Source organism: Scyliorhinus canicula, chromosome 13 (assembly GCF_902713615.1).
Source record: "Scyliorhinus canicula chromosome 13, sScyCan1.1, whole genome shotgun sequence".
In the NCBI taxonomy this organism is placed as follows: domain Eukaryota; kingdom Metazoa; phylum Chordata; class Chondrichthyes; order Carcharhiniformes; family Scyliorhinidae; genus Scyliorhinus; species Scyliorhinus canicula.
The window spans coordinates 129750676-129822764 of NC_052158.1; the positions used below are offsets into that span (position 1 = coordinate 129750676).

A 72089-nucleotide genomic window follows, 5' to 3' on the forward strand; every position below is an offset into this window, starting at 1 on the left:
CAGCCAGAGGACGGACGGGACTCCCTCTCTCTGTCTCTCTCTCTGTCTGTCCCCACAATCTCCCCCTCTCTCTCTCTCTCTCAAACAAAGACAAGGCACTTGGGAGGAAGTGGAGCCTTGAGGAAGATCTGCTGATGCCCCCATCCAATGGATGCCCGGGGCCAACGCACCGTCGCCCCCCCTCTGCACGCCGCTGCCCCCTACCCTAACCCCCTACCCCTAACCCCCTACCTCTACCCCTACCCCTACCCCCCACCCCCACCCCTACCCCCACCACTAGCCCCACCCCCCCCACCCCTACCCCCCACCCCCACCCCTCTCCAACGCCGCTACCCCCCCCAACAAACGCCGGTACTCTCCTTCCCCCCCCCCCCACCCCACACAAACGCCGGTGCTCTCCTCTCCCCCCCCCACCCCACACAAACGCCGGTACTCTCCTCCCCCCCCCCCCACCCCACACAAATGCCGGTACTCTCCTCCCCCCCCCCCCACACAAATGCCGGTACTCTCCTCTCCCCCCACACAAATGCCGGTGCTCTCCTCTCCCCCCCCCACCCCACACAAACGGCGGTACTCTCCTCCCCCCCACCCCACACAAATGCCGGTACTCTCCTCCCCCCCCCCCACACAAATGCCGGTACTCTCCTCTCCCCCCACACAAACGGCGGTACTCTCCTCCCCCCCCCCCCCCCACACAAACGCCGGTACTCTCCTTCCCCCCCCCCACCCCACACAAATGCCGGTACTCTCCTCCCCCACCCCACCCCACACAAACGCCGGTACTCTCCTCCCCCCCCCACACAAACGCCGGTACTCTCCTTCCCCCCCCCCCACCCCACACAAATGCCGGTACTCTCCTCCCCCACCCCACCCCACACAAACACCGGTACTCTCCTCCCCCCCCCACACAAACGCCGGTACTCTCCTTCCCCCCCCCACCCCACACAAATGCCGGTACTCTCCTCCCCCCCCCCCACCCCACACAAACGCCGGTACTCTCCTCCCCCCCCCACACAAATGCCGGTACTCTCCTCCCCCACCCCACCCCACACAAACACCGGTACTCTCCTTCCCCCACCCCACCCCACACAAATGCCGGTACTCTCCTTCCCCCACCCCACCCCACACAAATGCCGGTACTCTCCTCCCCCCCCCCCACACAAACGCCGGTACTCTCCTTCCCCCCCCCACCCCACACAAATGCCGGTACTCTCCTCCCCCACCCCACCCCACACAAACGCCGGTACTCTCCTCCCCCCCCCCACACAAACGCCGGTACTCTCCTTCCCCCCCCCCACTCCACACAAACACCGGTACTCTCCTCCCCCCCCACCCCACACAAACACCGGTACTCTCCTTCCCCCCCCCCCACTCCACACAAACACCGGTACTCTCCTTCCCCCCCCCCCCACCCCACACAAACACCGGTACTCTCCTTCCCCCCCCCCCCACTCCACACAAACACCGGTACTCTCCTTCCCCCCCCCCACTCCACAGAAACACCGGTACTCTCCTCCTCCTCCCCCCCCACCCCACACAAACGCCGGTACCCTCCTTCCCCCCACACAAACGCCGGTACTCTCCCCCCCCCCACTCCACACAAACACCGGTACTCTCCTCCCCCCCCCCCCCCACTCCACACAAACACCGGTACTCTCCTCCCCCCCCACACAAACCCCGGTACTCTCCTTCCCCCCCCCCCACTCCACACAAACACCGGTACTCTCCTCCCCCCCCCCCACTCCACACAAACACCGGTACTCTCCTCCCCCCCCACACAAACACCGGTACTCTCCTCCCCCCCCACACAAACACCGGTACTCTCCTCCCCCCCCACACAAACGCCGGTACTCTCCTTCCCCCCCCCACTCCACACAAACACCGGTACTCTCCTCCCCCCACCCCACCCCCCCCCACCCCACCCCACACAAACGCCGGTACCCTCCCCCCCCCCCCCCCCCCCCCCCCCGCCGCACTCGATGTAGGTAACTGAACGGCGTCAACCATCATCAATGGTTGACGCCGTTATAAACCTACTGTGATTTTCACCGACGTGACCCGTGGCCACGTCTGCAGGACTTTGGCCCATCCTGTCCAGAGAATTATTCAACGTAAAAATTAAATGACATTCCGCTGGAGCCAGCTGTTTTCCGAGGCTGCCGGCGGGATTTGAACTACGCTGTTTAATGGCGGTTCGGAAAATTCAAAACATGGCGGGAGCGGGAATAACGCCGCCGCCGGCCGATTCTCCGACCCTGCGTGGGGTCGGAGAATTTCGCCCATGGTTCTGTGTTCTGATTTGTCTTGTTTTAAATTTCAGTCTTTTAACTCTGTGACTTAAGTTGCGATGTTCGGGAAGAAAAGGGTTTGGGTGTTTTATTTTTTTTTAAATGTCTTCCTCCCTTTTCTTTTCTCTCGTCTTGTGTCATTTGATTTTGATTTAGTCTCTGTAACAAATATGGTTGATTCTTGCATGCATAATTTTGATTAAGCTGCTTGGAGCTTCTTCTATTGTGTTTGATTCTCTTTGAAAGTGATGGGACTGATAAGAATTGGTCAAAGGGGAAGGGGTAGAACCTGACAATCTGGTGTAACGACTTTTAAACTCAAACTGTGGGGGTCTGAGTTTGGGGGAGGATACAGGATGGCGGGAGGTGAGAAAAATGGTTCTGTGTTTTGCTATGTCTGTTTAAAATTTCAGTCTTTTAATTCTGTGAGTTAAGTTGCGATGTTCAGGAAGGAAAGGGTTTTGGTGTTTTAATATTTTTTCTCTCTTTCCTCTCTTCTTGTGTAATCTGATTTTGATTTATTGCTTTATGTATGATATCACAGAGGGAAGAACTTTTAAGATGCGATGGGGTGTTTTAGTTTCTGCAAGAATGATGGTTGATTCTTGCATACATAATTTCACGTAAACTGCTTGAAGCTTCTTCCTTTGTGTTGGATTCTGTTTGAAGGACTGATAAGAATCGGTTAAAGGGGGAGGGATTTGCCTCTTTGCCTGCGTGTTGGGGGAGGGTATGTTTGCTTTTTGGGATTGGTGTTACTGTGTTGAATGCTTGTTTTATTGCTCGGTGTGATAGAATCTGGCAGTCAGCGGGTTTTTTGATGCCAGAGGGTGGGAGATGCTGAGCTAGCTGGATACATCGAACATAGAACATACAGTGCAGAAGGAGGTCATTCGGCCCATCGAGTCTGCACCGACCCACTTAATCCCTCACTTCCACCCTATCCCCGTAACCCAAAAACCCCTCCTAAACTTTTTGGTCACTAAGGGCAATTTAGCATGGCCAATCCACCTAACCTGCACGTCTTAGGACTGTGGGAGGAAACCGGAGCACCCGGAGGAAACCCACGCAAACACGGGGAGAACGTGCAAAACGCCGCACAGATAGTGACCCAGGGGGGAATCGAACCTGTGACCCTGGCGCTGTGAGCCACAGTGCTATCCACATGTGCTACTGTGCTGCCCTTAGCTGGTTCACGGGAGCAAGGTGGGGGGAGAGCTGAGGAAAGACAAAGTGGGGGGAGGGGGCGAGAGGGGGGTACTGCTGATAGGTAAGGGACAGTTAAGAGACTGGAGATCCCATCAGGCGGATCAAGCGAGGTGTGGAACACGGGTTAGCAGCTGGCCTAGGAAAGGTCATGGTTGACCGACAGTGGAGGGGGGGGTGGGCAAAAGTCCCCCACCGGACTGGTTACATGGAATGTTTGTGGACTGAACGGGCCGGTTAAGAGAGCTCGTGTGTTCGCACACCTGAGACAGTTAAAAGCGGACGTGGCTATGTTACAGGAGACACACTTGAAGCTGGGAGACCAAATTAGATTAAAGAAGGGATGGGTCGGACAAATGTTTCACTCAGGACTGGACTTTAAAACAAGGGGGTGGCTATCCTGATTAATAAAAGGGTGACATCCGAGGTGGGGAGGATAGAGGTAGATCCGGGAGGCAGATTTATTATGGTTAGTGGGAAGCTAGAGGGAATGGCAGTGGTGCTGGTGAATATATATGCCCCAGACTGGGATGATGTCGCGTTTATCAGGAAGGTGCTGGGGAAGATTCCAGACCTTGACTCGCACCGGCTGATCATGGGGGGTGACATTAATATGATCCTGGACCCAAGGCTGGACAGGCCGAGTGCTAGGTCAGGGAAGCTATCAGCAATGGCAAAGGAACTGCGGGGGTTCATGGAGCGCATGGGAGGGGTGGATCCGTAGAGATTTGAGAGACCAAGGAGCAGGGAATATTCATTCTACACCCATGTACATAAGGCGTACTCCAGGATAGATTTCTTCGTGATAGATAAAACACTGCTAGCAGAGGTTGAGGACACTGAGTACTCAGCAGTTGTGGTCTCAGATCATGAACCACACTGGATAGACCATGGGCAGACACGGGAATGTCCCGGCGCCCACAGTGGAGACTAGATACAGGGCTGTTAGCGGATGAGGAGATCTGTGAGCAAGTGAGAGAGGCCATTCGGGGGTACATAAAGATCAATAACACAGGAGAGACTGCAGCTGGGGTGGTCTGGGAGGCACTGAAAGCGGCCATTAGAGGGAAATGTATTTTGATTCGAGCCCACAGGGATAAAACTGAGCGGTTGGAGCTGGACAGGTTGGTAGGAGAAATCTTACAGGTGGACAGGAGATACTTGGAGTCTCCAAATGAGGAGCTCTGAAGGAGCGTCAGAGACTTCAAATGGAGTTTGGGATCCTTTCCACAGGAAAGTCGGAGGGTCAGCTGAGGAGGGTAAAAGGGGCAATGTATGAACATGAGGAGAAAGCTAGCAGGATGTTGACACATCAGCTGAGAAAACACGAGGCGGCGAGAGAAATAGGGAAAATAAAGGATTTGAGGGGGAAGACGGTGACGGACCCGGGGGCGGTGAATGAAGTGTTCCGGGAATTTTATAGCCAGCTATACGAATCAGAACCCCTGGATGGGGAGGAGGGCATGAATCAATTCCTGAGGAGGCTAGAGTTCCTGAAGGTAAATTAAATGAAATGAAAATCGCTTATTGTCACGAGTAGGCTTCAATGAAGTTACTGTGAAAAGCCCCTAGTCGCCACATTCCGGCGCCTGTCCGGGGAGGCTGGTACGGGAACTGAACCGTGCTGCTGGCCTGCTTGGTCTGCTTTAAAAGCCAGCGATTTAGGCGAGTGAGCTGAACCAGCCCCTAAGGGGCTGAAGGAGCTGGTGGAGGCCCTGGGGGGCCCGATTGGGCTTGGGGAGGTGATAGCTGGACTGGGGACGATGCAACCTGGTGTTGTAAGACTTCTTACTGTGCTCCACCAGGAAAGACTATCTCTGAATCATTTGGGTGATTTAAACCCATAATAGTAATGTCTTTTACCTGATGTGTTTCTGTTTAAAGGTGTTAAGTCTTTTGGAAGTTTGAAGGAACATTTTGAGGGATTATTTAGTGTTGTATTATTTTCGGGGTTATCTTTGAAGTAAGGAGTGTTAATGGATCCAATGTTTATTTAAAAAGGTTAAGTTAAATTCATGGAATAAACATTGTTTTGTGTTTAAAAACCCACGTGTCCATAATTGTAATACCACACCTGGAGATCAAGTTGTGTGCTTCAAAAGCAACACACAAGGGGGAGGTTGGTTGAACTCCTTGATACATTTTGGGGTTCTGAAAACGCCGCTCCCATAACACGAGCTTTATTAACTATTGCTGGGCAGCCAACATATCGATGGTCAGGAAATGGGTATTGGGGGAGGGGTCGGTCTGGAAGTGGATGGAGGCAGCATCCTGCAAAGGTACGAGTCTGGAGGCTTGATTGACGGCGTCCCTGCTGTCCTCGCCGGTTCGGTACTCCACAAGTCCTGTGGTGGTGGCAGCCCTGAGGGTGTGGGGGCAATGGAGGCAACATATGCGACTGGAGGGGGTGTCAGTGTGGTCACCGATCTGTGACAATCACCGGTTTGTACTGGGGGGGCTGGATGGGGGCTTTAAGGTATGGCGGGCAGGGATTGAGAGTTTTGGGGATCTATTCATTCAGGACGGCTTCCCGACCTTGGAGACATCAGAGGAGGAGTTTGACTTGCCAGAAGGGAACGGGTTTCGGTATCTTCAAGTGCAGGACTTTGTACGGAGACAGGTCCCAAGCTTTCCTCGCCTCCCCCTGAGGGGACTACAGGATAAAGTGCTGTCAAAAACAGGGGTTGGAGGTGGGATGGTTTTGGACATATACAGGGAATTGTTAGAGTGGGAAGGGGGCCCTATCAGAGAGGTGAAGAGGAAGTGGGAAGAGGAGTTGGGAGTGGAGCTGGAAACTGAACTGTGGGAAAAAGCCTTGAAAAGGTAAATGCATCCTCGTCCTATGCTAGACTCAGCTTGATTCAGTTCAAGGTAGTCCACAAGGCCCACATAATGGTAGCTCGGATGAGTAGGTTCTTCGAGGAGGTGGAGGACAGATGTGGATGGTGTGGGGGTAGCCCGGCCAACCATGTTCATATGTTTTGGGCATATCTGAAACTGAGGGAATACTGGCAGGGATTTGCAGATGTTATGTTGGATGTCCTGGAAGGTAGGGTAACTCCGAGTCCAGAATTAGCAATATTTGGGGTGTCGGAAGATCTGGGGGCAAAGGGGGGAGGGAGGCTGATATTCTGGCCTTCTCCTCCTTGGTGGCTGGGAGACAGATCTTGCTGAGATGGAGGGACTCGGAGCCCCCGAAATCAGGAGTGTGGGTCAGCGATTTGGTCGAGTTTCTCAGTCTGGAGAAAATCAGGTTTGCTTTAAGAGGATCAGTACAGGGATCCGCTCGGAGTTGGCAGCCGTTCATCGATTTCTTTAACAAAAACAGAACGTCAGCAGTAAGGGAAGGAAGGGAAAAAGGGCGGGGGGGGGGGGGAGGAAAATAGGAGGCATGGTAATGTTAAATAAGGACAGGGAATTTAGTATACGGGTAATTGGGGATAGGGCGGGAGAAGTGGGGTATGTGGTTTATTGTGTGTTGTTATTTAGGGGGCATTTTGTGCGTCGACCCGTGTGGTTGTTTTGGAAATGTCAATATGTTAAACTGTGAAAATAACAAATGCTTCAATAAAATATATATTTTTTAAAACGTGAAGCTTTTGACCTTTCTACTTCATTCCCATGTTCTCCACTACACATCCTGAAGTCGATGACAATCTCCTTCGTTTTGTTGACATTGAGGGTGGGATTATTGTCGTCGCACCAGTTCACCAGATTCTCTGTCTCATTCCTGCACTCTGTCTCATCATTGTTTGAGATCCGACCCACTTCGCCTAACATCACACACGAGACGACTTCAACCTGGACAGAAAACCCAGTTTTTTGTTTGCCGAACACTCATCCGTTGAACCAATGAGAGAATCTATCATCAAGTGTTCATTGTTTTATGTAAAAAATAGTTTAGCTTATTTACACATAGCAAGGTCTCACTAACAGCAATAAGATGGGCAATTAATCTATTGTTTGGTGATATTGGTTGAAAAATAAATGTTTTCCAGGACATGGTGAACTCTCCTGTTCTTTTTTAATGAGTGCCAAGAAATCCTTTATGTTCAGCTGAGTAGATAATCAAGGCCTTGCTCTGAAAGACGTGGGGCGGGATTCTCCGACCCCTCCCGCCGGGTCAGAGAAAAGCTGGGGGTCAGCGTGAATCCCGTTCCCGCCGTTCTCCAAATTCCCCCGCCCCCCCAAAAATTGCCCTGGCGTGAGTCGCGCCGCCCGCGTTGGAGAATGGCGGGGACCGGCGCAACTCAATGGATCCCGGGGCTCCACGAATTCTCAGGCCTGCGATGGGCCGAAGTCCCGCCCCTTCGTTGCCAGTCCCGTCAGCATAAATTAGAGTAGGTCCCTTACCGGCGGGACCTGGCGGCGCGGGCGGGCTCCGGGGTTCTTGGGGGGCGCGCGGGGATCTGGCCCCGGGAGGTGCACCCACGGTGGCCTGGCTCGCGATCGGGGCCTACCGATCCACGGGCGGGCCTGTGCCGTGGGGGCACTCTATCCTTCCTGTGGTCTTCCACCATTCCCGGTGCAGAAGCACACGCTGGCGCTCCTGCGCATGTGCCGACTCGCCCCGGCCGGCTGTGGCCCTTCAGCTCCGGTTGGCGTGGCGCCAAACCCCTTTCCCGCCGGCCGGCGGGACGCAAACCACTCCGGGGCGGCCTTAGGCCCTGAAGGTGTGGAGAAGTCCGCACCTTTGGGGCGGCCTGACGCCGGAATGATTCATGCCACATGCCACTCCGTCCCGCCGGGACTCCCCGCCCCGCGGGTAGGGGTGAATCCCGCCATGCTCTCCAATAGGCCAGCACTCCTGTCCTAGTGTACTGAATTCATACCCCATCCAGAATCACTGCGTCAGCAATGATCTTACAGTTATGGCAATTACTGCAAGCATAGAACATAGAACAGTACAGCACAGAACAGGCCCTTCGGCCCTCAATGTTGTGCCGAGCAATGATCACCCTACTCAAACCCACGTATCCACCCTATACCCGTAACCCAACAACCCCCCCCCCCACTAACCTTACTTTTTAGGACACTACGGGCAATTTAGCATGGCCAATCCACCTAACCCGCACATCTTTGGACTGTGGGAGGAAACCGGAGCACCCGGAGGAAACCCACGCACACACGGGGAGGACGTGCAGACTCCGCACAGACAGTGACCCAGCCGGGAATCGAACCTGGGACCCTGGAGCTGTGAAGCATTTATGCTAACCACCATGCATTTGACTAAAAAGAGGCGTTAGGCTAAGATTACTAAGTTATTAACCAGAATTCAAGCTATTAAAATCTAACTTTATTATAAGAAACTAACATCCAATTTTATAATTTACTGACACTTGGCTTTATTTGATACCTTCCTTTGTAGGCCAGTAAAGTGAGGAAATTTAGGCATAGGATAGAGTGTAGAAAGATGCCAAGGTAGAATGATGCTGGGATTTTAGATCATGCTGTGCTGCTTACTGGAGCAAAAAAGCTGAGAGCTAGAAGGCTGTTCATGAGAAACTGCTTGTGTGAGAGTGGAATGTAGATATCTCTCTCTGCGAGATAGAGGAGCATGGATTAAATAAGTGTTGAGCTACAATTGCGAATATACGATTACTTTTGTGAATATGTAAGATTTGCAACAGCCACTTAACTATTCCTGGCTGGTCAAGGAAAGTGTGCTCATATGCAGAGCTCAAATGATTGGGCAAAAGAAGAGGCTAATTAGATAAAAGCCAGGATAGGAGATGCCTGAACTTTGTGTCTGAATAATGGAGTAAAACCATTCAGAGACGGAATAAAGACAAGGTATAATTAAGAGAGAGAGGGAGAAAGGCTTGAAGACCCTGGGCGGGATTCACCCCTACCCGGCGGGCGGGGGGTCCCAGTGGGACAGAATGGCATGAACCACTCTGGCCCGCCCCGGAGTGGTTGGCGCCCCGCCGGCCAGCGGGATAGGGGCTTGGCGCCACCCAAACCGGAGCCGAAGGGCCACCTCCGGCCGGCACGAGTCGGCTCATGCGCGGGAGCACCACGTGTGCTGGCGTCATCGCTTCCGCACTGGGAATGGCGGAAGACCACAGTCTCCGGTGTGGAAGGATAGAGTTCCCCCATGGCACAGGCCCGCCCACGGATCGGTAGGTCCCGATCGCGAGTCGCCGCATGTGAGGGAGCACCAGCGCGTGCTGGCATCATCCCCGCGCATGCACGGGAGGGTTCGTCTCCACATTGGCCATCGCGGAGGACCACAGCGGCCGATGCGGAGAAATAGAGTGCCCCCACGGCACAGGCCCGCCTGCGGATTGGTGGGCCCCGACCATGGGCCAGGCCACCATGAGGGCACCTCCCGGGGCCAGATGCCTCTGCGACCCCCCAGGAACCCCGGAGCCCGCCCACGCCGCTAGGTCCTGCCGGTAAAGCACCTACTCTACTTTACACCGGCGGGACTGGCTACAGGCGGGGGTGACTTCGGCATCACGGGCCGGAGAATTCGGGTGGCCCCGGCGCCCATTGAGTAGCGCCGGAAGCCGCCATTCTCCCAGGCGGGCGGTGCGACTCACGCCAGGCTGGTTTTTGCGGGGCGGGAGAATTGGGAGGACGGAAGGGGCGGGTTTCATGCTGACTCCCGGCGATTCTCCCACCCGGTGGGGGGCCGGAGAATCCCGCCCCATAAGGCCAAAGCTGAGAGAGAAACCTTGCTCTACCTTGACATGCATAATATAATTCATGTTAAATTGTAGATCGTGCCCGGATTTATTGGCATAGTTTATCTGAGAATTTAATAAACTTGCTCTGACTTTATCTCATTGAAGTAACCTCATGACTGAACCTTTTTGCCAGTTTTTTTCCTGTAACAATTTAGAGTTTAATAACTAGTGTCACGAGTAATCTAATTGTTATGGGCCGGGATTCTCCCTTCCGGGGTCTAAGTCCCCACGCCCGTGGGAAAACCGGCGCCAACGACTCCGGCATCAACAGGCCCCCAAGGTGAGGAATTCTCACCTGTCTCAGGCTAAGTGGACGCCGGAAGGATTGGCGCCGCTCCAGCCGGCACCAAAGGGACTGCGCGTGTTCGTGCACGCGTGGAACAGCCATCGTGATCTCGCGCATGCGCGGAACCGCCGGCGTGATTCCACGCATGCGCAGACCGGCATTCATATTTTGCAACATGCGCAGGAGGTTCTCTTCTCCACGCCGGCCATAGTGGAGACCTACAGGGGCCGGTGCGGAAGGAAGAAGTGCCCCCACGGAACAGGCCCGCCTGCAGATCGGTGGGCCCCGATCGCGGATCAGGAGAATACGGCAGCCAGCATCGGGGCGGTGGGTCGGGATTCCCGCCGCCCCCCCCGGGGATTCTCCGACCCGGCGGGGGTTTGGAGAATCCTGCCGATGGTGTTTACGACAAGCTCTTTTTCACATATCATAAATAACTGAACAGTATTGATTTGTTCTCTAAAATATCAATTTGGGGGATTATCAAGGGATGTATTTGACTAAAAAGAGGTCTTTTGCATATGAAAAAAACATTTAGGGCGTGATCTACTGGCCGCATCCCACTGGAATCGGGATGGAACCCGGCCGGGAGATCCCAATAGAGGCCATCCTGGGATTCCCGATGTGTTGTTACGCCTCACGAGATCTAACTAGATCCCACGAGATGTCATGATCTGGATCCTGTCCACAAAGGGCGGAGTCCAGACTCAAGTAGTTAAGTTGGTTTAGAAATGTCTGTACCAGATTGAATGGCGACCTGGCACCTACCAGCCTTGCCGGGGAGACCCCAGCCGAGCGCTGTTCAGCACTGGTCTGCATTAACAGGGACCAGGCGCAACGGCACTTCATTTGGTGGGGTCTCCCAGGTGATCGGAGTTCCCCGGGTAGTCGGCCTCTGGGGAGGGCCCTGGCATTGCTGGTGCCCCAAGGCACTTTGACATTGCCAGCCTGGCACCCTGGTAGTGCCATCATGGCACCCTGGCAATGCCTCCTGGGTGCCAGCCTGGCACTGCTGGGGTGTCAGGTGACACTACCAGGCTGGCAGTGGGGGGGGGCCAGGTTGTCAGGCCGGCAGTGTCAAGGTGCCAGACTGGCATTTTCCCGAGAGGTGCCCTGCCCATGTGAGGTGGTGTGCGGGGGTGGGGGGGTGGGGGTGCAAGGACCACCTTATAGGTGAGTTGGGGCATTGGGCAAGGATGTCCAGGGGTCACATTGGGGGGGTCAAGAGATGGGGGCGCCATTTAAAAATTGCAGCCCGATTTGTTTCTGCAGTGAGGAGCTCCACTTATTGGGGCTCAGTGCAGAAAATGGTGCTAATTATGGCCTCGGGGGAAGGGTGTTCCCTGTCAGGGGCTGAAATAGCAACAAAGTGCCATTAGATAGCAGGGTCATTCCTGGTGCTAGAAGCACTGGAAATGCTAATCCCACCCAGAACTGACTCTGATTTTTAAAAATTAAATCATGCCCTTAATTCCACATGTACAATTTTGTTGTGCTTCACGAAGGGTTGCATATTTTTAACTAAGCGTTGAATGCACCAGCCATTTTTGTGAGCTTTACTTTAGTCACTATTTCATGTTCAAAAACCTCTGATTACCTGTTCCCTCTTGTCTTTCTGTAAAATATTTCTACATGGGGGCAACTAAGAAACAACACCACCTTTTATTGGCTATTGTCCAACACTAAAAATGGACTTCTCAGCCAATCAAATGGCAAAAGTATAAAGATCCACATGACTATGGCAACCGTGTCTGGTGACTCTATGAAACATTTTAACATAATTTAACCCGTGGAAAGGGGGAGGTCAGTAGATGCTGTGGCCTAATTTCTTCTCCACCTGACCCCTCCCCCCTCCAAGATTGACGCACAGCAGGCATCGTGCTGCCTGATCTCTTCATCGTAATTTCCCTCAATTAATTCAGCCAACTTCCATGACAGATTTGGAAAACTCAGTAAAACCTTTGAAATGCCCATTTTTCTCAAAAGAAGTAAGTCGCTTGTTTCTCAGAACTTCAACTTTGTCAAGGGTGACAATTTCCTCTCTGATTTGGTGATCAGACTGCATTTACTCGAGGAAGGGTCTGACCGACATTTCGTACTGAAATCTTCAAGACTCGAAAAGTATCAAAACAGGAAAGACTGCTGGTAGATGAGTAATCTTGTTGGCAAACTCACGGGCTCATCTTGCCTGGAAGAATTACCTTGTCTAGACCACAGCTGAGACGTGCCTCAAACAGCAAATATATTTGCTTCAAAGTGGTTTCTCATTGCAACATTAAAATTAGGAAGAATGTGTCACGTTGTATCATTTTTATTTCCATGGATAAAGTTTTGCATTATCAGTCGTCTAGGAAGGTATTTACATGAGAGTTTCCTGGGTCAGATCACTTCAAAGAAAGAAAAATTCATGGAAAAATTTGCATTGAGGTAGGGTATTGTGTAAGTCCCATCTGCTGGCATACATTGAAATTAGTGTGACACCTTGAGGCAAGCATGATACATTAGAATTGCCTGATGGAATAGCCACGCATCTGACTGTCATCTAGCTTAACTGCAAATTCTGTTAACCTTTATAGGCCACAATTCAAGAATGCTGGGACCCACTGCAAAACAAGGCAGGAGGTCATGGCTTTTAAGCAGAGATGCCACAGTTTAACCTACAGGCGCTCCTGAATAAATTGAGATCAGGAGATGCAGATTGCTGTGTATCCATTACATGAAAGTGGCCTGAAATGTCCCTCATGGCACTTGAAGGGAAGCAACATCAGCACTGAATTCCAACTTTCACACCATCCCCAGGAGTGAGGACAGGTGTTGCAAGAAAATGAATGATCTGACCGAGGTAGGTAAGGTAATCAACCAATCATGTACCTATTCATTGGGGCCCCAAGCACACATTTCCCAGCATTGATGGTTCCAGGTGAAATCCTGGACAAGAAATATTTCAGTAGTGACTGAAGTTAAAAGTTAATGGAATTGACCCTCAAAGATTCAGCATTCATCATTTCAAAACAGAGTTGTGGGATCCATGCTCTATGCTTCCATGCAACTAAGATGCATGTTTTATTCTTCCATTTAGATGAATATTATCTTAGCCTAATCAAAGCAGCCTGACAGTCTGAACAATACAAACTAGATGAAGGATAAACAGAAAATAAATCTTATAATTGAGATGCATCTAGCAAAACAGGGTCATTTGCCCCATAAGGTAATTGCTCCATTCAGGGGCTGGTTTAGCACACTCGGCTAAATCGCTGGCTTTTAAAGCAGACCACGCAGGCCAGCAGCACGGTTCGATTCCTGTACCAGCCTCCCCGGACAGGTGCCGGAATGTGGCGACTAGGGGCTTTTCACAATAACTTCATTGAAGCCTACTCGTGACCATAAGTGATTTTCATTTCATTTTATTGTCAATGTTACAAATAACTGTAAGAAGTCTTACAACACCAGGTTAAAGTGCAACAGGTTTGTTTCAAACACGAGCTTTCGGAGCGCAGCTCCTTCCTCAGGTGAATGGAGCGGAAGGAGCAGTGCTCCAAAAGCTCGTGTTTGAAACAAACCTGTTGGACTTTAACCTGGTGTTGTAAGACTTCTTACTGTGCCCACCCCAGTCCAACGCCGGCATCTCCACATCACAAATAACTGTAGAAGAGTATTAGTTCTGCTTTTCACTCACTTGTCCATCACATACATACAAGAACAGTGTTGTGATATCACTCTAGCATGCAGTAATGACAATTTTGAACATAATCAGCATAAATGTTCTCTTTATTTTAAATGTGTTAGTCTGAATATGTGGTAACACCTATCGATTGCTGAAGCGCTTTGCTAAATCAACATCACATCTGAGCTGTTTCACAGTGCTGAGGCATGTACCTGTTAGTCTTGCCAAGGCTTCTTGCTGAGTGGTTCCAGCTCAGCGGGTAGCCAGAAGAGATGTGTATTTTTGTGGGAGCTGCACAAAGTATTTGTGGCACAAAATTTTAAAATAAGAACCTGTTTTATTTTCCAATGGCAACTTTCAAATGAATGAACGAATGCTCAGTTTTACTCTTACGGTAATCGTGCCCTAACAGTCTGAGCAGGACTGAATTTCCAGATTTTTATTCGTTTATGCAGCAACATTGCAGAATAATACTGATCACACAGCAACAAATCTCACTGTTTTCAAACTGGAAATGAAGGTGCATAATGCAAGACGAGTTACATGGACTCCTTAGTATGCTGAACCTCGACCGCAGTGCAAAGGGCTGTATCAGTCCCTGGAGATGCTTATCTGAAGAAGGCACTGAATGAAATATGTAGCAAAAGCTTAAACTACTCTCAGGCGGAAAATAATAACTTAAGCTGAAAGTAGACTCTCTTGGGGTAAACTTCAACTTTGACGGGAACAGAAAATGGATAGCAGCAGATTGACAGCCCATGTTCTATCCTTCACCACATGGCTGATCTAAATTTAACCCCAACTTTACATTCCTGCCAAGTCTGACAGCACCTGTGAGGGAAAGAACAGAGCTAATGTTTTGAGTCTGCCTGACTCTTTATCAAAGCTAGAGTGACCTGGAAATAGAATGAGATGTTTCCGTTCTGGGGTTGGGTTGGGGGAGGGGAATGTGGAGCAGTGGGGCTGGATAGAGAACCAGTGACAGGTCGAGATTGACAAAGATACCATAGAATTTACAGTGCAGAAGGAGGCCATTCAGCCCATCGAATCTGCACCGGCCCTTGGAAAGAGCACCCTACTCAAGCCCCATGCCTCCACCCTGTCCCATTTATCAGGGTAACCCAGTAACCCCACCTAACCATTTTGGACACTAAGGGAAATTTAGAATGGCCAATCCACCTAACCTTCACATCATTGGACTATGGTAGGAAACCGGTGCACCCAGAGGAAGCCCACGCACACACGGGGAGAACGTGCAGACTCCACACAGACAGTGACCCAAGCCGGGAATATCGTGGACAAAAAGACAAAGGGAATGTAAATACTGGTGATCAGGGCTAAGAAGGGCCTAAAATAGAAAACACTGGACAATCTCAGCAGGTCTGACAGCATCTATGGCGAGCGAACAGAGCTAATGTTTCAAGTCCGGATGACTCTTTGTCAAAGTTACAGAGAACTGAAAATAGAACCGGGGTGGGATTCTCCGACCCCCCGCGAGGTCGGAGACTTGCCGGGGGGTAGCGTGAATCCCGCCCCGCTGCCCCGACGCCGGCTGCCGAATTCTCCAGTGCTGCGGTTTTGGCGGGGGCGGGAATCACGCCGCGCCAGTCGGCGGACAGTGGCATCGGCCCCCCGCCAGCGATTCTCCGCCTCGTGAGCGGCCGCCCGTTTTTGGCCTGTCCCGCCGGCGTAAATCAAACCAGGTCCGTAGCGGCGGGACCTGGCTTTACGGGCGGCCTGCTGAGTCCTCGGGGGGGCGCGGGGGGATCTGGCCCCGGGGGGTGCCCCCACAGTGGCCTGGCCCGCGATCGGGGCCCCCCATACTGCCGGCGGGCCTGTGCCGTGGGGGCACTCTTTCACTCCGCGCCGGCTGCTGTCAACCTCCGCCATGGCCGGCACGGAGAAGAACCCCCTGCGCATGCACTGGGATGACGCCAGCACACGCTGGTGCTCCCGCGCATGCGCCAACTCGCGCTGGTCGGCAGAGGACCTTCGGTGCCGGTTGGTGTGGTGCCAAGCCCTTTGGTGCCGACTGGCGTGGCGGCAATCCTGCCGGCCCAGCCCCTGAAGGTGCAGAGGATTCCGCACCTTCCGGGTGGCCCGATGCCGGAGTGGTTCAAAAGTTGCCTTTGGACACACTGCCATTCACACATTCTGATCTCTTAATGTACCACTATCAGCACTCTTCCCTGTCATATCACCAGCAATAAAATTCCCTTTGTTCTTTTGTCAAGAACATCTTTGTCAATCTCCACCTATCACTGGCCCTCTATCCAACCCCACTGCTCCACACTCCTCCCCCCCACCACACAACAATATAAATCTGACCATATTTCCAGCTCTCTGTAGCTTTGACAAAGATTCATCCAGAATCAAAACATTAGCTCCCTTCTCTCTCCACAGATGCTGCCAGACCTGCTGAGATTGTCCAGCATTTTCTGGGGGTTTTTTTCAGATTCCAGCATCTACAATAATTCCTTTCTATCTTTACATTGCACCCACCCCTGATGACCATTCACCCCCTTGTTTATTTAGAATCTATTTCCTTCTGCCTTAACAATATTCAAAGACTCTGCCTCAACTACCTTTTGAGGAAAGGATTTCAAAAATCTCACAAAACCCTTTGAGAGGAAAAATTCTTTACATCTCTATTTTAAAATAAATTGAGTGCCCGCTTCTTTTTTTCCAATTAAGGGCAATTTAGCGTGGCCAATTCTCCTACCCTGCACATCTTTTTGTGGGGGTAGAACCCACACAGACATGGGGAGAATGTGAAAACTCCACACGCACAGTGGCCCGGGGCTGGGATTGAATCCAGGTCCTTGGCGCCGTGAGGCAGTAGTGCTAACCTTGCACTACCGTGTTTCCCTATTCTTCCCATCTCTGTCTTAAATGAGCGACCCCCTGGGCGGAATTCTCCCCCCCCACGCCGGGTGGGAGAATCGCCGGGGCGCCGAGTGAGTCCCGCCACGCCACCCCGGCACCTGCACGTGATTCTCCCACACACCCCAAAACAGCGCGGCGTGATTCACGGCTGGCTGCTGGGAGAATCGGCGCTCGTCGTTTCTAACGGGCGAGCGTGATTCTCCGGCCCGGATGGGCCGAGCGGCCGGCCCAACACTACAGGTTCCCGCCGGCACCATCCACCCCTGGTCGCTGCCAGCGGGAACAGCGCGGGAACGCTGGGGGGGGCGCAGCCTGTGGGGGGGAGAGGGGTTCTGGCACCGGGGGGGGGCCTCAAAAGTGGTCTGGCCCGCAATCACTGCCCACCGATCGGCAGGCCGGCCTCTCTGAAGGGGGACCTCCTTTCCTCCGCCGCCCCACAAGATCCATCTGACATCTTCTTGCGGGGCGGCCGTGGGGAGGACGGCAACCGCGCATGTACGGGTGATGTCATTTACGCGGTGCCGGCTGCATCATTTACGCGGCGCCGCTTTTACGCGGCGCCGAAGCCCGGCGCGCGTAATTGACGCTGTGCCGCTCCTAGCCTCCCGGGGGTGGGAGAATAGGGGGCTGGGAGCGGCCTCTGCGCCGGAGTGAAATACTCCAGTTTTCACTCTGACGTCGGGACTTAGTCTCCCGATGGGAGAATTGCGCCCCATATTTTTAAACTGTAGCCTCTAGTTTTATGGGCCAGGGTTTAGAGAACCCGAAGGTGTATCATGGAGTTCACCTGACCCACAACTTTTAACAGATTGTGGTATGGGGAGCATACGACCCACTCTACAGGTGTGGTACAGCAGAAATGGAAATGTATTTTTCAAAGCAAAACAATGTTTATTCTATGAACTCAAGTTAACCTTTTTAAAACATACTGTTAGCAACCATTAATTCAAATACAAGCACCAAAGAATATAACACTAAGTAATCCTTAATAACTTCCCAAACAACATCCAGAAGACAAAAGAAACACCTTTTAACAGAAGCACATCAGGTTTGCATTCACTACTGAGAACACTTTTAATTCTGAATTCACCAAATGATCAAGAGATAGTCTTTTCATGGCAGAGAGAACAGCAGTGCACCTGCTTTGTCTGGCTTCAGCTCCAACACTGAAAACGAAACCAAAAATACACAGACACACCCAAGCTTTTCTCAAAGTGAAACTAAAAAGCAGAGCCAGAGCGCAGCTCCACCCACACTCTGACATCACTGCAGTAACATGAGCAGACAGACATTTCTTAAAGTGACATTCTCATGACACTAGTTCAAAATTCTCCTACAAGAGGCAACATCTTTTCCACATTAACCCTATCTAGGCCTCTCTTACATTTTACAAAAAAGTCCAATTTTTACTTTTCTAAACCCCAGGGGGTAAAAACCTAGCTAGTACAGCCTTCTCTCATAAGACAATCCACCCATTCCAGGTACTGATCCAGTAAACCTGCTCTGAACTGCTTCCATTGCATTTCCATCTTTTCTTAGAAAGGAGACCAATACTTTGCACAATACTCAAGATGTGGTCTCCCCAAGGCCCTGTATAACTGAAGCATAACCTTGCAATCAACAATAACATTCTATTATGTTTACTAATTATTTGCTGCACCTGAATACTAACCTATAGCGATTCATGCACTAGGACACCCAGATCCCCCTGTACCTCAGAGAACTGCAATCTCTCACCATTCAGATAATATACTTCTTTTTTATTCATCCTGACAAAATTAACAACCTCATATTTTCCCACATTATGTGCCATTTGCCAGAGTTTTGCCCGAACCTATCTATATCCCTTTGTGGCCTCCTGATGTCTTCTTCACAGCTTACTTTCCTACCTATCTTTTTGTCATCAGAAAATCTAGCAACCATACCTTTGGTCCTTTTATCAAAATCATTTATATGAATTGTAAAGAGTTGAGGCCCCAGCATTGATCCATGTGTACAGCACTCGTCACATCCTGCCAACCAGAAAATTAGGTGCAAGTTATTTTGTATTTGTTCGTAGAGAAGTTTGGTCAAATCCCATCTAAAGATCTGCATTCAGTTGTGGGCACTGTAACTCAGAAAGTGGATATTGACCTTGGAAGTACAGACTCATCAGACTGATACTGGAGTGAGAAGGTTACTGTAATGTTCATGTCGGATGGCGTGATTTATATTACAAGAACACTTGCAGCTAAAGCTGTAAACAATTTATTAACATTAACTGTGGGTTAAATACATGCAAAACAACAGATGAATAATAATATAATCATGCACAAGCAACCTCCCCCCCAGCTCCCTCGTCAGTCTGAGGTCACCTGACTCTAACATTCACTTATGTGAGACTCCAAGTGGTCAGTCGGTGAATTACAACACAACCATGATAACACTACAGTTATGAGGACAGGTTGCAAATTCTCGGCATGTATTCCAATGAACACAGAAGATTAATTTAAGTTTTGTAGATAATTAAAGGATTTGGTTGGAGGGATAAAGAAACTATTTACTCTGGCGGAGCAGTCTCAAACAACAAAGTTAAGAGCTAGGCTGTTCAAAGGTGAATCCAGAAAGCACACTTGTACACAAAGGGTACTGGTAATCTGCAACTCTTTGACCCCAAAACGCTACTGAGACTATGCGAAATGTCCAAACTTGAGATTACTAACGTTTCGACCGATAAGCATATTTAGGATAACAAAACCAGCGGAAATCAGGGGGAAAACGCTTCACTGGTTGGAGCCATAATATCACAAAGGGAGATGATTGTCTTGCTGGAAATCAATCACCTCAGTTCCCAGGACATCACTGCAGCAGTGCTTCAGGACAATGTTTTAGACACAAACACCTTCAGCTGCTTCCTCAATGTCCTTCCCTCCAAAATAAGGTATTAAGTAGGGGTGTTTTTTTTTACATAGAATTTACAGTGCAGAAGGAGGCCATTCGGCCCATCGAGTCTGCACCGCTCTTGGAAAGAGCATCCTACCCAAGGTCAACACCTCCACCCTATCCCCATAACCCAGTAACCCCACCCAACACTAAGGGCAATTTTGGACACTAAGGGCAATTTAGCATGGCCAATCCACCTAACCTGCACATCTTTGGACTGTGGGAGGAAACCGGAGTACCCGGAGGAAACCCACGCACACACGGGGAGGATGTGCAGACTCCGCACAGACAGTGACCCAAGCCGGGAATCGAACCCGGGACCCTGGAGCTGTGAAGCGATTGTGCTATCCACAATGCTACCGTTCATTGATGATTGCACAGTATCCAGCTCCATTTGCACCTCCTCAAACACACTGTGCCTGGACAACGTCAGGCTTGAGCTTATAAGTGACAACTAACATTTTTTTGTATTCGTTCATGGGACGCCTTTCATTTATTGGCCATTCCTAATTGCTCCTTGAGGGGACAGTTATGAGTCAACCACATTGTTGTGGGTCTGGAATCACATAGAGGCCAGATCAGGTAAGGACGGCCGATTTAATTCCCTAAAGGACATTAGTGAACCAGTTGGGGTTTTAGGACGATCGACAATGGTCATCATTGGATTTTGAATTCCAGACTTTTTATTGAATTCAAATTTCACCATCTGCAGTGGCGGGATTTGAACCTGTGTCCCAGAGCATTACTCTGGGTCTCCAGATTACTAGTCCAGTGACAATACCACTATGTCACTGCCTCCCCAGGCCACACAAATGCTAGGCAATGACCATCACCAACATGAGGGAATCTACCCATCTCCTCTTGACTTTCATTGACATTACCATCACAGAATACCTCCCATCAACATCCTGGGGTTTACCAGCCACATTAATACTGTGGTTACAACAGCATGTCAGAGGTTGGGAATTCCCACAGGGAGTAATTCACTTCTTGATTCTGCAAAAACCTGTTCACCATCTACCTGGGCCAAATCATTTGCCTGGACTAGTGCATCTCCAGCAACGCTCAAGAACCTTGACACCATCCAATTGTTCGGCACCACATTCCATCCAATCTTTTGACACCACATTCCAAACAAGTAGCCCCGACAGCAAAGAAGGACAAGGGAAATAGGCATAATGGAACGTCTGCACCTTCAAATTTCCCTCCAAGCCAAGCATCACCCTGACATGGAACTATTTCACTGTTCCTTCACTGTCACTAAATCCTGTCAAAATCCTGTGACTCCCTCCCTAACAGCATAATGGTGTACCTGCACCACAAGTACTGAAGATGTTCAGAGAAATGGCTCACAACCACCTGCACAAGGGTAATTAGGATTGGGCAATGAATGCTGACCTTGCCAGGAACTTCCACATTCCATAAATAAATTAAATAAGAGTCTCTTAAATTTCCTTTTATTTGATCTGCCCAGTGAGCCCTCACTGTCTTCATTTGTTTTTATAAATGTGAGAGCCAGTGATATTGCAGCTCCAGGTCTCCTGGCTTGTGAAGCATACTTCTGAGGGGGCAATAATCCCAGAATTCTGAGCCAGAATTGAAAAATGGCGCTCATCTGGTGCCCTCAGCAGCGCTGATTAATCACTTCGGATTAGGCACAGGCCATATGTGTCAGCTGTGGTTTAGTTGCCCACACTCTCACCACTGAGTCAGAACGTTGTGGGCTCTAACCTTTTATAAGGCCACAAATGAGTCCATACCGAGTGGTTCAAAGAAACGTAGTTTATTTACAATAACTATTATATATACATTGCATGGCATATCCCAACTGGGTCTGCCTTGCCAGTGCCTAACTGGCCGGTTTTATATATCAAACATCTATACATTGTTTAGAGGTCTCCACACCCTTAACGGGGAAGCTTTTATTCTGCAAGGTTCACGGGGGAGTTAATTGTTCCCACCACGGAAGATACTTGTGGATTATAACATCCCTCCCCCCAAAAAAGTCTGAAGAATCCTCCGACAGCTGTGAGGAAGGAAGGTGCCGGACTCTCTTTGCGCTTGGTGGGGCATTGCGCTCCCGAGGCGCAGGATCGGGTGGAGTGAATCTGAAGGCGAGCATTGCTGTCACCTTGAACGTCACGGTGGTTGCTCTGCCGGTGGCTGCTGAACTATTGACTCCCCAACCGAGATTTCTGATACTTGAATTTCCATTTCTGAATCGTGTCCATAATCTCAGCCATTTCGGCATGTTGACCTCCTTGGGGCCCCGATATGGGCTATAGAGGCGGTTGGATGAAGACATTGCGTTCACAAAGAAACTGTTGAAGAAGTGGCCGCCTGGACTGAATTTGATCAAAGTGCATGAACCGACCTTGAACTTGTGCTTGAAACTTGCCCTGTCTGTGGAGTATAGTTCAGGAGGCCCAAAGGCGCCGTCTGCAAAGTTTCAAATATATATCAAATCACTTGATACAGTGTTAAGGTGGTCGATGCCAATCGGGCAACGCCTTTGTGGCTCCAGTTTGTGACACACTTTCGTATCTATATCGGAAAAATCATACGAAGCCGGGTTTGAAACCTATACCCCATTAGTATTTCAGCCAGGGCCACCCGGGTCACGGCGTGTGGAGTGGTCCTGTGGCAAAATAAGAAACGAGCCAGGCTAGTGTCCAACAAACTTGAAGACTGCTTCATGAGGCCTCTTTTGAACATCTCTACCGCCCTTTCCGCTAAACCATTAGAAGCCGGGTGGTACAGGGCAGTACGAATGTACCGTAACCCAATTGCCTTCAAAAACTAAACCTTCCATGAACAAATCCATGCTGACTATCCTTGACTAGTCCATGATTTTCTACATGACAGTTCATCCTATCTCTCAGGATTGATTCTACTAATTTGCCTGCCACTGATGTAAGACTAATTGGCTTATAATTATTTGGCATTTCCTTCAATCCCTTTTTAAACAATGGAACCACATTTGCATTTCTTCAGTCCTCCGGTACCAACCTTGTATCTAGTGAGGATTGGAAAATCATCCCCAGAGCATCTGCTATCATCTCCCGGACCTCCTTCAGTAGCCTCGGAAACATTCCTTCTGGACCTGGCAACATATCATCTTTCAAAGATTTCCAATCCTTCGAGTACTTCCTCTCTCTTTATGATTATCCCACAAAATCTCACAGTGTTCCTCCTGGACTACTATATCTGCAACATCCATTTCCTTTGTAAACACGGAGACAAAATATTCATTTAAAACCCTTCCTACAGCTTTTGCATCCACCACAAGTTTCCTTCTTCATCTCTGAAAGGTCCCACTTTTTCCTTAACTAACCTTTTACCATTAATATATTGGTAAAATATCTTTGGATTTCTTTAACTTTTCTTGCTTATTTTGTTTTCATGCCCGCTTTGATTTCCTTATTTACTTCGTCCTTGCACTTCCTATACTCATCTGGGCTATTTACAGTGCTACGTTCTTTGTGCCTATTGTACACTTTCTTTTTCTGTTTGATCTTCCCCTGTATTCCTCTAGACAACCGGGGGAGGGGGTGCTGGGTCTAGACTTGGCAGTGCCACTCTTTTATTTTTGGAGGGAACTTTTTAGATCTCACTTTTTAGTGTTTCCCACTGGTTTTCCATTGATTTATCGTCTCGCAATGCTGGCCAGCCTACCTCGGCCAAGTCCCTTCTCATTTCTGCAAAATTTGCCTTCCCTCAGTTCAAAACTTTTACTTTTGCTTTATCGCTGTCCTTTTCATATTAATACTGAATTTAACTGAATTGTGACCACCATGCCCGATATGGTCGCCAACTGTCATTTCACCCACTTGCTCTTCTTCGTTTCCCCAAGACTAGGTCTAGAATTACATTTTCTGTCATTGGGTTTGTCACTCACTGGTTCAATTTTCATTGCATTAATTTTCCTCTCTCAGTTCCCCTGATAGCGTTTGAATCCCAGTTGATATTTGGATAGTTGGATATTATTGCCCTCTTGTTTTTACAGGCAGAAATTTGCCAAAATATTTATTCTTCTATCTCTCTTTCACTATCTGGGTGTGAACAGTTACTCCCAGTTGTGTGACTGCCCTGTTTTTATTTCTAAGTTCAGCTCATAAAGCCTCATTTGTTGACCCGTTTAATATATTATCCCTAATCACAACTGGAATTGATTCTTTCAGCATTAAAGCTACCCTCCGATTCCCCCTCCTTTTTATCTCCAACTCTAATGTGTCTGAAGACTCTATAACCAGGTATATTAAGGTGCTAATTTTGCCTCTCCTTTAGCCAGGTTTCTGTTATAGCAATGACATCCTACGGCCATGTGTCTACCTATGCCCTTAACTCATCTACCTTATTTGTAATACTCCCTGCATTGAGTATTGAACAGTTTAATCCCGTAATTTTCCCTTGCCGGACACTTTTTGAACTTTTCTTCTTCTGTAATTCACTACATCTTCTACATCACTAGCTGATATTCTACCTCTATTTTCCTGATCTGAATCTGTCCTTCTGATCCTACTCCTGGGATCCCAACCCCTGACACACTAGTTTAAATACTCCCAAACGGAACTAGCAAGGACATTGGCCCCAGCTCTGCCTGGTGCAACACGTCCATTTGTACATGTCCCACCTTTCTCAGAACTTCTCCCAGTTCCTCAAGAATCTGAATCCCTCCTGGCTACACCATTTCTCCAGCCACATGTTCATTTGGTCTATCGTCTTATTCCTGCTTTCTCTAGCGTGTGGAACTGGGAGTAATCCTGAGATTACTACATTTGAGGTCCTGCATTTTAGTTTATTTCTTAACTTCCTGTACTCAGCTTGAAGGCCCTCAAACCTTAGTTTATCCATATTTTTGGTACCATGGTACTGCAGTAATGTGTGCCACAAACATTGGCTGTTCACCATCATAGAACATAGAACAGTACAGCACAGAATAGGCCCTTCGGCCCTCGATGTTGTGCCGAGCAATGATCACCCTACTTAAACCCACGTAACCCGTATACCCGTAACCCAACAATCCCCCCATTAACCTTACACTACGGGCAATTTAGCATGGCCAATCCACCTAACCCGCACATCTTTGGACTGTGGGAGGAAACCGGAGCACCCGGAGGAAACCCACGCACACACGGGGAGGACGTGCAGACTCCACACAGACAGTGACCCAGCTGGGAATCGAACCTGGGACCCTGGAGCTGTGAAGCATTGATGCTAACCACCATGCTACCGTGAGGCCCCCATCCTTCCCAAGAATTCTCTGCAGCCTGACATCTTCGACCCTGACACCAGAGAAGCAACATATCATCCTTGATTCACATTTGCGGCCACAGAAGCATCTGTCTGTGCCCCTAATTATTGAATCCCTATCACTGTGGCCCCACCACTCATTTTCTTTCACCCATCTGAGCAGTAGAGCCACACACGGTGCCGTGAACTGCTTTCCCCTGAGAGGCCATCTCCCCAACAGTATCCAAAGCAGTATATCTGTTTGAGACGGGGATGACAACAGGGGACTCCTGCACTATCTTGCTGAGTCATTTATTGTTCCTGATGGTCACCCATCCTCTTTCTGTTTGTGCAAACCTCATTTGTGGTATGACCACCTCATTAAACGGGCTATCCATGACTTCTACAGCATCATGGATGTTCCAATGAGTCCACCCGCAGTTCCAGGTCCAAAATCTAGTTTGCCAGACACTGCATTTTGAAACACTTTCTGCACACATTGTCATCAGAGACGCTGGGAGCATCCCTAATTTCCCACATTGTGCAGGACGAGCATATCAAAGGTCTGAGGTCCCCTGCCATGACGTTCTTCTTGATTAAGCTAGTTACTGCCTTTAAAAAATGTAGGTTCGCTAGCTTGGTCAGTAGTGGCACTACCTAGCCACTCTTGATGATGGTATTGATTCCCACACCGAGATTACATTCTGTACCTATGCTACCCTCAATGCTTCTTCCAAGTTGTATTCAACATGGAAGAGCACTGATTCATCAGCTGAGGGTGGGGGAGGGGAGGACTTTGCGCTGGTAGATGGCAATTAATGAGAAGTTTCCTTGCCCATGTTTGACTTGTCATTAAACTGCATCGGGTTCAGAGTTTATGTTGAGGATTCCCAGGGCTGACCTTATACCCCTGAGCCACCACTTTATATGAAAAAGGACATACCCAGAGATGGTGATGGAGAAGTCTGGGACGTTGGCTGTACGCTATGTTTTGGTGAGTATGATTATCATAAGCTATTCTTTGACTAGCCTGTGGGACAGCTCTCTTAATTTTAAAGCTGCACAATGTTTTTGGTACAAATAAAATGTATGCCGAAGACAGAACGTAAATTAATTGTTCAGCAGTTAGTTGTTCGATCATTTGCTGTGAAATTTATTCAGCAATCACAATGTATTTGTTTAGATCGAGACATTATGAAAACTCTACGGCAGACAATAAATCTTTTTTCAAAACACTTGAATGATGAGAAGTTACATTATTACACAAGGATTTTTACAACAGAAGGTTGAATAAATAGATTAATTTTTATTTACATATATTTCTCATAACATTTGGTGCCATCTTGTGAAAAGTCATTCAGTCTAATTACTCACAAACATTGCTAAATTCTAGAAATGAGACTCGCACAGATTATTAAATTAATGATAAATCTGGATTCCAAAAGTAAAGATCTCAGAACGTGGGAAACAGACATTTCAAATGCATGCAAACCAATTTTAATGTGTACTTTGGTGGAATCATACCAAACTAATCATTAAGACATCTCTTTGTGGACAACAAGCGATAAATCCATCATCAATATCCTTGGACAGGTAAATGTTTTGCAGGAATTATCAGATAATTTGCCTCATATTGTGTCTCATATTTGATATGAGTAAGATTTTAAAAATTAATTTAAAAACTAAAGTGAATTGTAAGAATTGTCACCTTTAAGATAACAAATGCATTCTGTGGCATTTTCATTTAGTTTGTATTCAATATGGTGGAGGCACATTGAGAATTGATGTGTGAACCTTCTGACCGTTAGTTAAATGTTTGCCAGATCAGTCCACCACATCCTGGCAAAGGAACAGAAGGAGGCCCGAGGATTTTCCTGACCTTTGTTTCCTCATCTATGCAGTTATTCCCCCCCCCCCCCCCCCCCCCCCCCCCCCCCCTTGGTCAGTATTTCATTCATTAGTTTCTTCAAAACACATCCTACATTAATTCCTAGCTCCATGATTTTAATATTCCAAATTTAATATATTCCCAGTGAGATTCAGTTGCTGTTGGAGGTAAAATGTAAAGATGGTTCTGACAGTCACAAGGATTATAAGGATAATTTCAGAAAAGTACTGCCTATCACCAGGTGTTTAAAGGTCAATCTCAGAACCCCAGGGCTGAATATTCAGTTGGGGAATCAGTTTTGTGTCTTGGCCCCACATGGGTTGTTCCAGACATGTTCACCTCTATTTCTAAAGGAAAGGCACCATCGGGGAGTGGGGAGGCCATATAAATAGGGAAGGTAATAGGCACCTGAGGCTGGAGGGGCTGCCTCACCACCACCTGGAAAGGCAGGCCCCCCCCCCCCCCCCCCATTGGGTGGCCCACCGGCTACAGCAGTGGCCCAGAGCTCATTACAGGTGTTGGGGTGGTTTCCTCGGAGGGTTCAAGTGTGGCAACACCCCCCCCCCCCTCTTTTCCGACCTGAGCACACCACTTTGGATTGCAGCTGTTCCAGGCTAATGGAGGCTGCCCGCATGCCAACTGGAAATATTACTCAGCCCCTTAAAAACATTAGAATACAAAGTAAAAATACTGCAGACATGGAAATCTGAAATAAAAACAGAAATTATGCTGGAAATACTCAACAGGTCAAACTATAATTGTGGAGCAAGAAACAGATTTAACGTTTCAGGTCAATGATGACCCTTCATGATTGCCCAGAGCTGATCATCTCCACAGGTACTGATTGATCTGCTGGGTATTTCCAAACATTTCTGTTTTTATTCCTTAATTACATGAATTTGATGTGAATTGACTACCTGCTGCTTGTGGGCAGGTAGCTGTTCTTGATCTAATCCGGATCTCTGAAAGCAGCTCCAGCTTGGAACTGTGACACAGCACTGACACAATGGTCAGCAGTGGCTAAATTATGGGTTCTCACCCAAACCCAGTCCATTCGAGATTCAGCCCTTACTCTTGGCTACCACACAATGCTCACTATAAGACAGGCATTGCAATTTATAGTCCGGCAACTGACTCCATTTCAAATACAGGTATTGCAACACAAACTTGCATTTTATAAACTTAGATCAATTTTAGAACATTATTATCTGAATCATTTGACAACATAACATAAAATAACTGGTATGCATTGCTTTCCTATGTAGACTCACAATCTCAGGTTAAATGAAGAATACGTTGACTTGTTGATATTGCTAAATGAGGATGTCGTGGACTTTTATTGATAACTACAAATATATGTAGTGTAAGTGTTAAGGCTTTAATTCATGGAATTAAAATCCAGAACCGACTCCGTGACATCACACCTAACATAAGCAAATTTTAGAGTCCATACAGAGCCAGAAATGGGAAAGCTACATGGTAGTAAACCAACCAACCCGAATAGTTGCCTGTTCTTTCCAGGTGCCTGTGCATGACCTTCTCACAAAGCTATCAACTTGAAACTGTTGCTGCAGAATCTAATGGTGTCCTTCCTGCACTTCCTAAACTCTCTCACCTCCTTCTAGAATGAGTCAATTCTTGTCACCAAAGGAAGATTGATTTTGCCAGGATTTTACTTCCTCAACTTGGGAAAAGTGTTTCAAAATTTCATTTGCGGTGGTTAAATTGTACCTTAAGTTTTGGTAGCATAAATGGTGAGAAAGGTCGTGTGAGAATCCAATGTCAGAAGGCTCACAGGGCAAAGCGGAGAACTTAGATGCCATTATACCAAACATATCATTCCTTAGTTAAAAGTGATTGTTTTCTGCACACCGGTAGCTTGCTGTTGAGGTGCAAATACTATTGTAGCATAGCATGAATCATCGGAGGCGACTGAAGATGCTAGATTATGTTGATGGTTTTTTCCAGGGATCTTCAGTACTGCATAGTCCATGGAGCACACTGTGGAAATAGGATCCTCTGATTTCTGAAATGAATTTAATGAAAAAGTACATGATTAAGATTTATCTTATGATTTGTGTATCGTAGAGGTTTTCCAGATGCAGAATCCTAAAGCGAATTTATGTTTGCATCCACCCAAATTGGCATCATGCCTGCAGCCTGAATCCAGGATGCAGTAATGTTAAGCCCTGAGAGATCACTTAATATCAATTAGATCTGGCAATAATTGGAGTACAATACAAGTCTGAATCCGAGTTCAAATTATTAAACACTGAGCTAGACTGTTGCAACTCCTGGGCATTTTCTTATTTGCCTAGATTTTATGCTTCCGTAAATAGAAATTAGCAATTGAAAGGAGATATTTGGAAGTCAGCAGTACGTACAGAGACAAGTAAAGACACTGCATACTATTCTTAAAGCAATTTGCCCAAGGATCTGAGGACCATATTTTGTTTTTATAATTTGGTCTTTCTGGTTTGATTTTGTTGCCTTTCTTCAAACAGCTTCATAAACCTGAATAACTTGTAGAAATGACCACTATATCTATTTTAGATTCTCGGAGTGAGATATATAACTGTTAAATGTGTCATAGCTGACCACAAGGATTGATGGAAATCAGTGTTATGCAATGGTTCAGCTGGCAATGCTTTATCCTGAAGGTATTTTAAAAAGAATTCCATACAATTATTTGGAAGAAAATAGTTATTTGGTCTTCTTAAATGCCTGTAATACTGGAAAGAAATAGTTTGAATGGGATTTATGGAGCTCTCTTCAGTTATTTCTCAAACACTTTTTAATTTAATCTATTGCTTTGAGAGTATTAGTCATGGTGTTGTTGGGCAGGATTCTCCAGTCTTGTCTGTGGCGGGATCTGTTACGAGCGAGAATGGAAAATTTGGCATTCCAGCCAAAACTCCATTCACTTTCAGCGGCACCGGAAAATCTCAGCCAAGAATGAGGACAGAAGATTGCGACCATTGTTTTTATGAGGGATTAGACAGAAGTGTAGGAAATGCAGCAGCCAATTTGCATAAGACACCCCCAAAAGCAGCAAAGGGATAATGACCAGATAATCTATTTGTGATGTTGATTAAAGGATGACTATTGGCCAGGATATTGGAGACAACTCCCCTGCCCTTCATTGAAGGTGTCAATGGATCTCGTGAACTCATCTGAACGGGTTGGCAAGGCCTTAAGTTAACATCGCGTCTGTAAAACAGTATCTCCAACAGACCAGCACTCTCTCAGCACGGACTATCAGCATCAATCTTATGGTCAAGTCTCTCTGGAGGGCACAATGAAACCACATCCTTTTGATTCAGATGTGAGAGTGCTATCACTGAACCACAGCTTTCAATGGTTTTAAATTTGGATATCTGTACAATCCTAAACTACTTATATCAGACGCAATTTAATGGGACAGAACCAGAGCCCCGTTTTGGGCGAGGTGATTTTTGGCACATGTGGCGCAGAATATGGCACCGCTATTTAATGGCACATAGACGTTTTTTTGGCCTGAGCGAAGAACGCCCCACCAAGGCTGCACTTACACAATTTCCTGCACTGGCAAGGTGAACTCAGCTCGCTAGTGCAGGAAGAGTACCTGCGAACGCTACCCCGATCTTTAAACTCTCCTCAGGTATCCCATCGTGGCCTTTGGAACCCCTCGCTGCACCCAACATACCTCCTAGGGGATCCTCGAGCTCCTCCGCACCACACCTCTTAAGGCAAGGTACCCCTGGGGCTGATTCCCAGAGAGGGCAACTTGGCACCTGGACACCTTGGAATTGCAAGCCTGGCAGTGCCACAATGTCTCCCTGGCATTGCCAGGGTGGCAATGCCAAGGTGCCAGACTGGCAATGCCAAGATACCCATGTGCCAGCAGGTGTGCCAGGGTACCACCCTGTCCAGCGCCCGACCACCCGGGAGTCTCTAATAGCCTGGGAGACCCCCCTCCCCCAAATGGTGTTACGCCTGGTCCTCACCCTGGCGAGGTCTCCCAGGTGAGGCTGTTAGTTCCCGGGCTGTGGAAGAATAAGGTGCAGACATATTTAAACGAGCCTAAAGCCTCGCGAGATCTTATTAAACCTCATGAGGTGCTTCGAGCGTTACATATTTCGCAAGATTCATATTTCGCGAGATTCAACGGCCTCGTCGCATCACCAAGTGTGGCGCGATGAGGGCATTAAATCGTGCCCATCATCTCATGCGCACTTAAATCGCTGATGGAAAGGAATACATGTAAGGTTACATGTACCATTTCTCAGAATATTTGAGGACCAACTCATGCAAATGACATATTGCCGTGTTTACACCAGTACTATGGCAGTTAGCATCAGGTCATAGTCCCTTTTATTTTGCAAATCAAATTCTATAGCATGCATTAACCCCCTGTAATATTGATGGGAGCATGTTGAAGCATGTATGCTCTTCCCAGTAATTATCAGCTTGTATAGCAGGAGAAACACCAAAAGGCCCATTTAAATGATGATTTTATAAGTAGATGTAGAAAATCACAGAACACTAGCCCAACACGAACAGTGGTGTTCTCCCAGTGTTCTGTTCAATTTTCATCTGTCATTTTAAAGCAAATTTGCTGGTCATGTATTATTTGCTGTTTATGTGACTTGGATCTGTTCACAAGTAATTCATCGGCTGAAAACTGCTTTCTTTTTTAAAGATATTTATTTGTTCTTTCATGAGATGAGGGCATCGCTGGCAAAGCTATCATTTGTTGCCCATCCCGAATTGCCCTTGAACTAAATAATTTGTCCATTCCAGAGGGCATTCCAGAGTCAATAACATTGCTGTGGGTCTGAAGTCACATGTCGGCCAGGTAAGGAAGGCAAATTTCCTTTCCTAAAGAACATCAGTGAACCAGATGGGTTTTTACAACAAGGTGTCATGATCATTGGTGTTGAGACCGGCTTTCAATTCCAGACTTTTATTTCAATTCCAAAAGCTGCTGTGGTGGGTTTTGAACCCTTGGCAACAGCGCAATAATCTGTGTTTCTAGGTTACGAACCGAGTGACATTTCTATGATGCCATTGTTGTAACTTGTGAGTCATCTGAACATGTTGCAGATTGTGTAGATGCAGGGCTACCTCAACCATGTCATCAGCAACTGGCAATTAACAATACTGAGCCTCTTCTACCCTTTGCACCAAGGCCCACATTATCACATGTTGCTATTTCTATTTTGTATAATCGCCATGGGTGGGATCCACCAGGCCCCCAGCTGCGTGTTTCTCGTTGGCGGTGGGATTCTCTATTCCCATTGCTTGTCAATGGGATTTTCCTTTGAAGCCATCCCAAACCGCCTGGAAACCCGTGGGCGGAGCTGCGCTGCCGGCAGGAACTAAATCCCAATAGCCGGAAAATTCCGGCCCATATATCTTGTTATGGACTTCAAACTACCTCACGGCCAGCGCAAAGTAGAATGGCGGATTCACTATCTCTCCTCACTTTATCTTTTGTGGGAATCGTGTGATTTGATGGTTTGGAAGAATATCACCCAAATACATATAGATCTGAGTAAATGTTCATTGCACAGGTTATCATCACATTAACTGAATAAATTTGTCATGTCGACATTAGGATCAGAGCTAACAGAAATGAAACCAGCAAATTATTTAAATCCTGATATTACGCGATGATAACCTAGAATATAATTACCTGACAACTGGCATCTGCTGCATGAGGACTGGCATCCGTACCTATAAAGAAAAAAAGAGACTTGTTAAATACAGGTTCCCAAGCTGGGTATGATACATCCGCAAGTGGATTGGTTGAGAAAAGCACCATCTGTTCCAATGCAAACCTTGGTACAGTGCGATATAATTCTACAAATCACCTCTTACAAATATGAAGAATGAGGCCACCTAGCACATTCAAAATTATGACTTCTTTTCACCCCAATCTTTGTAAGTTCAGTAAGTGATCACCTGTACTGTAAGTATCTTGTTACCGCATTCACCACAGGTTGGTTAGTTATCACACTGTTGATCAACAGGAGCTGGACTCAAATCATTTTTGTACATTTTCTTTTTACAAACAATATCTACTTCAGGTTTCAGGGGAACGAAAACTGGACAAAGGGATGGTGGGGCAATGTCAAGCTCAACTTTCTTGGTTTAACAAAATGAGCGCAGTGGAGGATTTCCACCTCAATAAAATCAGGGTGTTAACAGGTTGAGGGAGAGCCACAGCACGGGTTAACATCGAATGCCTTGAGCAGCTAAATTAGTCTTGTGTCCTTTGTAAACTGAATGCAAGTTCAGAAATGTCAAATAATTTTCCTTTGCATCTTTTAGGTAGCTTTCAGGATATTGTAATTCTAATAGATCAGGTGGTTGATGACAGATTTTTTCCAGGATAATGAGCTAGATTTTGTATACATTTTAAGTTGTTACACGTTAATGCCTGAACAAGGTCAGCAGTGGTGGCTGATTCAATCTCCACAAATAGATGAAAGACATCAATCATTGTGTCTATCACTCCTCTCGTTTATATATATTTTTAAATCTTGGTTCAAATTTCTCAATCAATTGATTTTCCACAGTGGCACATCAAGACAGGAGACTATTACAGAAGTTGGTTCAGTAAAGGCACAATTTTTTCTTTTAAAAAAAAATAAGTGTGAGTGTACGAGCAGTTGCAAAGTCTTCAGCCTTGCGATCTTACTATGCTCATGCTTTGGAATAATCGCCAGGAAAGGGTGAAAGTATTGTGACAGGACAGAGTGGAACATCCCATTCTACTCTGAAAGATTTAAGGTTTAGTCCATGTGTGTGTGTTTATGTTGAGATAATTGTGGGGGGAGGGGGAACTGTAGTCGAGTCATCCCCACATGTTTATCCCCATGTTATTAATGTTTTCCTTGGAAGAAAAGATTTGTGTTTCGACTTTACTGACCAATTATTCTGTTTCCTTTATGGTCAAGTATCTTCTAATAGAATCTAAAGTGTACCTTCGGAGTTTAGTGCTGCTCCTGATTTTAAATGGATGTCATATGTTGGAAAGACAGAATAAAAAGCAAAGAAAAACAAAGAATCATAGAATTTACAGTGCAGGATGATGCCATTCGGCCCATCAAGTCTGCACCAGCCCTTGGAAAGAGCACCCACTCAAGCCCACACTTCCACCCTATCCCTGTAACCCAGTAACCCCACTTAACCTTTTTGGACACTAAGGGCAATTTAGCATGGCCAATCCACCTAACCCGCACATCTTTGGACTGTGGGAGGAAAGCGGAGCACCCGGAGGAAACCCACGCAGACACGGGGAGAACGTGCAGACTCCGCACAGACAGTGACCCCAGGTGGGAATTGAACCTGGGACCCTGGAGCTGTGAAGCAACAGCGCTAACCACTGTGCTACCATTCTGCCCACATGGGATGAAACATGCTGATGCTCAGACTCTGCAATTGTAACGAATGCAGTAACCAGCCAGGAGTAACCAACCATGCTTCTTAGTGCAAACTAAAGTCACTACTTTGTTTTTTTTTTCGCCCATTTATAACTAAAACTAGAAAATTAATCCAAAAATCTGTATTAATAATCCAAAGCATTTTGGTTCAAATCCTGTGACGGCAGTTTGAGAATTTAGCTTCAATTAATAAAATCTGGAAATAAAAAACTGACATCAATAAAACAAACAGTCACCATGGGCAGAGATTAATTGAGCTTGGCAGAGCAGGTATGATGGCGGAGAGCAATGTGAGAATTGGGCTGGAATACCGGCATTAGATTCCCAGTGTTTTGAGAACTGTCCCCAGTTAGGTTGAGACCACAAAGGAACCAATGTAGGAACCTTGTCTGTCACGGGATGTCCATTGGCATCATTTAATAAACCAAATGATACCAATTATCCCTCAGCTCCTGGTCATTTAGTGGAGGTTCAGGGATTGAATGGGAGTCACATGGCTCTCCTGCACCAGCCAACGACTGCCCAGCAAACCCCACTGGGTATGCCTATAACCTCTCCCTGGTGGTGGAGAGAGGGGTGGGGGAAGGGGAAGGGGAAGGGAGGAGGGTGCTTTTTGTCAGGCACTTGGTGCATCATCAAGGAACATAGGATTGGGAGGGGGAAGGGCAACTGAAAACCAACCCCCTTTCCCTTGTCTCTGACACCCCGACCCTTCCTTAACCCCCTCCCTGTGATCACCATCCTGTCTTTTGGCCTGGGGACCCTCATTGGTCCTGGGCTTCTGGTGGGGACATTATCAGCAGCTGCTCCCAGTGCTATTGATGGCAATGCCGAGGGCCAGGATACTACCTTTCCCAGAGCCCGACAACCCGGGGCCTCCGATGGCCTGGGAGACCTCCAGGTGCATTACACCTTGTCCACATTTGTGTGGACCAGTGCTAAACAGTGCCACCTCGCGGTCTCCCAGGTATGGATGTTCGATCCTAGGCCTTGGGAGAGCGCAGGAATATTTAAGTGAGCCTAACTGGCTGGTGAGTGCAAGATCTAGATTGAAATGTCTCATGAGGTGTCCCAAACATCACAGATCTCGCGAGAGGCCTTTTGTGAGATTTAACAGTCTTGTTGCTTCCCTCTTTGTGCAATAACAGTAATGTGTCCACCTCTGTCAGGACTACAGGAACAGCCAAAAATGGTAAAAGAAATCTCTTTGAGAATAGTAGGAAAAACTAATCTTTTAGTTGGTACAAGTTAAAATTCCACTTTGCCTTCAATGTTGTATAATCTTTGAAAATGCCAGATGATGGGCTGGATTCCTTGATCACCCAGCCGCGTGTTTCTTGGCAGCACACCATTCCTGCAACTTGTCCATCGGATTTCCCATTGAAGCCATCCCACACCGTTGGGAAACGCATAGACAGGGCTGTGCTACCAGCGGCAAAAGAGAATCCCAACGGCAGAAGAATTCCAGCTGGTATATAAACGGTATAAGATAGATAAGGGGCGGGATTCTCCGACCCTCCACCAGGTCGGAGAATCGCCGGGGGGTCCGGCGTCAATCCCGCCCCCGCCGTGTCCCAAAGTCTCCGGCACCAGCGATTCGGCGGGGGCGGGAATCACGCCGCGCCTGTTGGCGGGCCCCCCGGCGATTCTCCAGCCCGCGATGGGCTGAAGTCCCGCCGCTGTCATGCCGGTCCCGCCGGCGTGAATCAAACCACCTACCTTACCGGCGGGACCAGGTGGCGGGGGCGGGCTCCGGGGTCTTGGGGGGGAGGGGCACGGGGTGATCTGGACTGGGGGGTGCCCCCACGTTGGCCTGTCCCGCGATCGGGGCCCACCGATCGGCAGGCGGGCCTGTGCCGTGGGGGCACTCTTTTGCTTCCGCCTTCGCCATAGTCTTCATGATGGCGGAGACGGAAGTGACCCCCTCCCCTGCGCATGCGCGGGGTTGAGGTCAGCAGCCGTTGATGCTCCGGCATATGCGCGGACTTTGGCCGGCCGGCGAAGTCCCTTCGACCCCGGCTGGCGAGGCGCCAAAGGCCGTTCCCGCCTGCCGGCATGGCGCCAACCACTCCGGCGCAGGCCTAGCCCCTCAATGTTAGGACTTGGTCCCTAAAGGTGTGGAGACTTCCGCAACTTTGGGGCGGCCCGACGCCGGAGTGATTCACGCCACTCCAACACGCCGGGACCCCCACCCCGCCGGGTAGGGGAGAATCCCGCCCAAGGTTTTGTATGTTCGGAAAGTAGAAGTTTTGAACCGTGTGTTTATGCAATGTCTGACCTAGTTGCTTTCGAGGATTGTCTAGTTTATCTGTTCGAACTATAGAATTGGTGAAACGAAAAATGTCTTCTGCGACGTACCTTGTTTTTTTGGTCGGAATCTGAATAAAATGTAAATTAGCAGACAGATAATGATGAAGGCAGCTATTACTGCTGCAACAATTATCTGAATTTTTGCTTCGTTATTCTGGGATTTTTCAGTCACGTTGTCTGTGTTGTTTCTGTTTTCTGGGATTGGAATCTCTGAATCTTCAAAAAAAAAGAATAATATTTCATTTAGAGCACAATATGAAATATCAGCTCTCATATGTTGTTACATTGACATTCTACAGTGTGCCAACACTTCAAATCGTATCTTTTGTTTGTAATTTAAATCAAACTTAATTAGAATACAATGTTTGTAATGCCAAGACTGCAAATTTTACCACAGCTTCAGCAGTGGCCTATATCTGGTTGATAATTGTAATGTTCTGCCAGGAAGGAAAGAACTGGTGGCAGAAGTTATTCCAAGTCGTGTGAGTGAAACATCTAGGCCGGAATTCTCCAGTCGTTGCGATTCAGTTTTCCCGCTGTCAGCGCACTGCTGCCTGCGGGTTCCCGCCAACGTGAGGTGGTTACATTGGGAAATCACATTGAGAAACAACGGCAAGACAGAATCCAGCCACCAGCAAATAGCGAGGTGCCGACAAACATGCGGCCGGGGAACCGGAGAATCGAAGCCCTTAGTGTTCAGGTTTGGAGGCTATAATAATAATAATAATAATCTTTATTAGTGTCACAAGTTGACTTACATTAACACTGCAATTAAGTTACTGTGAAAATCCGATGGAAACAGATGAGGGGCGCGATTGAATGGCCCCATTGTGCCCAAATTGGTGACGCAACAAAGCCGTTGATTCTCATGAGAGACCTCTTGTGAGATTCACGACGCTCAAAACACCTCGTGAGATTTAACGCGATCACGTGAGGCGTCATCTCGCTCTCTCTGGGCAAGATCCAGATTTACATATTTAAATGAAGTATGTCTGCGCCGTATTCTCCAGAGGCCCGGGATCGAACGCCCGCGTCTGGGAAACCTCGCCAGGATGTCGTTTACTACTAAATAAAGGCAAATTACTGTGGATGCTGGAATCTGAAACCAAAGAGAAAATGCTGGAAAATCTCAGCTGGTCTGGCAGCATCTGTAGGGCGAGAAAGGAGCTAGCGTTTCGAGTCCAGATGATCGAGTCCAGATGATCCTTTGTCAAAGACATTTACTACTGGTTTCCAAAAACGTTGACCAGGCGTAATGGCATCTGGGGGGGTTGTCTCCCAGGCCATTAGAGGCCCCGGATGATTGGGCTCTCCTCAGGTTGGTACCCTGGCACCACTACTGGCACCTGTGCACCTTGGAACTGCAGTGCCACCCTGGAATTACCAGGATGCCCATGTGGCAGTGCTAGGCTGGCAAGTGCCAAGGTGCCCAGGTGCCAGGGATTGGGCCCGGGGGTGCCTTGCCCTTAATTGGTGGGGTGGGGGGGTACTTGAGGACCCCCTAAGAGGTAACTTGTGTGCAGTGGTGGAGGGGGGGGGGGGAGGTTTGGAGACCGCTGTGGGGTGTGTGAGTGGGGGGCTGAAACATCGGGGCGGCATTTAAAAATGGAGGGGCATTCCTCACCGAGGCAAACCTCCCCCCCACCCACAAAGTCCAGTTAAAAAGCAGTGTCGTTCGCGTGCAGGCGCCGAGAAACATCCCACTAAACTCGGTTTTTGTCCTGTTAAATCATGCCCCAAACTTCCTGTTTCTTAGCTGAGAAGTGACTTTATTGGAAGGCATTGAAGGTAACTAGTGGGAAAGTGGGGGTGAGCGGGAATGCGATAAAATAATCAAAAGAAGGGGCCTTATAAATATGAAGTAAATTAAAAATTTCAAGCAGCCTCTTGTGAATTTTCTTCACAACACTGTGACAGTTAAGTGTTTAAAGAACATTTTGATGTAAAACAGGCCTTTTTGTCTCTTGAACCATTACTTGGGGATGTGGTTGACATAGCTAGGTTTAATTCTCTGTGCATTTGTCAACATGAACTCCTATCTGCATTAGTTAACCTGTTAATTTAAGTGGAGTATAGCTGGTCATAAAATAGCCTAACAGGAATTTATGCAAATAATTTAACAGGTGCACTGAAAACAGCCCTCAGAGGGACTTAAATACATCAGCATTTATCAACTGTGGCTGGTGATTTAATGACGTGCCAGTTAGTAATGGCGAGGCAATGCTTCTGCTGATGATATGAAAATTAAAATGGATAACTCTAAAATCCATGAGCCTTAATGGTGGCCTAAACGGGCAGCATGGTGGCTCAGTGGGTTAGCCCTGTAGCCTCACGGCGCCGAGGTCCCAGGTTCGATCCCGGCTCTGGGTCACTGTCCGTGTGGAGTTTGCACATTATCCCCGTGTTTGCATGGGTTTCACCCCCACAACCCAAAGATGTGCAGGCTAGGTGGATTGGCCACGCTAAATTGCCCCTTAATTGGAAAAAATGAATTGGGTGCTCTAAATTTAAATTGTGACCTAAACAGCCTGCTCCTTCAGAAAATATAGCGAGATTTTACACATCATTTTCAGGTATATTTTCAGCAGCAAAATGAACAATTTAATTGAGGGAATGAGTCAAAAATGATGGTTTCCATTTACGAAAAAGTTGTTACAATGGTACAACAAAATTATGGCAATAGAAGACTGTTATTTTAAAAGTCTTGCAATAGCCGTACACTTAAGTTACAGTATAAATACATTTCTATTGATGTTTATTTATACCTAAACTTCACACAAATCAATTAAACTAATGGTTCAATCTTTTTCCGGATAGTATTTTAAAGCATTTCATTATTAATTGCAAATCTCTGCGTGTGTCACACATACTCAGGTACGTAATTTGGAACAGATTTTGGAATACCAAAATAACAGTGAGGCTAACAGCACTCACTGTTAGCTATGTGGAAATGGTACAGCAAATTAGTCAGGGCTTAGATATGCACTAAATGTGACACTGCGCTTTTAATAATTAACTCCCAGCACAAGTGAGGTTGATCGGGGCTCATTAGCAATTATCACGTTTTAAAAATGGTACTTACACTTGAAATAATACGAGTTAATTTTGTGCAGCAAATTTAGTTCACATTTGCTGTGCAAATACAGAAAATTCACATCATTTCACAAATTTAAATGATTTGGTAAACAGCAAAATACTGGGCATGATCTAGAGGCCCATTCCCGTTTAAAAAAATATATTTAGAGTACCCAATTCATTTTTTCCAATTAAAGGGCAATTTAGTGTGGCCAATCCATCTAGCCTGCACATCTTTGGATTGGGGGCGAAACCCACGCAAACCCAGGAAGAATGTGCAACCTCCACATGGACCGTGACCCAGAGCTGGGATTGAAACTGGGACCTCGGCGCCGTGAGACAGCAGTGCTAACCGTGCTGCCTTAGTGGCCCCATTCGCTGTGCACTGAAATCATGTTAGGTGGGTTATGGGGCTAGGGAGGGGAATTGGGCCTATGTAGGGTGCTCTTTCGGAGGGTTGTTGCAGACTCGATGGGCTGAATGGCCTCCTTCTGCACTGTACGGATTCTATGATATTCTACAAAATTCTAAATCTCGCGAGTGGTCAAAAACGGGATTTACTCCAACGTGATCTTGATTCAGGATCTTCCCCGTCCCCTGGCCGGGGACGTGATCAGATTCATACCCAGAGAAGGCGTGGGTCTGATTTCCATGAATTTGAATATGTTTTAATATAATGAAAAGGATCACGCCTTAGCTTCCACCCACAATGCATCCTCGCCTGGTTTTCAAAAGCGATAAACAATTGTGATGACGACACCGGGGTGCGGAGGTACCTGGAGGCCCTAGAGATTCAGGGACAAGACTGGAAATTGCCTGCTGGCATTCTCACAGTGCTCCCTGGGGCATTCCAGAGGCAATGCCAAGGGAGCACATGAAGGGGACAGTCCCAAGAGGCCCTTGTGAGGGTGTGGTAACACTCCTCCATTGAAGGGTACACATCTTATGTGTAGTGGAGGAAAAGGGGAGTGCCCTGGTAGCCTGCAAGGGGAGGACCATGTATTTGAAAGGGGAGAGTTCCTGTGGTGAGGGGGGGAGAGTGCCTCCCGATACTTGAGCAGTGGTGGGGTGGGGTGGGGGGGGGGGGGGGGGGGGGGTGCAGAGCATACCCCGATGCTTCGGTTTGGGGGGTCACCCCGATCCTTGTGGGTTGGTCATCTGTGCCCGTGGGGGAGTTGGGGGAACTATTTTAACCACATATCATGGTGCCTTTTAAAGATGGTGCCCTGCTCTCTGCTGTCAAGCCAGCTTTTCTCGCTCGATCAGGCCCCACCCCACCACAGTGGCAGCGTAATCCACACCCCAGAATTTTTTTTCGTCCTCTAAACTCATCTGTGTTTCTGGAGAGAAACACATGGGGCAGGATTCTCCTGTACACGGCAGGACGGACGGACGGGCGGCGGCGGGGGGGGGGGGGGGGGGGGGGGGGGGGGGGCGCGGCGGTCCCGGCGGGATGGAGTGGCGTGAACTAGGCCTGCCCCGGAGTGGTTGGCACTCCGCCAGCCGGCGGGATAGGAGCTTTGCGCCATGCCAACCGGTGCCGAAGGGCCTCCGCCGGCCGGCGTGAGTTGGCACATGCGCGGGAGCGCCAGCATTTGCTTGTGTCATCCCTGCGCATGCGCGGGAGGGTTCGTCTCCGCATCGGCCATCACAGAGGACCACAGCGGCTGATGCGGAGAAATAGAGTGCCCCCACGGCACAGGCCCGCCCGCGGGTCGGTGGGCCCCGATCACGGGCCAGGCCACCGTTGGGCACCTCCTAGGGCCAGATCCCCCCGCGACCCCCCAGGAACCCTGGAGCCTGCCTGCGCCGCCATGTCCCAGCGGTAAGGGACCTACTCTAATTTACGCCGGCGGGACCGGCTACAGGCAGGCAGGACTTTGGCCCATCGCGGGCTGGAGTATTCGGGTGGCCCCAGCGCCCATTGAGTCGCACAAGACCGCGCCATTCTCCGAGGCGGGCGCGCGACTAACGCCCGGCCGGTTTTTGGGGGGGCGGGAGAAGGGGAGGACGGCGGGGGCAGGATTCACGCCGACCCCGGCGATTCTCCCACCCGGCGGGGGGGTTGGCGAATCCCACCCATGGTTTTCAATCAGGACCTGACAGTCAGACAAATTCGGGGAAAATCCCACCCACTCTTTTTGAAATCACAACTCAGACACAACCTTTAGACTGTGGCATTTAATGCAGATCTAAGTCTTGCCTAATTTGCTGCACCATTTCCACTTAGTAATGCACTAGCTTTTGCTTCCTTAATCGTACACCAGAGAATCCTGCTCAGCTGCCGATCAGCAGCACCCACCACCTACAGCTACAGACTGGCTGGCAGGCCTGTCAGAATTTCTCCAGCTGGAGAAAATCAAATACAACATCCGAGGGTCGGACAAGGGCTTCCACAAAGCATGGGTGCTATTCATCGGCCTGTTCCAAGACCTGCTTGAAGCAATTAGTGATTCAGAAGAAAGGGGGGGGGGGGGGGGGGGGAATGAGGGCAGACAAGATCGCACAGAACTGATAGGAACAAGGTTAACAGGAGGTGGCAAGGAAGGAACGCAGGGAAGGATCAGGAAGGGGCATGATAAAGAGCGATGGGGGAGGGTCAGAGAGCCCCTTCCAACGAAATCATAGGGGCAACAGCAATAAACACAAAATAAAAGAAACAATATAACAATACAACACCCATGCCGGAAGAAGGGGCCAAGATGAACCCGACTATCAACAGGGGGTGGGGGCGGAAGGGGAGCAAGGAAAGGGCGAGGGCCAATGAAAGGGGCATGTGTAAATTGTACATAAGGAATGTTGTATTCTGTAAATATTATTGGCGATATTTTCTGTAGCCCGATGCCGAAATTGGGAACGGCAATCAGGCGGAGAATAGCTAGCTGGAAGAAGACAAAGGGTGGTGGTTGATGGAAAATGTTCAGACTGGAGTCCAGTTACTAGTGGTGTACCACAAGGATCTGTTTTGGGGCCACTGCTGTTTGTAATGTTTATAAATGACCTGGAGGAGGGCGTAGAAGGATGGGTGAGTAAATTTGCAGATGACACTAAAGTCGGTGGAGTTGTGGACAGTGTAGAAGGATGTTACAAGTTACAGAGGGACATAGATAAGCTGCAGAGCTAGGTGGCTGACAGGTGGCAAATGGAGTTTAATGCAGAAAAGTGTGAGATGATTCATTTTGGAAGGAATAACAGGAAGACAGAGTACTGGGCTAATGGTAAGATTCTTGGTAGTGTGGATGAGCAGAGAGATCTTGGTGTCCATGTACATAGATCCCTGAAAGTTGCCACCCAGGTTGACAGGGTTGTTAAGAAGGCGTACGGTGTGTTAGCTTTTATTGGCAGAGGGATTGAGTTTCGGAGCTATGAGGTCATGTTGCAGTTGTACAAAACTCTAGTACGGCCGCATTTGGAGTATTGCGTACAGTTCTGGTCGCCTCATTATAGGAAGGATGTGGATGCTTTGGAACGGGTACAGAGGAGATTTACCAGGATGTTGCCTGGTATGGAGGGAAGAACATATGAGGAAAGGCTGAGGGACTTGAGGCTGTTTTCGTTAGAGAGAAGAAAGTTAAGAGGTGACTTAATTGAGGCATACAAGATGATCAGAGGATTAGATAGGGTGGACAGTGAGAGCCTTTTTCCTCGGATGGTGATGTCTAGCACGAGGGGACATAGCTTTAAATTGAGGGGAGATAGATATAGGCAGATGTCAGAGGTAGGTTCTTTACTCAGAGAGTAGTAAGGGCGTGGAATGCCCTGCCTGCAACAGTAGTGGACTCGCCAACACTAAGGGCATTCAAATGGTCATTGGATAGACATATGGACGATAAGGGAATAGTGTAAATGGGCTTTAGAGGGGTTTAACGGTCGGCGCAACATCGAGGGTTGAAGGGCCTGTACTGCGCTATAATGTTCTATGTTCTATGTTCTAATGGCTTCCGATGCCGAATTTGGGGCAGGCGCCGGTTGCCAATGCTCCGCGTCGCCAAATTGGCGTCATCGCGACACGCAGTCGTAAGGCTGTTGGCGCATCATCAGCTGGCCCACCTGCGGATCTCCCCATCGGTGGGCTGAGTTTCCAACGGTGCAGGCCACATGCGGTCCCAGCAGTCGGGAACCTGTGTGCCAGCTGCGGACAGTGTCCAGTGCCGCCACACTCATCCGGGATTAGTGCCGCTGGATGGGGTGGGGGGCGGGGGGGGGGGGGGGGGGGGCCCAGGCTGTGGGGTCGGGGTGGGCGAGTTAGGGCTCCAGCATGGCTGGCGCGACCGGTGCTGCTCGTCAGGCCTGCGCATGGATGGCCCGGGACCCGGCCATTCTGCAGCCATTTTCCGCATGATCTACGAGTATTCCACACGGCGCCGGTGCTAGCCCCTCACTGGTACCAGAATCAGTGAGGGATTCGCGACGATTTTCCCGATGTGAATCATTCGCGGATTCTCCGCTACTGCCATAGCTGCAGGAATAGAGATTTCTGCCCTATATGTTTTATATATCTGAATGTTAAATTGTTAAAACTGGAAAATTCTAATCAAAATATTTAATTAAAAAAAATAGTGAGTGCTGTTCCCCTCACTGTTATTTTGATGGTCCAAAACCTACTCTAAACTATGGCCGGTATTCTCCAATCCCGCGGCCAAGTTCCAACGCTGGCGTGAAAAGCAGCGCCAACCACTCCGGTGTCAACTGTCCCCGATAATCAGGAATGCTCCCCTCCCTAGGGGGCTAGGTTGGCGCCGGAGTGGTCCCCGCAGCTCCAGCCGGCGTGAAACGCCAGGCGTGTTTCCGCGCAACAGCCGGTGTGATTCAGCGCATGCGTGCATGTTCCCGTCTCCGCACCGACCCCTGGGCAATATGGCAGAGCCCTACGGGGGGCCGGCGCGGAGGAACATAGGTCTCCGTGGAACCAGCCCGCCCGCCAATCGGTAGACCCCTATAGCGGGCCAGGCCACCGTGGAAGCACCCCCCCTCCCCCAGGGTCGGACCCCTGTTCCACCCACTCCAGGACGGCCCCCGCAGACACACCATCCAGGACACGTCATGTGGGACCTGAGTAACCCACGCCGGCACTCGGCTGAACTCGGCCGGCACCCGGCCCGTCGAGGCCCGGATCCTCGCCAGGGGGGCTGCATTCAATGGCCCCCAACCTACACGGCAGCGATTCCGCAGGCGCCCGAATATCGGCGAGCCGGCGTTGGGGCGGGGAATCCCGGCCTATGTATCAGAGTCCCTATGACAGAAGTAGAGATTTGTAATTAATAATGAAATGCTTTATCTGGAAAAAGATCGAACCATTAGTTTAACAGTTTTGTGTGAAGTTTAGCTACCAATACATTTTTTAAAAGCCAATTAATTTTCATTTCCATGGATTCCTGAGTGCATGATTTTGTGAGTGGATTTTTAACTATAATGAAGGCCAGGCACTTTCCTATTTTCATACAAAGAGGAAATTCACCTTTTAAAGTTGTTGAGAATAAAAATCTCACTTCAGCAGTTAGCATGAAAACTTATTCTTACACACCATAAACTTCAAACTGTTATAAAGTTAGTTGTAAACCCAATTAAAATCTCCCAAGTTCTGCATTACAATTTGATTAGCAAGGTAAATTAGGTGCGATGAATGTCGACTGTCTTTTCACATTTTGGGTGAGCTCACACTAAGAAACACAGAAATCAATATCCGTCTTTTCAGAAATGGTACGTAATATGCAAAAAACAAAAGTGTATAATAATTTAAAATAACATTGGTGAAGGAAAATGCAATACTTTTTTGCAGCATGTACATTGGTACAGCTCAAAGATACATGGGGTTGAAAGAGATCTTCAGTGATTACATAAAACCTTCAGAGAAAGGAAAATAGGGTGGAGTGTAAAACAGACTATTGATTTTTCATAATCTATTTTGTCATCTGGCTGGAGACCAATTTCACTTTCTCTGACCTGATTCTGGAAACAATTGACGACCATAACAGTCTTCCTTTATGTAATGACTGCAGGCTTTGGAAAAAATGCACTGCACTTTAAATTAGAGGAAGGTTACACCAAAAGATATGCACTCTTTGCGCTCTCGATTCTGCGACCCTTTAATGTTGCACTGCTTCCTGTTACAGTTTAGAGATAAGCATCAAAGAAAAATAAATTAACAGTCAAAAAGTGAGATCTGACGTTTTAGAAAGACTAAATTTCCCTACTGAGACTGACTGTAGAAACTGCATTCCTTCTAAAGACATTCTAGCATCTGATAGCTAAATAAAAGAAGATTTCATTATTAGCCCCAGGTGAATGCCCCACTCAGCTTTTGTTGTCTAAGGTATTTCCCTTTTAACAATTAGCTTTAACGATGACAAGTATTAATTACACACATTTTTATATAATGTGCTTGCTTTTTTTCAGTTGAATATAGTGTCTAGTTAAACAATCCATGAAATACACAGGGAAACACCTTGACATGCTTCCCTACGTAACAGAGCATGGCTTGTAAAGTAATGGAAACTGCTTCTTCCTCAAAACGGTTTAAGGCAACATTAGATAAGTGCCCATTTTTTTGGATGCAAACCCACATTTCTGAATGACGTTGAATGGAATAGTACACCTGATTCGGAAGGTTCTTCGTACAATGAAAGACGTACACCGACTCGTTGATGACTCATAGCCCGGGTTTCCATATTCATAAAATCACCTAATTGCTAATAATTTTGCAATAGCTTCTGTGAATTACTCGGGTTATTTTTGATGATTAGATTATAGACCTAGTAAGTCAGATTGTTTTCCCACCTGTGCCCCTTTGTCAACATGACCACTTGTCTGACTTGTATCAGTGCATAAAAGCACTATTTTCCAGTTGATCAAGCATTTTGAAACGATTACTCGACTAATTCTTAAATGAGGAGACATAGACCAGTTGAATCTGGAGGCATTTTTTCCACTGTGCATGGTATTGGCTCATAATGACTCAGGGTCTATCATTGGAATATAGAAACATGGCATAAGAGGAGACCACTTAGCCCATTGTGTCAATGCTGGCCAGAAAGCAATGATCCAGCCAATACCATTTCCCAGCTCTTAGTTCCAAACTGACTGTAATTCAAATGCATATCCAAGTATTTTTTTAAAGTGACGAGGCTTTCTGCCTCAACAGTAAGTTCCAGATTGGCAACAATCAAAATTTCTCCACAAATTCCCTCCAAACCTTCTACCAATCATTATAAATAAAGGCCTATTGTTTACCCACCGCTCTGGTAAAGGGAATTGGTCTTCTCTGATCCACTCCATCTAGGTCTCTTATAATTTTATGCATCTTTGATAAATCTTGCCTCAGCCTCAATTGTTCCAAAGAAAACAATCCCATCTTTTATCATTGATAAAGTTCTCCATTCCTGACAACATCCTTGTAAATTACTTCTGTGCCCTTGTGCAATTACATCCTTCCTGTAAATGTCAGCTGTAGCTAATCTGATGGCAGTACTCTCGCTGTGTTTTAACTAGTGTTTCATTCAGTTCTAGCATAACCTCCCTGCTCTATTCCTCGATATCTTGGTCTATTAAGGTGGGTACCCGATGTGTCTTCTTAACCATCTATTTACAGGTCCTACTACTTTCAAGGATCTGTGACCATGGACTCCAAGGTCCCTCTGTTACTCTTCTCAGTGTCCTAACATTTATTATTTCTGGTATTTTCTTGCCTTGTTTGCCCTCCACAAATGCATCAACTCATATTTCTCTGGATTGAATTCTATCGTTCACTGGTCATTTATCATTTGGGAATTTTATAACTAAATTGCTGGTATTTTGGTAAAATTGCACCTGTTTGCCGTTTGTAGCAAAAGTTTAAACAAATGCTTTGCATTTGGGATTTCATTACAATTAACAAACACAGAAAACATTTCCCATGGAATTTACAAAACTGCCCCGGAGCCTTTTGCAAAGAATTCTTGGAGACTGTCTTCACTTTTCATCCTGGGCAGTCAGTTCAACCTCTGATCAGCAGTTCCTGCTGACATGATGAAGGTTCCCTGTGTCAGCTATTTCACAAACATCATGGCTGCAGAAAATCTCAGGAATGTAGCTATAGCAGGGTAGTACCTCTTGGTGACCTCTGCCACTGACCCTGCCCAGAGTGTGCAGGGTAAATGGAAGACCACTTTAGTTACATGGGTTCAATTAAGACCTTCCTGTTCAGGGAGGCTAGACATGTCTAGACGTGTAGACGTGGTAGAATTGGACCCCCCCCCTCCACCCCCCCCCCCCCCCCCCCGTCCCCCCACCTCCCGCTCCAGCCATACTAAGAATGTGCTTCTATCATTTCAACTGCCTCCTTATCAAACTCTACCACCTCAAGGCCCAGATTCTAACGTGGACACCACTACTGCTTGAGCTGTAGTGGGAAAATGCGAGAAAAAGTTTCATGTGTGATGGCTTTATTAAAGTTAATAACAAGTTCAACTTAAGGTACTGAAAATGTTATGTTCTCTTTCACAAAGTAATATCTCAGCTCACGAAGCTCATTCAGTTGCTATCCATTTCTGACCGAACTGACTTATCTTCCTGTCGTATTAGAGTTGGATCTATTTGGCTTCAGCACTGGAAAGCGAACAAAAAGCCCCCTTTTTGGCATTAAGTTAACAACAGTGTTCCTAAACGTTAGTTTCTGGAAAATAACCAATCTACAATAGTTCCTATTACACAATACATCAACAACGTGACATGGATTGAAAAAAGTAACATTGAAACTGGTCAATTTAGAGCATTTTATAAATACATTTTTAAAAGTGACTCATTCATTCTCATAAATGAATAAAACTTGGAACATGAACTTTTTTCATTTTTTTACTGGGGATATAAAATAGCTATTGTTAAAGGTACCTTGCTAACACATAGAGGCATTTCAAATAGGTTAAAGTAACCCTTCCATGTCAATGGAAGTTAGGATTTCTTATCCATTATTCCAATCGCATTCAATAAATATTTTAATCAAGAATTATAAAAGATACACTAACTAGCATAAATGATAGAAAATTCACATTAGTTTCTACAACTAATAACAAAGTTGCTCTACAGAAGAGTCACATGGACTCTTCCACTTTTATTATTCTGCTCTTGTATTATCTATAATAACAAAGAGCCGTCTGGCAATATTAAGCTGAGAAGATATTTTGATCTGAACCCAGAACAGACTACAACATATCAACTGCAATATAAAAAGCTTTTGATATGGTCAGATAATCTCAAAGAATATTAACCTATCTCTGAAATCAGAGAATGGTTGTGCTTAAAATAAATTCTAATAAATATCCACGAGTGTTGAATTAGGAAGGCAGCGAACCTATTGGGGTTTTTATACAGAATTTGTCATTGGAGTTGCAATGTGGAGCTTTAATTCATCTCTGCACTGAAGAATTTAAGTAAATCATACTGGTGATGTTGAAACCTTCACTTTGTCAGAATACTGAATATATGTAAATATGAAATGAATGTTAAGATTCAACAATTTAATCCCTGAGAATAGATTAAGGTATTTACTTAGATGCTGAAAAAGATTGGAGACGTACCTGAAACAATGATGTTTGTTGCATTGGCTTTCTTTATGACACTGCCATATAAAGCGAGTAGTTGACACCCGTAAGCCCCAGAGTTGTTTTTCATCAGGTGTGCCATTTCCATTGTAGCTCTGTCAAGGTCCCATGTTAAAATGACCTGCTCAACACATCTGGAGCTATTTTTTTTAAAGTCGATTTCTCCAATCTTTGATTGGCTTTGATTTATGTAGTTGTACCATATTAATGTCATGTCTTCAGTGAAATGTCCACGAGAAAGTTTACAAGAGATTACAGCTGTTTCTCCAGACCTCTTCTTAATGGTCATAGGATCCTGTAACAGAGTTGAGGAATCACCTGAAAATAGAAACAACTGAGTCATTCATTCACATGTTAGGATGGGGTATTTCACAAGAGTTTTCAAGATGACAAAAATATAACTGTAATAATAAAAGGGACCAATTCTCTAAAATCAGGTTTATAAAAATTGGGTATTCTGATAGGGATCTTTATTCAGAATTCTATTTTCCCATTCTTTCTATTGATGTATATAGCACTGTTCAATTTCTGCATACTAAATTAGTTCTTTGAATAGTATATATGTCCCTAAAACATATAGAGGAGATATATATACCCTATATATACTTCTGTGTGCTTGCTTTCCAACAGTTTGGATTGGTTCAGACCACAATTTGACTATCCCAAGTTTCATTCGCTTTCCAAACAGATCTGTGTTGCAAATTGGCACTGGATGTGCCATGTATCTTTTAATATATGTAATCCAAAAATATTCAGACTGGCTTGAATTGAGTCCTGAGACATTTGAAACCAATTTGAATAAGTTTTCTTTGAAAGCATGATGCGCGACATGAAGTCTAGTACCTTCCTGTTGAATAAAGACCACCGTGCCAGAAGGTAAGCATGTAGGTGCAGCAGGCGGTAAAGAAGGCCTTCATTGCGATAGGATTTGAGTACAGGAGCAGGGATGTCTTGCTACAATTATACAGGGCCTTGGTGAGGCCACACCTGGATTATGGTGTGCCGTTTTGGTCTTCTTATCTGTGGAAGGATGTTCTACCTATAGAGGGAGTACAGCGAAGGTTTACCAGACTGGTTCCTCGGATGGCAGTACTGACGTACAAGGAGAGATTGAATTGGTTAGGATTATGTTCGTTGAAGTTCAGAAAAATAATGGGGGAATCTCATAGCAACCTATAAAATTCTTTCAGGACTGGACAGAGTTGATGCAGGAAGGATGTTCCCGATGGTGGGTGTGTCCAGAGGATATGGGGTAGACCATTTAGGACAGAGAGAGGGAGAGATTTCTTCACCCGGAGAGTGGTAACCCTGTGGAGTTTGTTACCATAGGAAGTAGTTGAGTCCAAAACATTGTATGGTTTCAAGAAACAGTTAGATGTAGCACTTAGGGCGAGGGGGATGAAAGGATATGGGGGAAAACGGGATTAGGCTATTGAGTTGGATGATCAGCCATGATCATAATGAATGGTGGAGCGGGCTTGAAGAGCTGAATGGCCTCCTCCTGCTCCAATTTTTTAAATATTTTCTATGTTTCTATGACAGTTTTTCTTTGTATAATCATCAGTGGACCTTAAACGCCACCCATAACAGAGTCACAACTGTATCATCGTAGCCTTCAGGATTACAATTCATTTGGACCTATGATTCACTTAGTGGTTATCACTTCACTGGATTATTTATATTGTGGCATTCCTTTTTGGAATGAGTGTTGAAAATAAATCAGATGGAATCGAGATGGGGAGAGAAAGCCATTGCTAAAGCACATGTTTTAACTAAGACGCTAATTTGATCCATCTTCCAGCATGTGACAGAGAATATTACAACATATACCTAAATGGACTCAAGAATCCTTCATGTGGTTAGTGACTGAAAATGGAAATGCAGAATTAAATTGCCACTGAAAATAGCTGACAATTATTTGCTACTTTTTAAGTTAATCGGCTTTCCCCCGATGTTTATTGTAATACAGTTCTCTGGGATGCACACATGCACAAAATAGTGTGTCAAAGGTTAATGGTAACAAAGAAGACAGAATCCTGACGTTATATGACATCCCATGATGCTATATAGTTACATTTAAAGTTTGTTTTTGTACATTACCCAATGAAGATGTTTTTGTGATAGCTTTTGAAGATTTTCAGTACTGTGAATGGAATACTTTCTCTACTTAGTGTCAAGGGTCAAGTGCTTCTGGATCAGATATGGCATCGCTAGATGTGGAGAGTAGTTACTCTATCACAATCTCAATGATGAACTTTAACCTCAATCTCAGTAAAGTACAGAACCAGTATACATTTTCAATTAATGGCTTTTGAAGCTGTCATTAATTATCAAATTCTTTAGACGTTTTTGCATTTGAAGTGTGACTGCCTATATGTAGGAAACAATGATTATTATTATGTTGTGAATATGTGGGTGAATGAACACATTAAATTTAGGTGTCAGCATTTTGATATGTCTTTTAATATTGTCAGTTATAGTTTTCTACATTCCAGTCGCACTGATACTGCTCTCGGTCCATGTACCTCTGCACAAGGCCTCGCTATATTTTGGTTAAAAAGGTCCATTAAAAAAAAATTTGACGGTATGATTGTGAATGCAGCAATAAAGGACCAGCAGACGTCAGTGATGTACAGGTATGATTAGGTTTGCAATGTTGGCATCAGACTGTGTTTGCTACACCAACTTGGAAACATCTGAGCATTTTCCTCAGCTAAGTTTACATGTTTGGATGATGAAAATCACTTCTACTTATTTCTAAAATGATCCAGCGAAGGAAGACAAACGGGGCTAACATTAGAGTTTACAGGTTGATATATTTTACATATTGTACATTAAACATATTGTATACTTATTCTAGATATGTGTGGATTTCACTGCGAACAAAACTTAGGTCTTTAGTGACAGATTATCAAAAGGGGAAATTATCTCAGCTTGGTAAAAATAAATTGATGCTAGAAAACATTTGTCTGTCAAAGTAACACTGAGGGTTAAATGTGCTTTTCGCTATTTAAACATCAGTAATACAGCAACTTCAGGGAATGGGCAGAAGCGTGGTTAACTCCAATTCCAAAAGGTTGCTGCATGGGTTCCAACATTCTGCTGTTAGCCTTGCGAAAGTGACATTTTGCTGTCTGCCTCACCAGTGAATGTTATGAAGTTGCTGAATTTGCATGGTAGATACGAACCAATCTCACGACAGAAGGTAAGTTTTGACATAACAAGTGCAAGGTAATCAGGTGTAAGCCAATCAACCTCTCTGGTACTGAACATTATCGGCCAATAGTATGGAGTCTCATTTCTTCATGCATTCATTGTTATTGCTGATTTATAAAATCTCATTTAAAGTTTAAAACTTTTCTTTTAACTTTTCCTTTGTCTCTTTTTCCTCGTAATCCAATTATTATTTCCCTCTCTTTATTTACCTTTCTATGCTTGATGTTAAATTCTCCACCTCTACCTTGTACTTCCTTCCCTGTCATCCCTCTGTCTAATTCTCAATCCGTCAAGCTCATTGGTTAAGGAGTTGCTTGCTATGTCCTTGAGCAATTCTTGAATCTGCATAACATTCCACGGGAAAGTTACGGATCCACAATTACCTGAAAATTAGGCTCAGCAATTTCTGTACCTTGGAGCAGTAACGTGAGTGTGCGATTCCAGTGGGTGGAATTTACCGGCTGTTCACGCTGGCGGGATATTCCTGTTTTGCCGATGGCGCACGGGTTTCCCGGCGACAAGGGGTGCAGTCAATGGGAAATCCCGTTGACAACAGCAGGACCAGAAAAATCTCGCTGGCGGATCGCCTTCGCCGCTGAAAAACACGCAGTGGGTTGGTTGTAAATCCCGCCCATTATTTTCAGAGTCTAATTATTTTTGTGGAGCGTGAAGCTCTGCCTGTGAAGGGTATCACTGTCCCGCAGTGTAGATTTCGAAACACTTTTAAAACTATTTTCATTGCAAGCAAATTAGAAATATTATTAATAAAGTAGTTAATTTTTCCCCCTTTTCATCATTCATTAACACTGAGAAGATAATCAACAGGTGCCTTGTTCAGAAAAGTAGAGAACAATTTTCAAGAGAACGGTTGAAGTCAAAATAGAAGCTTTGATAGTAATCAGCATTTACAGTGAAATATGCAGTATGACTTTTTTCTCAGTTTTCCAGAGGCATTCTATTAAGCCAATATATGCCTCTTGTGATGGCACATATTATTTCACATTTATGGTTACAAAAGAACAGGACAGATATGTTTCTTTGCTGAATTGAACACCATTTATGAAAACAGCTGGAGGTCTGTTAATGTTGGAGCTTTAATGTTGCTGCAGAACAAATGAGTACAAAGTGGCATTGTAAGGTTCTGACCAGGCTGTTCCCCCAAGGAGGCAGTCTCAAATCATTTAGATTTGAAATTGCACAGAAAGAACTTGAAATTATATGGCAGCTTATCACATCAGCGTGATATGATGGTACTTCACAACTGATGGGTTTCTTCTGAAGTGGAGTTATTTTGAAGGCAATGCAGTCAAAGAGGTATTGGGTGCTTTTGAAATGTATCCAGCCAATTTCAATGTACAAAGGTGCAAATACACTTAGTTCAAAAAACAATCAACAGTTACAATGATAGCAAATGGATGAATGCTTCCTAAGTTGCATAATGTATCCTAACCAAAGCATACAGCTTGGTGAATGTGATGGGTTCTCTCTAAAATGCAACAAGCCACAAAATATGAGTTGAAATTCCTCTTTTAAAGAAAACACAGATATTGCCAGGTTTTTTTCACCATAATGAATGGAGTTCCAATGAAATCCCATTCTTCGGGACAAAATATTTCAAGGATGCAATTTTGTTGGTGCCATATTCTCATTTTCTTTAAAAGAGGGATTTTGTGCCTAAGTCTGTTGCCCTTGCCACAAATCCCATTCTTCCCTTCCTGTCACTGGTTAAGATCCCAACCTGATCCTTGGCTCCCATGATCACTTCATGAGGACCAATTGAAGAAACTTCAGTTTCAAAAGCTTTGAACGAAAAGAAAAACAGTAACTTTCTGTATTTCTTTGGACAAACACAAGTCTTCCTGTATTAAAAATTGTTTCATTTCTAATTTAATTTCAAGTTGTATACTGTCGTTATTTGTTTTTGGCAATGTTTGAGAAATGTTGGCTGTGTAAATGCTCTTTGGGTCTGCCAAACACAAATACATATTTAAATTTAATTGGATACCTTATTTCATAGTAAATATAGTGCTAAAGGCTGAGCTGCTGCTCATTCACAATGAATACCTTTGACTGTATCAGTCTTACCTATCAACTACTCTGTAAGTTACTCACTTTTGTGGCTGGTGAACACAGTACACCTTCAGCAGTTGACCCAGATTCTCACCTATCCTATTTTCTTAATACCTACGTAAGTGGCCCTATTTGACAGCTTACTATGAAAGGCACCAAATATTTGGGTCAGTGCCAAAAGGATTGCAAAGACGCCTAATATAAATAATGAACGGGACTTTGTTTTGGAAACCACGGTGAGTAACTTTGTTGCACACCGCTTAAAATACCGTTGCCAAATTCTTTGCATAAAATCTACAGTGCAGAAGGAGGCCCATCAAGTCTGCACCAACTCTTGGAAAGAGCACCCAACTTAAGCCCAAACCACCACCCTATCCCCGTAACCCAGTAACCCCTTTTTTGGACACTAAAGGCAATTTAGCATGGCCAACCCACATAATCTGCACATCTTTGGACTGTGGGAGGAAACGGGTCCACCCGGAGGAAACCGACGCAGACATGGGGAGTGTGCAGACTCCGCACAGACAGTGACCCAAGCCGGGAATCGAACCTGGGACCCTGGAGCTGTGAAGCCACAGTGCTAACCACTGTGCTACCATGCCCCCCCCCCCCCCCCCCCCCCCCCCCGGTGTTTTAAGAACATCTGTTTATCTTAGATGTGTTGTTACTGAAATACTGAGGAAAGAAATGTGATAAAAATGTATCATTTCTCCAATGGCAATTCTATTGTGGAAATGAAATACAAATAACAAAAGAGGCATCAGCGGTTGATTGTACTATATCTTTAACCAGATTTCACTGCACTGAAAGTTTTAAATCAATTTAAGTTAATATAAATGTTCAAGAAGTCTACCTCCTTTTAATTTAAACATTTCTTTCAACATCAACAAGACAAAAAGAGCACAAAATTGAAAGAAGCTCGTACTTACCCACAGCATTTTGCCACAAAGTCACAGAAAACACCAAGATGATTTGTTGAGCAAACAATATCATGGTCATCTCTTTTACAGCGCCTGGGAGAAAACTGCCATTAACGAGTCAAGGTGACTGAACAATACACATGCTCTTAACACTCAAGATATCTGCCAGCTAGTTTCCTCCACAAGTGAGTAACAATTACGCCTTGATTCTGAGTGTGTACCACCACCCCCGCACAAACCCAAGACAGCTCTTGCAGCGCTGAACGGGAGCTCCCCCTGCTCGGTTTGCAAATCTCACCTTTTCTTTTAATGTGGCCCAATTAACTGAGGGCGGCCTCTGAAATGACGTGGTCCTCCCATTAGGAGGGGTACCCATTATGATATTTGCTTACACCAACCCCCCTGCTAACGATTCCTGAAACAGATCATCGCACAATTACCGCACTCGGTACCCGCGCATTTCCCCCACACTTTCCTACATAATAAACAAGACAGCTTAAACAAAATGCATGATACTTGCTAATTGGGGTATCCCTTTTTAGTGTGTTTTCTTCATGACATATTGGTAAGCAACTTATTTATAAAAATGGCGATGCACTTAAGTGGTTTAACAACATCGAACAAAATATCGGGAGAAGCAGAGATGATAGGAGTAAGGGATGGGGCGAAAATTAAGAGGCAGGAGGTTCAAGAAAAGCTGTCTGTGCCGAGAGTTGATATAGTTGCCTGGTCTCGGTGAATTGCATCCCAGGTTACAAACCGAAGTAAGGTTGGAGATAAAACAAGGACTTGTGATAATCTTCCCTAGATAAGGGGGCAGTGCGAAAGAACTGCAGACGGCTAAATGTGACACCCTGATGCAAGAAAGGGCTTACGGACAGTCCTAAAAACTGAATTCAGTTAGTTTAACATTTCATGAGTAAGGTTTAGAATTACTAATGAGAGGAAAAAATCAACAGATACTTGGAAAGGTTGCAGTTAATTAAGGGTAGCCAGTATGGATTTGCAAAATGCAGGTTATATTTGATGAATCCAATTGATCTTTTTGATGAAGTGACAAAGAAGGTTGATGAAGGGAATGCATTGAATGTTAGCTACATGGATTTTAAGAAAGGTTTTGACAAAGTACCTCATGGAACTGGAGTCAAAGTCAATATGGATTCAAAACGTAATAGCTTAAGGACAGAAAACAGCATATCCTAGGACAGAATCTAATGAAGGTGACAGGAGTCTCAGCGACCAGCTCACACACACCCACCACCCCCCCACCCCCAACACGGAGGGTGTCCGAACCACCATCCTGCACCACATGCTAGCACCCATACCGGGTGCCCTGGCCATTGAAATTACCAGCTACCCACCCCCTGAGATGTATGCATTGGACTGTCTAACACTGTGCACTTTCTGTTTCCCCCCAGGAGAAGGCCACTCATAACTGCAGTGAGCGGGAGAAGACTTGGAGGGGGACTGCCGGACCTGCGGCCCCTCACCGCGGAAGAGCAGCGGGCCATGGATGTGGCCAGTGGGTCCGATGGAAGGGCAGTCACCGGGGTGGAGATGGGCCTCAGGCGAGGAAGTGAGACCCCACTGAGTTGCGGTTCCCCATGACACGTGGCGTCAAGCCCCCCCCCCAACACCACCCACCCCCACATCATCCTCACACCACCCCCACAGCACCCTCACACCCACACCCTCACCCTAACATCCATGCCACCCCCACATCCCCACCACCCCCATTACCCCCCAGTGTCTTGCATCTTGCCTTGTGTCTTTCAGGACCTGCTGGTGATGGGGTACGCCCTTCAGGTGTCCCCTGACCCAGCCACAGCCAGAGCCAGAGCCCCAGGTGTCGAACAGCAACAAGGATACCGACACAGAAGGGACCCATATGCCCGAGACCCATTTCACCCCGGAGCTCAAGTCCGATGATGAGAGTGATTACCGTTCACAGCTCTCTCCAACACCCTCCACCATCCTAGAGACACTCACCTTGGTTGGGCACTTTAGTGAAGAGGCTCCTGGGATATTATCTGGTGCTCACCACGCAAATGCTCCATTATAGCAGGTGGAGGTAAGAACTCCCGAGGGGACGGACGATCAGAGAGTGGGCCGACCCCAGGGACTAGCTGCCGTTCACATGAGTTTTGGGTTTCTGGAACGGACAGTTCCATCGATTGTGGAGATGCAGTCGCAGAGCCAGGGACAACCTGAGGGGTTGTGGGTGAACGTCCAGCATGTTCAAGTGCAGTTGGAGGAGTCCAACCACATGCAGGAGCAGGAGGTGGTAAGGGCCATGTGTGCCACCCAAGCCAAAACTACCTGGGTGGCGTCCATGGTGGAGGCCCTGGGGGTGCAAGGGTTTTGGCCATGGATCAGCAGGTCCAAAGCCTGGGATACTCTGTGCAGGTGGTGGACGCGGCCCAGGAAAGGGCTGCCCTCTCACAGACAGCCATGTGCCATGTGCCAGAGCCACCTGAACATAGCAATGGTGCTTCTGAGTGTGGCCCAGTCACAGCGGGCCATTGCTGAGAGAGTCGGCAGCATTGCCCAGGTACTGGTCGATGAGGCACAGACGCAGAGGGAGGTGGCCCAGTCTTAGACCAACATGGCGCAGTCACTGGCTGATGTGGCACAGACCCAGAAGGTGATGGCACAGTCACAGCGTAATGTGGTGCAATCCCAGATGGAGGTGGTCCATTCCCTGTACTCCATGGCCGCGAGCATGCAAACCCTTTGACCCCGGATCTTCTGACACCCTAAATATTGCTAATTCTGGACTCGGAGTTACCCTACCTTCCAAGACTTCTGACAGAACATCTGCAAATCCCTGCCAGAATTCCCTCAGCTTCGGACATGTGCAAAACATATAAACATGGTTGGCCGGGCTACCCCCACACCGCCCACATCTGACCTCCACCTCCTCAAACAACCTACTCATCCGAGCTACCATCATGTGGGCCCTGTGGACTACCTTAAATTGAATCAAGCTGAGTCTAGCACAGGACGAGGATGCATTTACCCTTTTCAAGGCTTTTTCCCATAGTTCAGTTTCCAGCTCCCCTCCGAGCTCCTCTTCCCACTTCCTCTTCACTTCTCTGATAGGGGCCCTTTCCCACTCTAACAATTCCCTGTATATGTCCAAAACCTTCCCACCTCCAACCCCTGTTTTTGAGAGCGCTTTATCCTGTAGTCCCCTCAGAGGGAGGTGAGGAAAGCTTGCGACCTGTCTCCGTACAAAGTCCCGCACTTGAAGATACCGAAACCCGTCCCCACCCGACAAATCAAACTCCACCTCCAATGTCTCCAAGGTCGGGAGAGCTGGCCTTTTGCTGAGCAAGCCCGACATAATGCATGCAAAACGTCTTCCCGACATTGTTTTTGGGAAGCTCGACCCAACTGTAACGTCCTGAGAATGGAGTTCATCCTGTTGTTGGAAAACTAATTTTTGGCCTCACACCAAATCAAGTTTGATGTGTTGGGTATGCTGGATGCCCTCCATCATTTGCTCCATTATTCGGTGGAACACCTCCGTGGCTGAGATGATGCCAAATGGCATCCGGTTGTAACAATACCAGCCAAATGGGGTGTTAAAGGTGCAGAGCTTCCGACTGGATGCATCAAGTTGTATCTGCCAGAGCCCCTTGGAGGCGTCCAGCTTTGTGAAAAATTTGGCATGAGCCATCTCGCAGGTGAGTTCTTCGGTAATGTTCCCTCATGATGTTACGGTTCAGATCTTTGGGGTCATTTCAACCCGCCCTGTATCGAGGTCGAAGCTAAAATACCAATTGTCCCACTCGGGAACCTTAAAACCAGACAAGCTGCATAACATTGCATTATTGGCCGCTTAATGGACAAAATTGTCAGCGGGCACGTGCTTCCAACACTGGCACACACCCGCCCACCAAAATATTGCTCAATTTTGCGACATTGGAATGCACGCCCAACACCTGCACGATTTCACATGCTTCTGGGTAAGGCCATGATCGATTTCAATAAAGCCAGCTTGGCAAAACTCAACTTACAATCAACCCAAAGCTATCTGACCTCAGAAGAAAAATAGGTTCTGTGATTGTGGCTCATACTCAGTGGAACATTTCCTCGTGTCAGCCAACTCCAGGCTAATCTCATTAAAATGACTCAGCTATTCACAGGGTGAATTCCATTGAATGGTGATCATGCTATAAAGTTAACAGCTGCAGAGATACAGACTAGATTACGTTTGATCAAAAGAGTCCCTTTATAATAGTATTTTAATGGATTTTTGTAGCAGTGGTTGGTAAAATAAGGCACAGTGTAATTAAACACAAAATGGCTGCACCTTGCGAAATCCAGTCAAATCACAATTCACTGCCTATACTTATTTAAAGGTATTTAACTGGAGGCTACTGCAATCTAATATACACCACAAACTTGATTAGGTAGTAGTTACTTTCAGTCTATTTCTGGATCTCAAATAGACATTACACTGGAGGGTAATGAGGGTCTGGCACATATAAGGGTTAGACTCAATAGAATAATAATAGTAAAACTGCCCACTTAGTGATGTTAGAGAGCACATGACCCACACTTCAGGACTGTGAAGTGTAGGACAAATCCATGTGTACCAGCAAGCATGGTGACAGCTCCTATCTTGTATCCTTCAGTGTACATTTATAAATAGTTCTAAAGGTCAATAAGGACTTCCCGTTAACAGACGTATGATCACAAAGACTCCTTCAGACCTACCAAACTGTAATCGACACTCTACAACATGGTGGCAATTTAAAGAAATCCAAGAGGTCACAGAAAATGCAGGGAAAAACTAAAATGCTGGAAGATGGAGAAAAAAAATCAGCGCAACAGGCTAATTTGCCAGATGGCTTGGAAGCCGAAGGCAAATTAGACACAGGAGCCAGCGTAACAGTGCTGTCAGACAAAAAACCATGGCTGGTGACACAATAGCTGCACCACCCACAACACACCTATATGAGGCAAGAGGCTTAAAGATCCCAGTATGAGGCACTCTTCAGGCAACACTAAGATAAAAGAATGAAACAATCCATTTTTGTTCAACGTCAGGACTCTTTCATTATTAAGTCACAAAGTCTGTGTTGAACGTAGACTGTTATGGACAATTGATGAGGTTAGCCAGCAAGGACCTGGCTCTGAGTACAAATGTGAGTTCTCAAAGCTTTTCACAGGAGCGGGGTGATGGAAAAGCATGTACAGGGTCACGCTGAGGGAGGATGCCAAATCTGTGTGCCTATTCATGTCACAAAAGATTCCCCATCCCCTCATCAAACATACAGCAGTAGCTGGACGAGATGACAAACATGGGAACCATCTCCCCAGTCACACCACCAACTGCGTGCTGTTCTGGGATGGCTCCAGTCCCAAAACTGGATGGGTCCGTCCCTATTTGCGTTGATATGACTGAGCTCAATAAAGTCATAGCCAGAGAAATACGTCCCATGTCCTCAGTGGACAAAAGCCTGACTAAACTCTCGAAGAGCACAGTATTCTCAAAGCTGGATGACAACAGTGGCTTTTGGCAACTTTCACTTGATGAAGAACCCAGGTTGCTGACAAAATTTATTACCAGCTTTGGCAGATTCTGCATTAATTGCCTGCCATGAGGAATCATGTTGGCAGCAGACATATTCCAATATACTTTGTCAGCCATTTTGTAGGGCCTACAGGGGTTCATTTTCCACATGAGCAATATATTAGTTCACGGTGCAAAAATGCATGAACATGACAAGAATCTTAGAGCTCTGACAGGAAGCAAGTTTTACAAAACATCAATTCGATTCCTGGACCACATGGTCAGCAATAAAGGCATCATGACAAAAAAAATAAGATTCACAGTGAGTTCCCATCCCATTCTCAATTTCAGACCTCCAGCGATTCTTGGTGATGGAGGGCCAGCTGGCAAATGTGGCACTGGTCACAGAATCCTTGAGGCATCTACTTCAGATGGTCAGGCATGGTACTGGAACTCACAATAAGAGCAAGTATTCAATTACATCAAGATTATGCTGCTCTTCATGGACATCCTGACCCCCTTTGACCCAGCCCTGCCCCACTATCATAGCAGTGCTTCATCATCAGGCCTTGGAACAGTCCTATTCCAGGAACAATTGAATGGAGGTTACTGACCTGTACATTATGCATCCAGGGGGCTGTCCGACATTGCGATGCGGTACATCATCAGGAAGCCCTCACAGTCATGTAGGCATGCAAGAAGTTTTCCGATGACGCTATTGGTCTCAAGGTTACAATTGAAATGGACCACAAGCCATTAGTCTTCTTGTTAGATGAGAAGAAGCTAGCAAAGTTGCCCCCGAATCCAGAGGTTTTGCCTCATGAGGTTTGCCTACAAGGCAGTATACATCTAAGGTAAAAAACAGACAACAGCAGACACACTTCCAAGGACCACAGTGGGCCTTCCGACAAATCAGGGTTTCAATCTCATCAAACAAATTTACACCTTCTCCCAATTGACAAGGAGACACCTGCCAGTAAGCACAAGTAAACTCCAACAGTTCGGCCAGGAACAAATGAGGAATGTGCCCATTCTGCAGATGCTGCCAACAAGCATGGCCTCAACAAAGACCAAATGGCGAGACCATGAAAACCTGATCTATGATAACCTCAGTCTCCCTGCGACCAGAGATTCTTCAAAAAATACACCAGGGCTACCTGGGAATCACCAATGAAGAGTATGGATCCAATCCGCTTATTGGTGGCCAGGTACTTCTCAGATGATTCAAATCAGCATAGCAAACTATCAGGTGTGTGCATTGCGCAGGCAGGACCAAAGAGAGATCCACACCCCACACATTTCTCAACCAGGCCATAAGGGAGGCTGGGCATCTTCTATGGAAAAATGTTCTTTATAGAGTTATAGAATCCCTACAGTGCGATTCAGCTCATAAAGTCTACATCAACCATCTGACAGAGCATCCTACCTGGGCCCACTCTGCCGTTCTATCCCTGTAACCTCATAACCCCAACTAACCTTTTGGACATTAAGGGGAATGGCCACATTATCTAACCTGCACATCTTTGTAAGAACTCTTACAACACCAGGTTAAAGTCCAACAGGTTTGTTTCAAACACTCGCTTTCGGAGCACTGCTCCTTCCTCAGGTGAGGAGCAGCGCTCCGAAAGCTAGTGTTTGAAACAAACCTGTTGGACTTTAACCTGGTGTTGTAAGACTTCTTACTGTGCTCACCCCAGTCCAACGCCAGCATCTCCACATCATGGCTGCACATCTTTGGACTGTGGGAGGAAACAGGAGCACCTGGAGGAAACCCATGCAGACAGGGGAGAAAGGGTAAACTCCACACTGACAGTCACCCATGGATGGAATCGTACCTGGGTCCCTGCCTCTGTGAGGCAGCAGTGCTAACCACTGTGCCACCATGTCGTGGATTATGTCTCCAGTTGGGTTGAGGTGCGTCAACTATATCAACTGCCACAGAGGCAGTAATTATGACATGAAAAGAGATGTCCGTGAGCCACAGGTGAGTGGAGTTGATCACAACTTGCATACTGGAATGGATGGGCTCCAAACACTGCACAAAGTCCTGTGCCGGATTGCACTCCCCCACGCTGGTAGATATTGAATGCAAGCTTTCTGGAAGGCTACCCAATGCATTTTGAAAGAAATAGAAATTGCCGGAAAAATACAGCAGTTCTAGCAGCATCTGTGGAGAGAGAAACAGTGTTAATAATTTGAGTCCATATTACTCCTCTACAGAACTGCCCATGTGCCATCTCATCTTCCAGAGAACTGAAACCTGCAATATTCTTGCCTCTGAATATGCAATAATGGCTGCTATGCAATAATGCTGAGTGTCTCACTACATAGAGAGTAGCCTCTAACAGACAGTTTCCAGATCAGTATGTTGAGAAAGCCAGTAAAGAACGGGTACTGTACCATGAAACAAATAAAATAATAATCTTGCAGCAAAGGAATCTCTGAGGAACAGTGATCATAAATGACCAATTTAATGAAGTCTAAAAATAGGGTCATAAAACTGAACAAACTAAACTACATAGATATGTGGGGTAACTTGACTGAGGTACATTGCGAACCTAGGTTAAGAGATATGATGATAGATAAGCAACGGCGAACATTTAAGAAAATTAATTTATAACTCTCAAAAGAAGTTTACACATTCTGTTGAAGAATAAGAACCAAATTGGAAAAGTAGTTAAACTGTGGCTAACAAGAGAAGTTACAGGCAATCTCACATTAAAGGAAAAGGCTTAAAATGCTGCCAAATAAATCAGCAAACCTGAGGATTAGGAAGATTTAAGAATTCAGCAAAGCATGACCAAGAAGTTGATTATGAGAAAATAGAATAAGCATCAACTAGCAAGGGATACAAAGATGAATTGTTAAAACTTTGACAGGTCATGTAAAAGGAAGAGATTAGTAAAGGTAAACATGGGTCCTCAGAGGCACAGCCAAGAGGAATTATACCCAGAAGGGAAAAACAGTTTGGATCAGTGTTCCTACTTCCCCGTGTTACTGAATTTTTTGTCCTGGGTAGTGTGGAGTAAGGAATTGGCAGAAACATTGAACATGGCTTTCCCTTCACGTTGTGGAGCTTTAATCTATAATGGGCACTGGCAGTAATGAAACAATGGGCACTACCACAGTCCAATGTTGTGCCCATGCTCTTTCAGTGCCTGTGAATTTTATATCAGTAGATTCTACGGCAGTTATACATATGCACTAAGTTGTGCATTTAACCACAGAGGGAGGTCTAAAAATTGGTCTGCTCCTGCTTTCAGGCAGGGAGATCGCAACTAGCAATCTGCCCGAGCCCAGACCTGGTGAGGTAGATAACGAATAATCCTCCTCATTCATCCGAGTGAGATTCAGTCTGCTGCCTAGCTGAATGCTGAACAGGGGGTCCAGCAGTGAGCAGGGGGCGACTCCAGCTTTTAAAGGTAGCTTTGTCCTCTTAATTGGAAGCTGCACTAACTATAAGGAAGTGTTTGCTGGCTGCCAGCAGTGAAATTGGCTGCAAATAGAAACACAATAAAAGGAGCAGTGTGGAAAAGCGAGGGCCCTGAGGTTCACTGGTGTGGTGCTGGAGGCCTTAAGCGATAGAAACAAAAGTGAAAATTGTACATTCCAGAAATCTGAAACAACAGAAAATGCTGGAAATAGGTCAGGCAGCACCTGTGGAATGAGAAACTGAGTTCAATGATTCAGGTCAATGACCTATTGACTGGTGTCAGATTGAGTTCAAGGGCTCCACGTCTACAGGCATGCAGGATCAGATTTGCATCAGGATGGCAACATTTGGGCTTCCACCACTCCTACTCTGCCCGTGCCCTTGTTTCTGCTCTCAGCCAGCTGGGCTGCTGCTGCCCATACCAAGAGGCTACAGCCCACCACCAGACCCTGAATGCCCAGGGCATCCTACAAAGAAAACTGTTGAGAGGAATTTCCAGCCGTTCTCGCCAGTGGGACCTTCCGGTCCTGCCGAGGGTGAACCCCTCCTGTGGCTTGCCCTGCGGTGGGGGGTCGGTTCAATGGGAAACCCCATTGACTGTGGCAGGATCAGAAGACACTGCCGAGGAGCAATGGTGGGCCCCTTCCTGCCACTGTAAAACATGCCGCGGGGGCATGGAAAATCTCTCCCCACCCCCGCCTGTCGTGTCTCCCAGTCAAAGTCAGCAGCCTTCTATAAACCTCCTGTGGGTTGGGCGGCATGGAGGTACAGTGGTTAGCACTGCTGCCTCACAGCACCAGGGACCCAGGTTCAATTCCGCCACCGGGTGACTGTATGGAGTTTGCACTTTCTCCCCGTGTCTGCGTGGGTTTCCTCCGGGTGCTCCGGTTTCCTCCCACACTCCAAAGATGTGCAGGTTAGATGGATTGGCCATGTTAGATTGCCCCTTATTGTCCAGGGTTACAGGGATAGGGTGGGGGAGTGGGCTTAGGTAGTGTGCTCTTACATAGGGTCCGTGCAGCCTTGATGGGGTGAATGGCCTCCCTCTGTACTGTAGAGATTCTATGATTCTATGAAACCATGCTGCATTGTGTTGGAGCACTAGGCAAAGGCACCCACAAAACAGGGACCGCACAAAGGTAAATAACTTGTTATTTGTGTAAGTGAGTGTTTTTGGATAAAAGTGGAAAGATTTTTGCTGCTGGCATTTATTGCAGGATGTTGGCCAAGAGGATGCTGTGAAGGGACATTTCAGATGGTTGAGAATGTGGAGAATAGTGAAAGCGTACTGGTGAAGTGGTGATCTCCTAAAGAGTCTGAGTAGGAGCTCAGACTCCTATCACAAAAGGTTTTCTGAAGCATAGGGGTTCCAAATGATGTTCCCTGCCTCCTTCTCTTCCTGAGGTTGGTACTCAGGATACCTGGTGACAATAGCTGTAGTTTGCATTCTCATGATTGCACTGTTGTGGAGGATGCAGAAGTTCACATTGTGGAGAACATTGCTGCCGGTCTGGACTGGGCAGTGAAACTATTGCTTAAGTATGTCAGTGATGTGCCCCACAATGTTTCTCATTGCAACATGACTTTCATTGTAAGTCCATTGTCCTTGCTTGGTCAGGTGGCCAGCCATCAACTATATTTAGAGGGGTATCCCTGTCACTGAGTAATTGCACACTGGTTCCTCATTGTGAATCAAAGACAATGACAATGACAGGCTGCCTCAGGATAAAGGTAGGTGTCATGACTGCTCTTATGATTGAGGTATTCACAGACATGATGGCTTGGACAAGGTCTTGCATTAACTGCACATTAAGGGAGTAGTATCACTTGCAGTTCCTCTACTTCTCATCATTGACATTGACAATCCAGAAAACCACGTGTGTGCAATCAATAGCTTCATGCACTATTGAAAATACTGTCATATTGGCAGCATGGTCGGCACAGTCTTGGAGGGCCAAAGGGCCTGTTCCTGTGCTGTACATGGACCCTATCTGTGTCGAGAGGGGAGACATCACACAGGAGAAAAGAAGGCTCAGGCAAGACTTCATCAAAGTTTTTTAAAAATCCAGGGTTTGTGGTAGATAATAAATTGCTGGATCACAAACTTTAATCACAGAAATTATTCCATACTGTAATGTGGCAAATATGTGGAGCAGATTATCCAGATAGACATTTGTGGACTAGATTTTCAACCTGCTGCCAGTGCACCAAACTATCTTTGCAGTGTGCCAACCCAGGATAGGATAAAAGTCAGACAATAACAGGCAGTCAAGCTTCAACACCAGTATAGCCTGGTGGCGCAGGTCCAAGGAAGGCCTGTACTGTCCATTCACAGCTGAATATGCTTTTGCTAGGATGAAGAATCCCCGGAGTTATTTAAAGGGCCAGTCATCCAACTTGCAGATGAGACGTTTTTACAAGTGTCAGCAAGCTAGTCGTAGTCAGAACATAATTTTTATAAATATAAATAATTTTTATAATGATCGGCACAACATCATGGGATGAAGGGCTGTACTGTGCTGTACTGTTCTGTGTTCTATGTAATCACCAAACCAGGTAATAGCTTCCGCCGTTAAACGGAGCTGTATGAGCCCTGCATTGAATTTTGTCAGGACGCAGATTTCAATGATGTGAGCCACAGATTGCGGTGCACCACAGCTGCAGTGCAGCTTCCCTGAAAGGACCCACGTGTGTCGATTTGCAGCACAATGGCTTTGGCCAGTGCGGAAACGGGTTGAGGAGAGCCCAATGTTGGCATGGCAGGTTAAAGCCAGCTGGGCGATCTGTGCAATCAGTACTGACAAAGCGGTTTTTAAATGGTGGCAGGTTCGTTCCATTCCTGTTGGCATGGGGCCTCTGCTGTTATTCCTTGGCACAATGGTGTTAGCCATGCAGGCTGGCGAGATGAGAAGCGGGTGGATTGGTAAGCTCCTTGTGTAGAAGCAGTCTTGAGATGACCTTCTCAGAGAACTTTCTTTTTGCAATCTCCCTCCTTATGTAAGGGAGAAGGAAGTTGCTCAGGACTGGGTACCAGGGGAGAAGAGTTGATTGGAAGGTACCCAAGATGATACGCATTGTTGCGTTGGGCTGGGTGTCTGCAAGACTGGTATGTGATGAGTTGTGTCACACTGATGCAGTCGAGCAGATGGTAGCAAGTGCTGAGCTCCTTATCTGCACCCAATGAAGATAAACAAGTTTGCTGAAGAGGTTGTTTCACGTTTTGACCTTTGCTGATGTCTTGCTGAGATATTTTTTTCATGTCAGTGATCAGTCAAGTGTAACACCAAGATTCATGGGATGTTGTGCCTGATTCAGTCTCTTGCCGTGCAAGGGGATGTTACGTTCTCTCTTGGCACTGGCATTGTGGAGATGGAATATACTTGATATAGTTTTCTTGGTGCTGGGCTGAAGGGTGCCATGTCCTGCAGTAGCTAACCAGCTTCCAACATCATTGATTAGTGTTCCCTGAATCTTAGAAAATGCCTAAGCCAGAGAGGCACATCTTGAAATATCGTCAGCACAGAGGAATGTCCGAGACAAGATTGGAGACAATTGTTGATATGGAGATTGAAAAGGGTTGGGGCTAGAACAGATCCCTGGGGAAGCCCATTGGACTGTTTCCTCCAGGCTCTTGTCTCATCACACACTTGCACCCTAAACCGTCCGTCTCAGAGTAATGGGACAGGATTCTCCGTCAGCAGAATCCTCCGCTTCACCGGCAGTGCATTCACACTGGCCCCACAATGGGACACCCCATTGGCCAGCTGCCGACGGGGGTGCGCCATGCCAGAAAATGGGTCTGGCGGGACGGAGAATCCCGCCCATGGTTCCACTCAAAATAAATGAATGCGGGGTGTAAGAGATAGTGTGACATAATATGGAATTTGATGAACATTGCCATGGCCATCCCTGATCCCACATATTAAAGTCTTTATTAGTCTTTTAATAAAAGAAAAAAGACTGTAAAATACGATATGGTGAATGTAAGTGTAATCTGTAAAAAATTTAACAACGCCAGATGCCCACTAGATTGAAATAACTTGTTTACTCCGTTTACGTCATGTTCTGTGTGGAGAATTAACATTGTTTCCCTGTGTACAGCTGAAAGATGATGTGGTTGTCGATCACCGAATACATTTACAGCATTTGCTGTTCTATTCTTTTAAAGGATGAAAGTCAAATTCATTTAGTGGGTTTTCACAAGCTCAAAGGGGGTCAAAACAGAAATGAAAACGAAGGGCAGGAGCGGAGATGGAAACATTTACACCTTATATTTATTCATAGGAATACTTATCGCCCACAGAAAGTATCTTCTGAACAAATTGATTCAAGTCTCTGTTACCCATCACGCTGTCATGTGAGATTAAGCATCGACTTTCTGGATGATTAGCATAGGAATTAGTTGGTGTTGATTTTAAGGTTGCACTAAAATCAGTGTAGAACCAAAGTTCTGTGGTGAGCTGTCACAGAAATTCGAACAAAACAGTATGGTTGTACAGGAAAATGAATGCAATTGAAATAGTGGGTTCACAGTATAACGCCCACAGCAAAGTTTGTTCACAGCAGTTATAACAGTAACTGCTCGGTAGGAAAATTATTCACCCTCTTGCATGTTCTGTACAGTACCAGTGCGTAGGATTGTAAGCCGACTCTTGTGGGACAGAACGGGGAAAACATTCAATATTAAAATTTCAGTGCAAATTATTTTATCACTGGTCTTATGATTTGGTTATTGACATGATTCTTTTTTGCCATGATGTTTTTCCTGAATTTTATACGGAATCCGCTAAATTGCCAAATCTGTGCACAAAGCCATCCTAGGTCACGTGGGTAAGCAGAATAAAATTCCCTCTCCTCTGTTTCACCAATACATAAACTGAGAAGAACATTCCCTTTTGTACAAAAGTGAAGATGCTGGAAGTACTCGCAGGTCAGGCGGCATTTGTGGAGAGAGGTGGCTGGTTTAGTACAGTGGGCTAAACAGCTGGCTTGTAATGCAGAACAAGCTCAACAGCACGGTTCAATTCCCGTTCCAGCCGCCTTGAACAGGCGCTGGAATGTGGCGACTAGGGGCTTTTCACATTGAAGCTTATTTGTGACAATAAGCGATTATTATTATAAGCGGGAAAGGGCCAAGACAGGGGTGCGGAGTACCAGAGATCCGAGTCCACACCTCCTATGAGGAATGGGCCCCGGAGATTGCAGGGTTGACCACAGAGACAGCAGTCACCGACAATGCCGCAGAGGTGAGGATCCACTGCCCCTTCACCCAGATGCGCAGTCTCAGGTGAGTTGTTCATGTCAGACAAAATGATCCTTCCTTCTCACTGACCACATGTCCATTCTCTCGATGGATCTCCATCTAATAGGGCCGGGCCAATTGGTGTCATGTCACCCGTCCCTTCGCTACCCAAGAGACCACCTTGGAGAAAACCATCGAAAACTATCGAGGAGACCACCATCGAAGCATTACGGCTATCACTCCCACCCTCCACAAGCGCAGAGACACACACCTCAGTGGTAGACATGAGTGGACAGGCTTCTGGGGCACAATCTGGTGAGCATCCAAGGGAGTCAGCAGTCGGAGGTCCACTGGTTCCCAGGACTCAGCTGAGTACCAGTCAGATGATGAGGCTCTGGACCAGGTTATCCCAGAGCTGAAGATGCTAGGTCACGGCCGTGATATTCCTGAATGGATGTCAGCGACATTCCAGTGAATGCATAGCCGATTGGAGGAGTCCCAAAGGCTACGCGCAGGAGATAGTGCCAACAATGCGTGGCACTGAGGCCAACACTGCTATGGCGGCAACTGGAGTGGAAAGCCTGCAGCAAGAGGTCAGGTGTCTTGAGTGGAGGTGTCCAAGGCATGGCTCGGTCTGTGACGACCATGGCTGAGGGCCTCAAGATCATGTCCCAGGGGCAGCACGGTGGCCTAGGGAGCCTCACGGCGCTGAGGTCCCAGGTTCGATCCCGGCTCTGGGTCACTGTCCGTGTGGAGTTTGCACGTTCTCCCCGTGTCTGCGTGCGTTTCGCCCCCACAACCCAAAAATGTGCAGAGTAGGTGGATTGGCCACGCTAAATTGCCCCTTAATTGGAAAAAATAATTGGCTAATCTAAATTTATAAAAAAAAAAGATCATGTCCCAGTTGATGAGAGACATGTTCCAGACACAGGTGGACATTGCCTGGGCACTGAAGAACATGGCCCAGTTACTGAGGACCATCACTGAAGGTGTCAACACCATGGTGCAAACAATTGGAAGCCACAGGGACTGGCAGAGCCAGATGACGTTGAAGTCTCTGAAGCTCTGAAGCTCATTCCAGCTGCCCCTCTGTCCCATGGCGACCCCCAGGGCCCTACAGGCATCATCAGGGAGGAGGAACCACTGGAGTCCAGCCGGGACCTGCCACCAAGGAGACAACAGCGTTTCCCAGTTCCTCCGAATCCCCCCTCTCTCCTGACACCAGCGTGTCTCAAGGACAGTGGGCAAAACAGGGTGGCACGGTGTCATCAGTGACACTGGTAAGTCAGACGGGGTCCCCTGGCTCCTGGCCCTTCAGAGGGCATCCGTCATAGGCATCCAAGGTCACAGGGTGCTAAAAGCAGCATCTGCCTCCACATTTGATGTGCATTCGGGAGACACACCTCGACATAATAGTAGATCACATAAGAAGATTGAGGTGCACTGAGTGGGCACTGAGGTGGTGGGTGGGGGAGGGGGGGCAGGAGGAGGTGGGTATCTAGGTGGAATGGAAATGTCAATGGTTCACTATTAAAACATGTCACATCTGATACATGTGAAATAACTATCTGGAGCAAACACTCTTATCTTTTGACCTTCCTCATTATTTTTTTTTATCCCTTTCCACCCCTCTGAGTTTGTCTGTCTTCTGTCATGCTAATCTTCACAGTGGATTTTCCTGCTCCCCCCAACCCCTGGTGCCCTCCACTCCCCCCCACCCCCATCCCTCGGGCACAGTTATCCAAGATCAACGCCCCGAAGCTCCATTCAGAGGATGGGTGTGGGCACGCTGTCAGCAGAAAGTCAAGAGTATGACTTAGGCATAAACTGAGGAGCACCAAGGCTTAATTCACAGTGAGTGATCATCACTCTCCTGCCTTGTATATTGACTGCCGTCTCTGGCACAAAGGGAAAGTGGTTCGCGTTTGTGGCATCGCGAGGTGGAGAGTTTCGCCCATTATTGAACCAGATGTGCTTTTATCTGGTAGTTTCAAGATTATGTTACAATACCCTGGGCTAGTGCACGGCCAATTTCAGCCCCATGCGCCTTGGAATCACAATACAAGTGAATTAACCAATAATGCGTCTAAAAATACCCAAAGTCTTTGGCCCATTGGCTGCTCAATAATCACAGGTGCCAGGTTTGTAAATGTAAAGACAAGTACTGTTTATTTACAGCAAGGACCAACGTGAAATATGCAGTAAATGCAACTGCTCAATTCACTTTAAC

General features: G+C 46.8%; 1 protein-coding gene across 1 annotated transcript; it reads right to left on the minus strand.

Moving 5' to 3' along the window:
- Window positions 1-27587: 27587 nt before the first annotated feature.
- On the minus strand, window positions 27588-55981 carry LOC119976250. Its single transcript, XM_038816608.1, has 5 exons — window positions 55670-55981; window positions 49431-49772; window positions 36853-37020; window positions 32742-32782; window positions 27588-29090 (listed from the first exon to the last, which is right to left on the minus strand). The coding sequence occupies exons 1-5, from the start codon at window positions 55737-55739 to the stop codon at window positions 28908-28910; spliced, it is 804 nt and encodes a 267-aa protein (XP_038672536.1). The 5' UTR covers window positions 55740-55981; the 3' UTR covers window positions 27588-28907.
- Window positions 55982-72089: the final 16108 nt, after the last annotated feature.

Excerpts from the sequence above, each read along its gene's own strand:
- LOC119976250 (XM_038816608.1), bottom strand. The coding sequence starts at position 55,739 with ATGACCATGATATTGTTTGCTCAACAAATCATCTTGGTGTTTTCTGTG. Across the intron at positions 32,783-36,852 it reads ATTCCGACCAAAAAAACAAG|GTACGGATGCCAGTCCTCAT; the intron begins GTACGTCGCAGA and ends TTTTCTTTATAG. Across the intron at positions 29,091-32,741 it reads CAGCAGATGCCAGTTGTCAG|AAATCAGAGGATCCTATTTC; the intron begins GTAATTATATTC and ends AATTCATTTCAG.